This window comes from Puma concolor, chromosome C1 (genome assembly GCF_028749965.1).
Source record: "Puma concolor isolate L17-30 chromosome C1, mPumCon1.1.hap2, whole genome shotgun sequence".
Lineage (NCBI taxonomy): Eukaryota > Metazoa > Chordata > Mammalia > Carnivora > Felidae > Puma > Puma concolor.
This window is the reverse complement of record NC_141674.1, coordinates 172,996,874-173,068,962: the sequence shown is the minus strand read 5'-3', so window position 1 is coordinate 173,068,962 and position 72,089 is coordinate 172,996,874.

The window sequence follows — 72,089 nt, the reverse complement described above, 5'->3', positions numbered from 1 at the left end:
CTTGTGGTTTGTTTCCCTCTCTTCTTGAAAGAGTTAAGATTTAACTATGATTTTCTTAATATATCTATAACTGTATTTATATAAAATACATTATTTTTAGCCAGTAGAAAAAATGGTATGTTCTGGTGGTAAATATTTCAACCCAGTTTTTTAGTATTGCAATTTGCTGTTTGAATTCATGAATCTGGTAATTAATATTAACAGGATCAAGCAACATGGGGAGAAGATAGCCTAATATTCTGATGAAGCAAGCATACCCATAGATTATTGATGATACAGTGTGCGATTCCTTAACAGATAAGAACAGTGCTGGAATGACACAAATCCAAATGGAAAGACTGTCTGAAGTCATGGAGTTGGTGGAGTTCGATACAATCACACAAACAGATCCATTGCAAGTACTCAGATCAAGTAAGTAAGTATGTAGGGCAGCAGCATAAGCTTGAAAGATTAAACGGATAGTTGCTTTCCATATAAGCGTGTAAGGTGGAAGTGTAGATCAGGGGCAAGGAGATTATAGAAGGTATACTTCATGGCTTGTATCCATAACAGAGAGAAGCAAGTATCCAAGAAGAGAGATTTGATTACAAGATTTGGGAATGCAGTGTTCTTCCTTTTACTCCAGGATAACACAGAAATACAATAGGCATGCATTAAATATATCTCTATCTCTATCATCTATATCTATATTATATATAATTTGTACATATATTTATAAACATATATTATTAAATATATATTTTATATAACATGCTTATTGTATTTCTGAATTTTCTTTTTTTAAGTTTATTTATTTTGCGGTAGACAGAGAGAGTATGACCAGGAGAGGAGCAGAGAGAGAATCCCAAGTAGGTTCCATGCTGTCAGCACAGAACCCACATGGAGCTCAAACTCATGAACCATGAGATCATGATCTGAGCCAAAATCAGGAGTCAGACACTTAAGTGACTGAGCCACCTAGGCATCTGTATTTCTCTATTTCCTTTAAAGAAGATCTATAGGGAGAGAATGAGCAATGTGAATTAAGGAATCAAGAAAAGAAGTGGGGCTGGTCAGTGAGAAACTCATCTTACACATCCAGATATCAAGTACAGGAAACAGAAGCCAGCATGTTTTTTGTAACTAGGTCAGCATTTCCTGAAGTAAGAGATCATTATATAATCTCTTCAGGGATTCTAGAACCATACTTAGAGTATGGGTGGGAATAAAATTATGGGCAAATGGTAATGCCTCCAAGGTAGAGTTGGGCAGAGTGCAAGTTGAGTATCTGTTAGTATATTGGCTGTCATAGTAGTTTACTGATTTCTGCCTAGAAGTAAAACTAATTTTTAGTTTTTCAATGCCATTTTGATCAAATAAAAGTAACTGGAGTATATGTAAGGTCTGTTCATAATTCAAAGGGGAGCTCAGCAGGAGTATCTCCTATTATAGGGGAAAATGTAGTCTATCATCCCAAAGATGGGAAATTATCCTCAGGCTAGTTGAAGTCAGGGAAACTGGAAGAAAATTCTAAATTGTAGACCATGAGGAAAGTAGGTCATGTGTGGTGAAATGAACCTAAATGTCAGGACTGTGAGGATGGCAAAATTGACATTAAGAAAAAATGAAAGAGACGAAAGCTCAGAATATAGGGAACAATTAAGTATGAACAGTATAAAGAAGTTCAAGCAAGTGGTTTCATGAGTAAGCACAAGAAAAATGTTAGAGGTCCATTTTTAGATTTGCCAGCTACATGGAGTAGGAGTGTGCTGGAGAGATCAAAGGAATCATGCAGAACTGGTCAGAACGTATGGCAAAATGTCAAACTTTATTCACACAAAAGTATAATATGTTAGTGCCACGGTGTTCTACCTCATCTCTGGAGGCAGGTTACAAAATGTCTTAGATTTGACATTTCTAATAATGATAGTACTACAAAATTAAACTCCAGGTTTTGAATTCCAAAAATGTCATTATATATTATATATGAATATAATTGATGCATGCTTACTTTAAGAAATAATTGTATACAGAATACTATGTGCATTTTTCTTTTAACACAAACTTTCATGCAAATATCATTGTTACCCTAATTTTAGAGCTAAGGAAAATGTTCATTATAAGGATTTAAAATATCTTAGACAATGCCAAAGAGTTAATAGATGACATACACAGGATTTTATTCCAGAACTATCTGAGCTAACTTTCATATAGTGCCATGTTTTTACATTAAAATTCTATTGTACTTTTAATCTATAATTATTTGGGCTGAGGAAGATTAATCTAGGGAAATAACAATCATAGTAAGAAGTAATTTTTGAGTTCCAGTCAATGTGGAACTCATATGTGTTCTCATAAACAAAGTCAGAGTTGATGTTGCATCAAACTGACTTCTAAACTAGAAGTAACATGAAAGTATCATTTAAAGTAATGTCATATATTATCTTAATTTTTTTCTAAAAGACTGGCTGAGTCAAGTTTATGTTACTGCTATAAAAAGGAACTACGCCTTCTATTCAGTGAATATAAAACCATACCAAGAAAATCATAAGCATATATTTTTGGGTTCAGAGAAATACTCAAATTTACTAACTTAGCACCAAATATATTGCCTTTCTGAGCTTTCTAAACATAAACTCAAAATTAAATAAATTTTGAATAATTAAAATTATGGAATATACTTTTTATATTCAAAATGTTATTCTCTCTTAGGAAAGTATACAGAATTGAAAATGAAGAATTATACAAATAAATGAAACCTATATTAGCTTGTCTTAAGAATATGTACAAGATGGAACTTAGAATGTACTTATGTGTCTCAAAGGATTAGCAAAGAAGTTTATGCACAAGAAGGGATCAGAAGGAGTTAGTTTGTGTTAAGCATCACTTTCAATGCTATGGTGAATAAAATATTGAGGTAATTACAGTGTGAAGGACATGTAAATTAGATTCCCAACATATTTTTACAGTGCAATTATTCTGACACAAAAGTATACTCATATATACAATAAATATATTTCACTATGAATCTTGGGAGGTTTTAGAGGATTTTGTCCCCCAGTTTTGCCCGAGATCTCTAGGAGTTTAAACTACTTTGGTATTGCTTTAGCTGTTATTGTGGAAAATTTACTATGTGCTATGAACTTCAGATCCCATATATCATTTAATCCTAACCAAAAGCCTACAAGGTAATTATTATTTATTCCTATTAGGGAGATGAAGTTGATGAGCAGATAATTCATGTCACACAACTGTGAAGTATAAACCCAAAATTAAAAATAGGCCTGTTCAATCCCAGTTTAAGCTTTTCCAGTCAATGAATGAATGTCTTCACTCTGTCTGCTAAAAATGCATTGCACTGTTTCTTCTGCAATATATGTCTTCATAAGATAGTTTCCTCATTTTATCCCATAGGGATTCCTATCTATATAACTCTAAAATAACAAGTGTATTTATATCTACCACATATTTATTTTATTCTAAGATTCAAATAAGATGTAAGTGAACGTACTTTGTGAGCTGATACATAAAGTATAATTATTAAGTTGCATAATGAGTATTGGTTCCTTAATTGAAAACCTGTCATGTTTTCATTTCATTGAATCAGTTTCCATTCTGCTTGTCTTTAGATGGAAATAATTATCTAAACCTGAATTTGAAACCAGTTAAAGACAGATGCCAGATTGATAGAAATGAAACAGAACATTAGTACTGTCTGGGCTCAATGGTGAGCCACAATCAAGATTTCTAATATTTCTCTGGAGTCTAGGCATTGGAAGAGTCTGATTGTATAAAGGTGACACATTTATTCAGAACCAATACATGTTAAATCACACTACTGTGGTCAGAATCGAGTCCCTGATCTACCTCTGGAAGGCAGGGTGAACCCTGGATCACATGTGCTTACTTCAGGGAAGCATCATCAAAGTGTAATATGCCAAACCTTTGTTCAAGCCCATCTGAAAATGATGCTGAAAGCACATTGTGGGCTCTCTTATCATTCAGCTAAAGGGCTGAGTTATGCATGTCAATTGTGTATCAATACAAGTAAATTGATCAAAGCAGGCATTAGCTATATCTGAAATCATCCTGAATCTACCCAAAAGCCCTCCAACACCATGCCTTCATTCATTCATTCATTCATTCATTCATTCATTCATTCATTTCTCAAACAAGTAATTAATCACTCTTCTAATGTGTATGAGACGCTATTCCAGGTACTTGGATTTCATCCATGAAACAGAATGCATTGTAGTCATAAGGCAGGCATATACCTGCTCTCCTCTTCCACTATTTTCCAGTTTATTCTGCTTATCCTAAGCCCTAGAATATGATAATATCTTACTTTCCTACATATAAACATATTTTCTCTACTTGCATACATATGTGTTTCATAGATAAACAAATGTCTCAAATATGCCACAGAATCGATTGTCATTTTATATTAATCTTTTTTTAAGTTAATTTGTTACTTTTTCTGTTCTCTAAACTTAGTGTTTTTCCTAAATTTCATATTGATTAAACATATTCATATCTTCAAAGTGTTTAAGTAATGATAACCAGCTTATAAATTGTTTCCCTCATGAAAAAATAAGAACTGACTCCTAATATATGATTATTATTTTAATCATATATGCACAAGGTATATTTTTATCTAAATGGACTTTTGTGTGCTAAGTAAACCTAAATTACATACATCACGTTAAAGGACACATTTGCCAAACTTGTCCAGATATTTCTGAATTCAAATTAAGGCTAAAACTGTTACTTTTTTTACTGCATATTTAAAAACATATGATATTGGGGCGCCTGGGTGGCGCAGTCGGTTAAGCGTCCGACTTCAGCCAGGTCACGATCTCGCGGTCCGTGAGTTCGAGCCCCGCGTCAGGCTCTGGGCTGATGGCTCAGAGCCTGGAGCCTGTTTCCGATTCTGTGTCTCCCTCTCTCTCTGCCCCTCCCCCGTTCATGCTCTGTCTCTCTCTGTCCCAAAAATAAATAAACGTTGAAAAAAAAAAATTAAAAAAAAAAAAAAAACAAAAAAAAAAAAACAAAAAAAAAAAAACATATGATATTTTATAATATTCATTAAAGTAAATTGTTCTTGTGAAAATTGATACAAACTTGTATTAATTTGAAGGGAGCCATTAAAATTCTCAGTACTTAATTTCTTGTTTTATGTTATTTGTGAAGTATATTTTTTAAAAAATAAAAGAAGTATTCTGGTTAATATTCTGAACAGAAGTGGACAGAACTGAAACATAACCAATTAATACATTTCTTATTCTTCTTACTCTTATTTTAAAGATATTATGCCATTTTATTAAATAAATCTACTTAAAGATTTTAATTGAAATGAACATCATAGCTGATTCCTTATCTACTTATTCTATTTAGATATTTAGATATTATGAAAGAAAAAGGCAAACGGAAAATAAGACAAATAGAACCAGAAAGAAAGTTTAAGGCAGATAGAAGTTGTTTGATATTGAATTAGAGTTCCATATGAACCAATGAGTGTTTAAAGTCTCTACCATGCTGCAGATTAAAAAAAAATGTGTTGAGGTGCCTGGGTGGCTCAGTCGGTTAAGTGTCACTCTTGGGTTTGGCTTAGGTCATGATCGCACAGTTCTTGAACTCTAGCCCTGCATTCGTCTCTGTGCTGACAGAACAGAGACTGCTTGGGATTCTCTCTTTCTCTCTCTGCCCCTTTCCAACTCGCGTGCATGTGTGTGTGTGTGTGTGTGTGTGTGTGTGCACGCACACACGTTCTCTTTCTCTGTCTTTAAATAAATAAATACACTTTAAAAATGTGTAACTAGGAGTGTCTGGATGGCTCAGTCCCTGAAGCATCAGACTCTTAATCTCAGCTCAGGTCATTATCTCCCGGTTTGTGGGTTCAAATCCCCACACTGGACTCTGTACTGATGGCACAGAGCCTGCTTAGGATTCTCTCTCTCTCTCTCTCTCTCTCTCTCTCTCTGTAACTTCCCTACTCGTGCTTGCTCTCTCTCTCTCTCTTTCTCTGAAAGTAAGTAAACTTAAAAAAAACTGTGTAACTCATAAGCTATTCTTAAACCCAGATGGACATTTTTACAAAGAACAAAGAAGTCTTTATATTTCTATCAATGTTGTAATAAAATTGGCCGAAATCCTGCTTGCTAAGCCCTGTCAAATTTCTCTATTACACTGTACTTTAATATTGATGACTCATTGAAATCTAATCTTTTTTTTTTTTTTTTTTTTTTAAGAGGAAGAAAGTTTAGACCCAGAGAGATTGTGACTTGAGGGTCAGCTGCACAACGATTACCAGAAATTGAACTTCCTGAATTGTTCCTTTTTAAAATTTTAAAAATCTGTGTATTGTTGACCCACAATTTTCACTGCTTTCAGGTATACATCATAGTGATTCAACTTCTCTCTACATTATGCCATGCTTACTACAAATGTAGAGCTTCCTGAGTTCTAATACTCTTCTTTCTACTATGATAGGTTTATATTTGGGGGTTTACAAAACACAGTATGTTTACCAGAGGCAGCAAGAATACTGAATTCTAAAAATAATAACGATGATGATTATGATGATGATGATAATGATAAGCAAACTAGAATAAACATTAATGTAAAGAGCAGGGCAAATAGGGGTGCCTGGGTGGCTTAGTCGGTTAAGCGTCCGACTTGGGCTCAGGTCATGATCTCACAGCCTATGAGTTAGAGCCCCGTGTGGGGCTCTGTTCTGACAGCTCAGAGCCTGGAGACTGTTTCAGATTATGTGTCTCCCTCTCTCTCTCTGACCCTCCCCCATTCATGCTCTGTCTCTGTTTCAAAAATAAATAGACGTTAAAAAAAATAAAAAAAAAAAAAAGAGCAGGGCAAATAAATTGAGAAATAGACTAATAATGCATCTTGGTTTTGCTTTGGCATTTCATGTCTCATAGGATATATTCTAGGTCTGTTACAAACAGTTACAGTAAAATAAATTTCGATTAAATACAAAACATTAATAAGAAAATAGATAACAAGAATTATGTAAGGTGTTTATCCCTCATCTATGCTCTAACAGCACACCTCATATAACTATTAAAATGTTAGTCATTTTTATACAGAGTACAACATGGTGAATACAGTCAATGGTATTGTGATAGTGTTATATGATTATAGATAGTATCTATACTGTGGTGAGCATAGCATAACACATAGACTCATTGAATCACTGTGTTGTATACCTAAAACTAACATAATATTTTGTGTCAACTATACTAAAAAAGAAGTCATCATTTTTACTGCAATTATGCTTACAGTGTCCCTCTCTAGATAATGAGTCTCTAGAGGGCAAGTACTATATTTTATTCCCTTCTATGTCACAGCTTCTGGTACAGTAACAGTATATAATTAGGCACTAAATAAATGTTGTTGAATAAACGAAGGAGAACATTACTTTTGAAAAGATATGAATGTATAAACACATGTTTTTTCATGTTCAAGTAAGGCAAAATTAATTTAAAAAATAACTTTTCTAGCTGTGTATGCTGAATAAACTCTTCTGGAGGAGTTTCCATTTCACTGGAAGACACTCTTTCAAGGTCTCTTTTGCAACCTGGAAATAATAACTTATTGTATCCTTCTTGAGTTTAAACTTTTTTTTTTTTTTGAGAGAGAGAGAGAGAGAGAAAGAGAACACGTATGCACATGTGCAGAGGATTGGGGAGGTGCAGAGGGGCAGAGAGAGAGAGGTTATATTTGCATACAGCTGGTTTCCATAGCCATTCCTAGAGAACAAGTGTGAGCTGAGGGGATGTGAGGAGAGAGAGAAAGAGACAGACTCAAACAAGCTTCACGCCTAGCGCAGAGCCCCACATGGGGCTCAATCTGATGACCCTGAGATCATGACCTGAGCCTAAATCAAGAGTAGGATGCTTAACTGACTGAGCTACCCAGGCACCCCAAAAGTTGAATCTTTTAAAGTTAGTAGATGATAGCTGAAAACCCAAATATAATTTATATTTTTAAAATAGGTAAATTAATTCCTGGAGTTCCCACCAAGACCATGAAGAACTCTTGTTAAATGAATGGCAAATTTCCTTCACAGAAGAATGAGAGTACTACGGTCTTTCTTGTGAATACCAAATTACCAGGTTCAATAAATGAATGACCAGAGGTGATCGCACTGCTGTTGTTGTTATGGCTAACCCAACTACAATTGATACATAATCTGGAGTTTATTTATAGTAACTGATTGATTCGGTAAGTGTTTGCTACATGCTGTTTCCTGAGATAGAGCCCAGGAGATCAAATTTAATGACATTCAGTTCACTATGCACTATGAACTGAATGAGCTGTCAACCTTGGACCAAGAATGATATCAGTCATTATTTGCATCATTAAAATACATCATTGCAGTGTAGTAAGAGTGGCACTGGGTTTTCTTATTTTGAAATGGTCAACAAAAGTCAATAATTTGTTGTAGATATTTATTTCTTCTCCAATGGTAGCTACTTAGGGGATTACTTTTGATCATTAAGAAAAAAAAGTTTCTCATAATCGATTACACAAAGTGACACGCAGGAACAGTCATAGGTTTTTCTCTCTTCACGAAAATGAAATTTTAAATCCATCTGTAGCTTCTCAGTGGGGCCATATTATTTGTATGTACTTTCTGGCCTCTAAAAACTGAGCCTGAGGCAAGAGCTAGATGCAGCTATGCTATTTCAGCAAATGATTTTGAGGAACTGTAGTGGGTGACTGGGAAGGCCAAAAGGAGAAGAAAAAGACTACTCAAAGGAAAGTTTTCAAGTCGGGCAGCGCTGTAGAAAAATTGGGCTTGTTCCCATTGGGGAAGCTCTGAGAATCTTTACACAAATCATCTCAGAATTGTCTGCCTCAGGGACAACAATGTGAGAATCTTTCAGATGCCAACACCTATTAGCCAAGGGCTTTACCATGCAGTATTAACACTTAACACCAGTCTAGATTTGGATATATGTCAGAATTGCTTGCAGGTTCCTATGGGCATCCCATATGGCAGTGGACAATAATCTCAGAGCATAAAGGTAGAGATACAGGATTCAGCTAAGCAAGTTGCAATAGGTTATATTTCCATACAGCTGGTTTCCATAGCCATTCCTGGAGTATAAGGGTGAGCTGAGGGTATGTGAATTAGGACATAAGTGGTGTCTGATATGGTCACTGAAGTTCTTGCTTTATATTTGAGAATACTATCAAACCTAGGTGTCTCTGCTTGTTTATGTTGCTGCCTAAACAGATTAATGACTACTGGTGATGGAGAGATTCTTTTCCAGAAAACATAATTGGTTCTCTTTTTAGTGACAGTCATAAATAGTATATTGAAATATATTTGTATATTGAATGTAGTCACGTTTGCAGTTGTGTATTTGTATTTCTCATTTTAAACACTTTGAAAATGCAAAGACAGGAAAAATATGCATATATTGTTGTTATCCTATAGCTCTATTTATACATACTTAGGTGTCAGATGCATAACCCTAAAGACATGCAGGTAAGGAAAACCACGCAGTGCCATCTTGACCACTATTGTTCACCATGTCTGTAGTGTAGAGAGCTACTACTCACATAGCCTAACAATATTCAGCGGCTTCTAAGATGCCTGGAGTGTTAGAGAGGATAGCAATGATATTCCAGGATCATTTTGCTGGAAAGACCTCTTGTACAATTTTGCTTGAGTTGTTAGAATTTCAATTTTTGCCTCCATAAGGAGAAGCATTCTTTAGAATTCATTAAACACACACACACACACACACACACACACACACACACACACACACACACACACATGCACGCGCGCGCACCTCTATCTCCTGTCCATACATAATAAGATGTGGCAGAGAATTCCCTTCTCAAAATGTCTTTTAGTGGTGTCTGTAAAATGACATACTTATTGACAGGTACTTAGGAGGACTTGAGAATAACATCACAATTGGTCATAAATTCAAATGATGTTGTACAAACTATATCACTTTGGAAGGTCCCAATAGCCATGGAGAATTTTATTTGTATCCAGCTTTGTCCAATATGTCTATTAACCTGATAATATCCACTACAGTGACCCAAGCTTTGATTGTACCCATATACTGATTTATGGACATTATCTGAGGAAAGAATGAGATTGAGGCATATGATTATTTTTAAGTCCAAAATTATGTTTGTGCCTGGAAAGTGAAGGTAAAAATCTTCCTACCATTACCTGGTTGCATTCCCCTTTCTTTTTTTTTTTTTTTTTTTTTTAATTTTTTTTTTCAACGTTTATTTATTTATTTATTTTTGGGACAGAGAGAGACAGAGCATGAATGGGGGAGGGGCAGAGAGAGAGGGAGACACAGAATCAGAAACAGGCTCCAGGCTCTGAGCCATCAGCCCAGAGCCCGACGCGGGGCTCGAACTCACGGACCGCGAGGTCGTGACCTGGCTGAAGTCGGACGCTTAACCGACTGCGCCACCCAGGCGCCCCTCCCCTTTCAATAATGAGACTGAAGACTTGGGGAAAATATTTACATTATCACTTTTATAGCAATCATTTACTGTTATTCTTCATAATTTCTTTTAATTTTTAAATTTTGTCTTTTCATAATTTTTGAAAATTACTGATAAATGTGCTACCCTTGACCTTATGGAATTGTGGCCACCAGAGGGCAACAATTAGGAAGACTCAGTTGCTCATCGGAGATCCTTACATTAACAAAAATGTTACAATAATTTAAAGATGTATTACGTTGAAAGGAGGTGGAGAGAAATATGAACATTGACCTTCATTGTGATATCTAATTGTCACCATAATTTTTCCTCCTGTAAGGATATATTTCTTCTGGGAGTGTACAATATAAACAAGAATGTCACTTGCAATCTATGAAGGATATCTTTTTCCTTTGACATATCTGCTGACTCCCTTCTGTTCTGAAATTTCCAAGATGCTATTACAGGCTGTGGATTGCTGGTGTACGTAAGGGGACTCCATACCAATAATCAAAATATTAATCTGCTAAAAAGTATTTAAGAATCTCTGTATACGGCATATAATATATAACATAGGGGAAACAAAAGAATAAATTATGTGGTTTGTATTTTGATGAAGACATCAGTCTGATGAAATATTGTGAAATGGGGAACCAGAAAGTAATACAATCTGGCACTGATTATAACTGCAATAAAGTTTGCAAAAGGTAAAAGAACAGAGGGGCACCTGGGTGGCTCAGTCAGTTAAACATCTGACTTTGGCTCAGGTCATGATCTCACAGCCCGTGAGTTTGAGCCCCGTGTCGGGCTCTGTGCTGACAGCTCAGAGCCTGGAGTCTGCTTTGGATTCTGTGTCTCCCTCTCTCTGTACCCCTTCCCTGCTCATGCTCTGTCTCTCTCTGTCTCAAAAATAAATAAAAACATTAAAAGAATTTTTTTAAAAGAACAGAGAGTAAGATGTATTGCATAAAGAAGTTAAAGATTAAGCTGGGATTTAGAGAATGAATAGTTTCTACCAAAGCAAGAAAACATCTAAAACCTTTAAAATAATTGTTAAAAAAGATTAATAGACTATGAATGGGGAGAATGTACATATTGAGAAAAAGAGGTACGTTGTTCAGTTATCTCTCCAAATAAGGAAGTTCCAATACAGTATAGAACAAAAGTAAATAAATACCAAGAAATAAATTTATGGAGACTCTTAAGTGCCAGACAACAGGGTCATACATCTTCAGAAAGCAAGTGATAACATAATACTGTTAAGAAAAAAGTGGTCTTAGAGAAACTGGCCTAAAAATATTCTATCAAGGAGTTTGCAGAATAACAATAGTATGGAGTTATGAAAATGAGAAGAGGGGTTGGTGAAGAGAAAAGATGGACAGTAAGTAGCACCCAAAGAGAAGCTGAAAGTAGACCATTATTTCACTTTCCCTTAAAAGACTGTGCAAGAAGGATGAAAGGAAAGAAAGGAAGAAATAATGCCAAGATTTCTAGTTTTTAATAATGAAGAATAAAGAAGTGGGTACCAATGAATTTAGTGGGAGTAAGTGAAGAATAAAACCAAAATGAACAGGAAATGTTGATTTCATTTTGGAATATGATCATCTGGGGCTGAAAGCAAGACATGTAAGTAGAAATTTCCCCTAGACTGGTGGGGAAAAAAAGGAAAAAAAGTACCGAAGAAAAACAGCAGATGTAAGTTTGGGGTCTGTCAGCCCCACTAGAACAGTAATTGAATATTTCCTAGGATTTAGTATAAAGCAAAAATTTGGTAAGAATAAAATCTTAAGAAATAGTCACAGAGAAAGAGAAGAATGGTAAGAAACAGTATAGGAATAATAGAAGAACCTGTAAAAAAGATTTTAAAAAGTAAGAATTTTTAAAAGTAGGGCAACTGGCCTTAATATACTTCCTTTCATATCATTCTTGAAAGTAATTTTTAAAGTAACTGTCATTTGCCATGTGTCTTTTATTATAAGAGCCCTTGAAGAAAAGGAGAAAGTACACTGAGATTGTAAAAAATTGGCACACCCAAAAGCAGAAGTTCCAGTCAATTCTCCAGCATGCATACACTTAGAAACAAACAAACAAAAAATTCATAAATCAAGTTATGCCCGCTGGCACTCTAGTCCCCAGCGTATAGACCGCTTTACTATATCAGGTAGTGAATTAGGACTTGGTTCTTGTTCAGAACTGTTTTTTAAGGCATGTAGAATAATTTTGGAATTGAATTCTGAATTACTGTGTATAGTGTATATTTTAGAAACCCCACCCTCACCAATAATTCAGCACAGAATCAAAGAAAACACACAATGTGGAACTGCCATTAGTCAGAATATGTGGACTCTAAGCAACTGAATGGTCTTAAAGCCACAGCAAACAAGCAGACCGATTTTAAAGGCGAGCAAGGAAGGCAGGTTGTGCTCTTTACATCCACATTTACTGGATTTGGCTCACCAGAGTTTTAATCTCAGACAAACAGCTTGCTGCATCTTTGCTTAATACCTTCTGGGTAGAAACTAATTTTACTGTTGATTAAGTAGGAACATATTTTTTTTGTGCTTGTACCACTATTTAAAGGGATAGAGTCCAACACTGTACTAATTTTTTTTCACTGTACTAATCATTTAATATTCAGGTATATTATTTACATGTATATATGTGTGTGTATGTATGTGAATGTGTGTGTGTGATTAAATTATAGTCCTTTCAAATAAAATCCAGTTGTACTCATTTACTTCTGTGTGAAGAAAAAAACAAATCCCTGAAATTTTATTTTTGAAATGACACAGCATTTAATTTCAACCCTCCACACACATTTATTTTATGTCTGTAGACAGTCAAAGCACGAAACTCTTCTCAAGTAAACAGATTTGGTGCTTCTTTCTTTCCTATACTTCTCTTTGTATTTCTCCTTCTAACCCAAATTGTTCTGACAAGCACTTGTCCAGCATGTGCCAGTAAGTGCCAAATGTTCACTTCACAATGTGAGGTATCTGGATAATACACTTTCTGGATTATACAATGCGCTTTCTGGATGTAATGTTTTCACAGTTTTTTACAGAAAAGTCTGAATATTTATAAAAGAACCATTAAAGAGAATGTCACACTACATACTGTCCCCAGATGAAAATGAAGAGTGACACCACCCAATTCCCTTATATGTCATCACCTCTCTCCTCACCAAAAAGAAAGAAAAAAAAAGAAAAAAAATCTACAAACTGACAATTAAAAAGAAATTTATATTTGTCAAATTTTTCCATACACATCATCTAATTTTTTCACTAACCTATAGTCTTCTCAAAAATATGATAAATTCCTTCACTATAAAGACTGTCTTTCAACTTTTTATAATTCAGCACTCAAACCAAACTTCTGATTACATAGTATATCTTAAACATATATTTTCAGATTTAATTTTATTTAAATTAGAAAATGTAAAATGTTTAAAGAGACACCCCGTTTTTAGAGTAAAAGTTCAATAAATGTTAGCTGAAAAACTGACAGAATAAATAAGTGAGAAAGCTCCGGGAATTTTATTTTGATGTTTATTAGTTTATATTTATTCAGGTAAAGCTCTTCTATATATACTATTTTGTTAATATACAAACTGAAGTCATGGGAGCTGAAATAGAAAGCCGTACATCTCTAAGAGTAAATCATTAAATCACTCAATTATCTTGTCAGCTCATTAAATAAAACTCAGATATTCTTCTGTTCCATTTACTTTGGTGTAAATGTTTCAGAAGCAGGAACAAGTTAGTGTCTCTGTAATCTTAACCCTTTCCATACAAAAAAGGTTTGTTAGTGAAGATTATGATAATTTATATTTGTATAAGTTAATATTTTTTTATTCCTAGGTCCCTTTAAACTTGATAGGGATGTCACTAGCACCCCTGCCCTCATTCATCTTCAACTGCAGAAGGTTTAGTTAATCAGTCTTTCCATTCATGGCCCATTATTACCATCCACAAAAGGCAACTCTCTTGTTTGAATTACAGTTATTATATCTTTCTCCAATTTCTATGACTTGAATTTTTCTAAGACTTAACTATGTCTTTCAAGTAGCAGGTGTTCTTAATGTTAGTGTAGTTTGATATGTGAATTTGCTCCTTTATGGTTAGCAAATTTTCTGTCCTATTTAGGAAGATTTTTTTCTTACCGAAGTTCAGATGGTAGATGACTACCTTTCCTACCAGGATAAAAAAAAAAAAAAAAATGTGTGTGTACACCTGTTTGTATGTGTGCATGTGCAACCATATGTGCCTTTCACATTTAGGAATTATGATTTACATATAGAATGAGGTTATGAGGAAGAAGTTAAATTTATTAATATATTCTCTGAATATTCAAATCATCTAGCAAAGCGTATTGAAAAAATCTCTGCACAATACTGCAATGCCAAATTTGTCATACATGAAAATAACATATACATGGAAGTCCATTTTCAAATTATTTTATTGTCAATGTATGAATCTTTGCAATAATAACACAGTTTTAATTATTGTATCTTTGTATTAAATCTTTTATTATTATTATTATTATTATTATTATTATTTATTAGAGAGAAAGAGAGAGAGATGGAGTACCAGCAGGGGAGAGGGACAGAGGGAGAGAGAGAGACAATCTTAAGCAGGCTCCATGCTCAGTGCAGAGCCCAGTGTGGAAGTTTCATCCTATGACCCTGGGATCATAACCTGAGCTGAAATCAAAAGTTAGATTCTCAACTGACTGAGCCACCCCGGTGCCACTATTAAATCTTAACATCTAATAGAGTATGTCTTCAAAATTATGCTTATAATTACACATTATCTTATCTCTTGTTGGCCCTTTTTATTTCCATATAATTTTTGAATCAGTTTATAAATTTTCACAAAAAAGAACAATAAATTAAAACTTCTGGACTTTGAACGAGATTGCAATTAACATATAGGTCAATTAACATTTTATTATAGTTTCCAACTCATAAATATGGTATATACTTGAATTTATTCAATTGATACCAATATTTAACTCATCTCAATGATTTTTGTTCCCTATTCAGACCCCTAATACATATTTTACTAGATTCCTAGGTTTTTGTGAATTTTAATGTTATCATAAAACATGGTACTTAAATATCCACCTATATCAATCACTATGTGCATCTCCATTCCATTACTTCTAAGTACAGCAAAATACTTCATGTGTATATCCACTATTTTTTCCTATCTATGATCCCAGTTAGATAAGGTTGTCTTCAAAATTAAGCCACCTTTCATAGTACTCCCAGTCTTTTAGATATTACCTTTTCTCTACCAGGACTTCCACTTAGTCTATCTTATAATTTAATCAGTCAAGTGCATTGATGTTTTATCTAGTACTTTTGATACTAAGTATTAGTATGAGTACCTATTCATTTTCTTGTATTTAGTTCTCCTTCTTTTATAAACTATACACTTAGAACCTTTGCCTAATGTTTTAATTCTTCTCCTTTTGGTATTATTTATTAGAGTTTCTCATGTAGGCCACATATTACTCCTGTGTTAGTATTATCTTTTCAACATTGGAAATATTCTCAGTATATGTCACCTATGAAACTCATCAACAATATACATCAATAGGGGCGCCTGGGTGGCTCAGTCGGTTAAGCAGTCCACTTCGGCTCAGGTCATGATCTAGCGGTCCATGAGTTCGAGCCCCGCGTCGGGCTCTGTGCTGACAGCTCAGAGCCTGGAGCCTGTTTCAGATTCTGTGTCTCCCTCTCTCTGACGCTCCCCTGTTCATGCTCTGTCTCTCCCTGTCTCAAAAATAAATAAAACGTTAAAATATTAAAAAATATATACACATCAATAATTAATGTATGCCATTGTTAGCCACTGAACAATCTTAACTACTCATGGTTTATGATCACTTACTGGTTTTGACCTCATCCCAACTTTCCAAATATTTACATAGTTTTGGGCCCACAGTACCCACTATTTGCCAATATCCTATGATAGGCTCTTTAGTAACCTAAAATTCATGCATCATAAAATCTGGGTAAGGAAGGCTGATCATGTGAAGAGAAGTGGGTTTTGTGAACTGAGGTACATGTTGTGGACTGATTTTTGGACATAAGATAAATTGCAAAATGTAACTACTCTTAGGATGTTATGAAATGGTTCCAATGAAGAGATATATTTCTATGCAAAATGTAGATGAGAATAATACTTATACTCCATTATTAAATAGTCCACACTGGAAGGATATTGGAAATAAATGCTTACATGTAAAATGTAATAGAGTTTCAAATATAATCGATAATAGAAGGACATTGGAAATAAAATGCTTATGTGTGAAATATAGTAGAGTCTCTACTTTTTTCAATATTATTCCTATGGTATCAATTATGAAATATAATTTATGTAAAGTATCTTAGACAAGTATGTAAAATAGTTAAAAGTAACCTGCCTTTAAATACACTGGATAACGGTGCATATGCATTGAAAAACTTTAATAGTGTATTCTGTTATGTAAACCTAAAGCTCATATAATAGTCTTTTATTGTCCTTGACTTAAAAAAGATATAGGGCACCAGAGACAGTGGTTGATTTCATGTCTAGGTCAAAAACAAGTCACATATAATTGTAAGAAAATGAAGACTGCTGAAAAACTTTGAAGTTATTTTGAAAAAAACTAGTTTTGTCTTAAAAAAATAAAACTAAAATCTGTAATTCTTTTAAAATAATTTACAAATATCTAAAACTATTAGGTTAAATCTATCCAAATATATTATTCATACTATAATATTTAATTGTTCGATCAGGATGGTAAATGTCCATGCACAAAGGTTATAACAAAATTTTAAAATGAATGCTATCCTGCATTTTGAGACACTTGTCTACATCAAGAGTAAAAGACATGCTCATTTTGTGCCACAGGACTGTAAAGCATAACAGATTCAACATATTACCCACAACAGCAAGTAGAATAAATTATGAAAGTAGAATTAAAAATAAACTTAAAAAAAAAAACTTGCGTGGAATACAAACTCAAATAAGTATATGCCTTTCCCAAATCTCTTCTGAGGAAAAAAATCACAGTATACAGTTAATTTGGAGTCCCTCCTCAGATACATTACTGTGTAGGTCTCTCAGCCTCTATGAACAATCCAGAGGCCATATACTTTTGACCCATAAATGTGCTATACAATATTTTGCACATATAATAAATAATGACCTTTAATTAACAAGGAGTTCTATTCATACACGTCTAAGTACATACAAAATGATCTGAAAGAACTATTAAATAATGAATGGTAAGCTAGAGCTCTAATTCACTTTAGTGATGCGTAAGAAGAAAAATATAGTCCATGTAGATTTAGAGAAAGTAAAACTTATTTATAATTAGCATAACAAGGTATCACAAGTTCAGCAGTAATGACACAGAGGGAACATACATGCTAAAAATAGTCATTTCTATATTGGGACAGAGAGGAGGGTCAGAAGATAGGACCAATCAACTGCTTAACGCAGTGAGGAAACAGCCTCTAAAAATTAATAACATCGTAGAAAATACAAGAAAAAAATGGGAAATACAAAAAATAAGTAAAAATAAAATTATAACTAATAGAAGAAAATTAAAAGTAAGTGGTAGGAGGAAGTATTTAATAGAATAATGAATGACTTCAGATTAAAAGAATAATAGAATAACAAACTGAGTAGCAAAATAGATTTGTATGTCTATAGAATTTATAGTGCCTGTTTATATAGAAGATAAAAAAACAAGAAGAAAATTTAAAAAAATTTGTGAGAGAGACTGTGTGCTATCTATAAAAATATAAGAACCTGATCTTAAATCAGTGACACTGGAATAAAGGAAGAAAATAAATAATATGACAAACTTCATTTTTATATATATGTCTATTTATTTATTTTGGGAGACAGAGAGAGGGAAAGCAGGGGAGAGAAGAGAGAGGGAGAGAGAGAATCCTAAGCAGGCTCTACATTGTCAGCGCAGAGACCAATGTGAGGCTTGAACCCATGAACTGTGAGCCCATGACCTGAACCAAAATCAAGAGTTAGATGCTTAACTGACTAAGCCATCCAGGAACCCTAATGTGAGACAATTCATTTTTTTAAGTTTATTTTTGAGAAAGAGAGAGACAGAGCATGAGCAGGGGAGGAGCAGAGAAAGAAGGGGACACAGAATCTGAAACAGACTTCAGGCTCTGAGCTGTCAACACAGAGCCCGATGTGGGGCTCAAACTCACAAACTGTGAGATCATGACCTGAGCTGAAACCAGTCACCTAACTGACTGAGCCACCTAAGCACCCCATAATGTGGCAAAATTCTTAAGTAAAACAGCTTTAGATCTAGAATTTTATACCTAAATTATCATACAAGAGTTTATAATAAATGAATGCCAAGGCATACATGAACTCAAAATGTTTACCAAAGACATTTTCTGAATAATAGTCTAAACAAGCAAATACCCCTATTAAAAAAAAAAAAAAAAAAAAAAAAAAAAAAAAAAAACAGGAAAAAAAACACAGGATAATTGAATGACACATAAGAAATATATATAAATTAGCTCCTAAAAATTTATGGTAGTCTTAAAAAAGCAATATCCACACCGTTCCCATGGAAGGAAGGAAGGAAGGAAGGAAGGAAGGAAGGAAGGAAGGAAGGAAGGTAGGAAGGAAGGATGAAAGAAAGACACATTCTAAGCAAGCAAACAAACAAACAAAAACTCTACAGAAATACAAGGCTGAAGTATACCTGGTATGAGTTGGGATGGGGTGAGAGTTGGCATGGGGGAGGTGATAACTGGAGAGGCTGGGAAAAAGAGGCCAAAAGGGAGATGAGGGGATAAAATAACGATGAAATGTTGGCTTTGTTCTTGTCACATACTTGTTTTGTTCAATCAAATCATTTTTAAATGCTATTAAATAATGACAAAATAATTAGGAAAAATAAATTCATGCAAAATATATTTATAGAGAGAACCTAGGTGTTAGTTGTTAGTCCCAGATAATGGAAATTAGAATGTATAGCTTTCAAAAGGGAAGAAGAATATTCTATAAATTTACAATGAAAACAAGCCATAGTTATAACTAGTCCTAGAACAGCTAAAACTCTTATGTAAACTCCACCCTCTTTCTGGACAGAAAAACCAGAGCCCTGGGTATCAGCAGTCATTGATAAAAAGTGAGACAAACATCAAAAAGAAGAGAGCCAGAGAAGCGGTGCCTCAAATTCTGTGCATAAAGCCTTTTCAAGTCTCTGGCTGACTCCTCAACCATGCATGTGTGAGGCAGACTCAAAACAGCCTGAACTTTTGGTTCAAAGAACTTAAATGGGATTTACGCCATCACCTACCATAGACAAAATAGAATTTGAAATTTGAATCTAACAAGGTTAAATGCCCACCAAACACACATGAAAACTCTTCAAAACAATGTAACAAAATTTAGAGTTGCAATTCCAAAATATGATATTTACAATATTCAGGACACTTGAAATTCAAACAACTCAACATCCAACATCCAACTACCATAGTAGAACATGATAATCAATAGCAATCAACATACAGAGGATCTAAATGCTGGATTGTTAGGTGGGAATGTAAATTATTGTTATAATTATTCTCAATCAGATAAAGACATTCTTATAATAAATACATATCATTTGAGAAAGTTTAGCATAGTAAAAGAGAGTAAAAAATAGAATTTCTGAAATAAAACAATTATTCAATGGGTTTTATAGAATATAAACGACAGAGAAAAGAGTCAGTCAACTGGAAGGTGGATTTATACCATTCAATTTGAAGGTGAGAGAGAAGAGATTAAAAAAAAGTACAGGATTCAGTAACTAAAGGCCTGAGATATGATTAATTAAAATTCTAGAAGGAAAGAAGAGAATGGGGAGAAAAAAATAATTGAAAAGATAATGGCAGATAATTTCCCAAATAAAGTGAAATATACAAAATTAAAAATTCTATTGGTCATAGAGGCCCAAACAGGATAAATGTGAAGAAAACTGCAGTTCCATCCTAGTTTGGCTACAAACCAAAATAAAGGAAAACTCTTAAAAAATACCTGAGACAGGGGCGCCTGGGTGGCGCAGTCGGTTAAGCGTCTGACTTCAGCCAGGTCACGATCTCGCGGTCCGTGAGTTCGAGCCCCGCATCAGGCTCTGGGCTGATGGCTCAGAGCCTGGAGCCTGTTTCCGATTCTGTGTCTCCCTCTCTCTCTGCCCCTCCCCCGTTCATGCTCTGTCTCTCTCTGTCCCAAAAATAAGTAAATGTTGAAAAAAAATTAAAAAAAAAAAAAAATACCTGAGACAAATGTCATTTTCCCATCAGAAACTATAAAGGCTGGAAGACAGTAGAATAACATTTTCAAAATGATGAAAGAAAAAAAATGATAATAAAGAATCGCTGGGGCACCTGGGTGGCGCAGTAGGTTGAGTGTCCCGCTCTTGATTTTGGCTTAGGTCATGATCCCAGGGGTGTGGGATCAAGTCTCATATTGGCTCCATGCTGAGTGTAGAGTCTGCTTAAGATGCTTTCTCTCTTGGGACGCCTGGGTGGCTCAGTCATTTAAGTGTCCAACTTCGGCTCAGGTCATGATCTTGAGGTCTGTGAGTTCAAGCCCTGTGTCGGGCTCTGTGCTGACAGCTTGGAGACTGGAACCTGCTTCAGATTCTGTGTCACCCTGTCTTTCTGCCCCTCCCTTTCTCATGCACCACCTCTCTCTCAAAAATAAATAAACATTAAAAAAAATAAAAATAAATAAAAATACCCTCTCTCCCTTTGTCCCTCTCACCTACTCACACTGTCTCTTAAAAAAAAAAAGAATCCTTTATCCAATGAAAGTATCTTTCAAAAAAAAATTTAATAAATGATCTAAGATAATTTGTTGTCAGCAAACCTGTATTACAAGATATGTTAATGGAAGTCCTTCACACTAAAGTGAAATGGTAACAGATTCATCAAGCTCAGATGTTCAGAGGAATGACGAGCTTCAGAAACAGAAAATATCTAGGTAAGTTTTTATAAAATACTATTTTTTCTCTTAATTTCTTTAAAATTCCCTTAACCATTTAAAGCAAAAATGATGACATATGATATCCGTAGCATAAAGAATGGGAGCAGTAAATGCAAAGTTGCTATGTTTTAGATAAAATGGAACAGAGTAATTATAAAGATGTATATAGAAATTTTAAAGAATTCAAAAATACTGAAAAGAAGTGTATATATAAAAAGCAAACAGATGAATTACAACACTAAAAAATTTCTGACAATTGATATTTGTATTCTCTCACATCCTACCCATTCTAATACCCTTTCTTTCTTGTAGATCCATGCTTCTATCTGGGATTGTTTTCATTGAGTCTGAAAAAAATCCCATCTGGCATTTCTTATAGTGCCTGCTTATTGACAATTAATTCAGCTTCTGCTTTTTTGCTGTCTTCTTTATTCATCTTCATTGTTGATGCTGACTCCTACTGGGTTGGAATATTATGTAATGGGGTTTTAAAACTGATGTTTCATATTTTTAAAATACCATGGAACTCACTCCTGTCTTCCATTGAATCCATTGAAAATTCAGCCACCCATCCTACTTTCACCCTTTTGAAGCAGTTTTATGATTTTTTTTGTCTTTGGTTTTTCAATAGTGTCATTATCAGTGACTAGGTGTGGTTTTCTTGTTATCAATCCTGCTCAGACTTTGTTGAGCTTCTAGAATCTAGTAATAGTTAAGCACTTTTTCCTTTCTAGAATTTTTGCCCATTTTGTTATTTTTTGCTTCCAGAGCTTCTGATATCTTAATAGGTAATGTTGGCACCATATATATATATATATATATATATATATATATATATATATATAAAAAACTATATATATATTTACTATATACTATATACTATTAAACTATATACTATATATATTATATATATAAGAAACTATATAATATTATATAGCTTATTATATAGTTAAATATTATACATTTATTATATATATTATATATGTATTACATACATTATATATAATATATATGTATTACATATATATTATATGTATTACAACTTATGTGGAAACATAATCTTGAAAGACATTAGCAATGCTATTTTGACTTAATATTGGCTAATTATCTGAAACAAGTTAGAAGCACAGCTAAATCACTAAAGCTAATTATAGTAAAATTGGTGAATTTCATAGCTTTGATTTAACAAAAGCATTATAATCTTAGCTAGTAAAGAAGGTATCTATGGCCAATGTTAGAACAAGCTGGATGATTACAGGAAACACATTTGCTGGAACACTGGCCACTGGCCACTCATACTCACACCCAGCCTAGGTTCTGGGCTTACAAGACTTCAAAGGGGTTGAGTGTGCTTTACTACTTTTTTCTTACAGGTTTTCTCTTCATAGTCTGTCATTTATATTTCACAACATGGTGCTATTAACTTGTCCTAACCCATTACATGAAAATTAGTTTCAATAAAGCTAAAGATGCTATCTTGTTTTGTTTTGTTTTACTATAGTGATAACGTTTATCTAGTCTGCCATGGGAGTAAGAAACTACACTGTTAACGGTAGGAGCAGAGCATGAGTAAGACAGCAACCCAGTATTCACACACACACACACACACACATAAGCGGCAATATGGATATGGTGTCTACTAGCTCACAGTCCTGTAGGAATTCTTGAAGTGTCTTTCCCAAGTCCATGCATGTGAGGAGCAACTGTAAGACCAAAAGGGAAAATTTTAATAGATCCTCAAAAATTTCCCTTTCAGTAACCGATTATTAATCTATCAGCCATGAGAAACAAAAATAATTAAGTCATTGAAAAACAGGAAAGTTGCCAGCTTCCCACTCTCTAAAACAGACAATTAGAAGAGTAGATTAACTACAAATGTGAAAACCTGAAAAGGTGAGACCTGCTCATAGACAAAACAAAGGAGGTCATGTTCTTGGGAGCTCACAAAACAAAACAAAACAAAACAAAACAAAACAAAACAAAACACCAAAATTGGTGGACTGATAAAATGAAAGGGAGAAAATCAGTTGGTGAATCTGGGACCTGTAGGAGCTGCTCAAAATGGTAGCCACAATTATGAAAAAGCTGATGAAAAGACTCTGGCTGGACTTCAGAAAACCATGGAGATGGGTAAATGGGGAAAATCACTAAGTCTCAGTTATTTTCACTTTTTTTTAATGAATGCAATCACAGTGTCTACTGTCTGATTCAGAGCAGATCAACATAAAACATGATCAAGAAAGGTCTATATACAAACAAAACATCACAATTGTGTAAATAACATAATTTTTCCACTAGGAGAATAAAGTGTTGGGTTTTACCACACAGAATTAGAACAGCCTGTGTGCCCAGCAGAAGGCACTACTATTTAGAATCAAACAGTGGATAATAAAGGCTTAGATAAAAATGTAGTAACTGCCTTTTCCCTGAGTACATGATTTTGTAGTAATGACTAAATGTGCTGTCAATAGTTGCATTTGGATTATAGACTCAGACATTACTAATGTTTTAGATTTTACAATAATTCTGAGAAGAAACACAAAATTGATTTGCTTTCACCTGGCAAGTCATACTACCAACATATTATCAATTGTTTGGACCAATACTTATCTAGCATAGTGTGAAGGAGTGGTAGGTAGGCAGGCATTTTGTTACAAGAATAACTTTTTGACAATGGCTTTTGTTGACTGCATGCCACCACGCACACATAAGAATAGATGAACAGCATTGAATAAGAGAAAAAGACACGAAAACATATTCCCTGACATTCAAGTAATGATTTTATGACAAATTCAGCTATAAGCTAAAGAATTTCAGAAATAGATTGTTGGTCCTAGAGGTGCATGCACACAAACACACACGCGCGTGCGCACACACACACACACACACACACACACACACACACCCACCCTCACAGAAAGAGTCTCAACATCTTATTGGGCTTTTTTGGTTATTTTAAACAGAACAACTACTGAGAATTTTGCAATAGCTATTACAATCAATTGATATTAGAGATGGCCAAAGTTGACAGGAGAGCCCCTGTAGCAAAAAAGAGTTAAAAGTAGTCCAATGTAGTAAATCTTTACTTTTTCTCCTTCATGTCCCAAGATTGGTCTCCAGACTTTTGGACTTGAAACTTCTGATGGACATTGATGGTAAACTAAAAGTCATCTACAGGTTCAATGACATCTCTATCAAAATCCTAATGACTTTTTGAAGAAAAATAAAACCCCTTCATAAAATTCATATGGGATTTTAAGGGACCCCAAACAGACAAAACAATCTTGAAAAGAAGATCACAGCTGGAAGGCATACTGATTTTAAAACTTACTAAGCTGCAGTAATTAAAAACTGTTTTTTGGCATAATGGCATATAGATCAATGGAATACAATAAAATAAAGAGCTCAGAAATAAACCCTCAAATATATAGTCTTTTTTTATTTTGAGAGAGAGCGAGAGCGCGCGCGCGCACAAGAGTGGGGGAGGGGCAGAGAGCAAGGGAGAGAGAATCTCAAGCAGGCTCCATGACCAGAGAAGAGCCCCATGCAGGGCTCGATGTCACTATCATGAGATCGTGGCCTGAGCCAAAATCAAGAGCTGGACACTTAAGCAACTGAGCTACCCAGATGACCCATCATATGATTTTTGGTAAGGGTACCAAGATTATTCAATGGGGGAAGGGACAGCCTTTCAACAAATGGTGCTGGGAACAGTGTATATGCATACAAAAAATAATAAAATGGTATTGTTGGTTAACACCATATAAAAAATTAACCTGAAATGGATCCAACTTAAATATAAGACTTAAAGCTATACAATTCTTAAGAAAACATAAGGCAAAGGCTTCACAACTTTGGATGTGGGGATGATTTCTTGAATATGATGACAAAGGTATAGGCAACAACAACAAACAGTTGTCAAATTGACATAACAAAATTTTTTTTAAAATGTACATCAAAAGACACTATCAACAGAGTAAGAAGTAAACCCACAGAATGGAAGAAAATATTTGCAAGACATATATCTAACATGGGATTCATATCCAAAATATGTAGAGAACTCCTAAAATTCAACAGTAAAAACACAATTTGATTTTTTAAAGAAGGCAAAGAACTTGAATAGATATTTCTCCAAAGAAGATATATAAATGGCCAATAAGCACATGAAAAGATGTTCAATGTCACTAATCACTAAAAAAATACAAATCAAAAGTACAGTGAGATACTGTCTCACACCCATTAGGATGGCTACTACCAAAAAAGTGGAAAATGACTAGTGTTAGAGGGGACATGGAGAAACTGGAACACTTGTACACTGCTGTTTGTAATGTAAAATGGTACAGCAGCTGTAGAAAACAGTATGGTGGTTCCTCTAAACACTGAAAATAGAACTACCATATGATTCAGTAATTCTACTTCTGCTACATGCACAAAGGAAATGAAAGCAGATTCTCAAAGAGATACTTATACATCCATGTTCAGAGCTGTATTATTGGTAGCAGCCTAAAGGTTTAAGGGACTCAGGTGTTTATCAATGGATAAATGGACAAGTAAAATGTTGGATATACATACGGTGGAATAATATTCGTCCTTAAAAAGAGGGAAATTCTAATATATGCTACAACATAGATGAACCATGAGGAAATTATGCTGAGTGTTAAGCCAGTCACAAAAAGAAAAAAATACTGTATGATTCCAATTTTATAAGGTAAAGTAATGAAAATTGTAAAGACAAAAAGTAGAAGGGTGGGGGAAATGGAGAGTTATTAATGGATGTAGAGTTGCAATTTCAGAAAACAAAAAGTTCTGAAGAATGGTCTTGATGGTAGCACATTATGAATGCATTTAATACCACTGAACTGTACATTTATTTTTTAATGTTTATTTTTGAGAGAGAGAGACAAAGCGTGAGCAGGGGAGGGGAAGAGAGAGAGGGAGATACAGAATCCGAAACAGGCTCCAGGCTCTGAGCTGTCAGCACAGAGCCCATCACAGGCCTTGAACTCACAAACCCTAGGATCATGACCTAAGGCTAAAGTCAGATGCTCAGTCAGCAACTGAGACACACAGGCGCCCTCTGAACTGTATATTTAAAAATACATAAAATAGTAAATTTTATTTCTATGTATATTACCATTTTAAATATTAAAAAAAAAGTCTTTTGAGATGGGACAACCCAATAAACTCCCTGAAAAATGAAGATGGTACCTCCAATTAATATATCAACCCAGGTCCCTAATGGAATACTTTAGCCACTCTCAAGTGTTAACCTATTAGGCAAAGAGATAGTCTCATCAGCTTCTTTACCCAAACTAGTGTCCTGATGGGGATGTCACCCACAAAACTTGACATCTATACCTTACTGATAAATCAGTTTTCCTCCAAGATGGACAAATCTAGTGGGATTTTACATTCACTCATCATAATGGTAGTAAATTACTGATAAAACACAGCATTTGGATACTTGATGGGGGTGCTCCCTGAAGCATGGGAAAGATTTGAAATATACCTTTACACAGACTCATGAATCAGGACTATGTTCTAATAGTATGTATATCCTAGCTGTAGACCTTTGACCTACCCATGTATATATTATAAGTATACATCCATGTGGATCACCACCTTATGGAAAATATTACAAAATGGCTAACTTAATTGTTATATTGCTGACATACATGTTCATTTGAAGCAAACATGTCTAAAAGAAAACATCTTTTCCAATCAAGTCCATGCAGATATCATCTCTGTTATAGCCTACTATATCTATGTTCAATGCCTCAATAGTAATAAAATCACAATAAAAGATTTACCAATGGGAATTCTATTTTTATGTATATTGAAACCACTATTAACCTATTTTTTTTAATTCAAGAAGAAAAAAAAAAGGGTACCTGGCCATAACAGACCTCTGCCTTGGAGAACTTCTAGATGGAGTTGGAAATTTTTAAGAGAAACCTTTTTTCTCCTCCCTTTTCTCCAAAGAGTTTCAGTTTTCTTATCTATTTTTCGTGCTTGCTTTCATCTCATGAATGAGTAAATAGTTCATATAATGCCTACTCTGAGTGAAGTTTATTAATGGATGGTTCATATGACCTCAGCAGATGGATGAACATATTGTTCAGAAAGGGAACACATGGAGAAACATGAACTTAGACACTGACTATGTCAGATGGCACTAGATCTGCCCTTTTCTGCCATGGATATTGCTTATGATTATAAAATGGTGATCCTAGGGTTCTTGTGGAACTCATCATGCCAGACAAAGGACAGATACTCTGATTTATGTCCATTAAGCCAGTCATCTGTATCCTTGATCCAAATCAAGGATGTGGGTGAAGCCAAGGGTATCATATTATGGACAGATATCTTATAAGAAGACTTTTTCAACTATCCCAGAAAGGGGTTCATAACTCAAATTCCTCACAGTTTGACATTTGTCTATCTAAGTGACTCAGTTGAGTAGGAACTTATTGATACCCCATTTCCAGACTTGTAGTCAATCAGAGATAATGGAGGCACTTCTGTTTAACAAAAGAAAATTGTAGATGACTCCGGAAGTGCATTCACTACCATCACCATCCTTCTTTTCAGTAGCTAAATAAGAGCATAGCTCATAGGTCAGAGTTGCCTCATTAGAATAGGCTGATACTATCTACTGGACTCTGGAAACTACTACTTCATATCAGGGAACCTTTATAGTTGCATAGTCACAAAGATGTTTCTGGCTCACCTTTTTCCATTAAACCTATAAGTACATATAGAATATTATGGGTTAAGTCTCCTCTTTCCTGGAATATGGCCAAGTTGCTTGCATTTGTCCATTTGCAGCCTGCACAGAAAGATAATGAAGAGTCTAAAGTATTCTATTATATATCTCGAATAACATATATCATATTATCTTTGTTTATATTATATATCTATATGAATCTATTTAATTGTAAGGTTTTCCCCCAATAAGTCCTATTTTTTTTATCTGTCCCATATGGCTTTAGTGGTTTCTATCCATGACTTCTTTGCACAAAAGTGTCTTCACTGGTTAAAAAAAATACTGCACATATACTCACAGTGATTTAAAATGTGTTCATGACCTGACTAGTCATATTGGGAAAGAAAAAAAGATATTATATCAGATCAAAGATTGTAATTGGGTAGAATATCTTCCATTTGCTCCTTGAGATTTATGACCCATTCTTGCCACTTTACTTTCTGCCCCCAAGGCTGACCTGTATGGATTACATTAACAGGGCTCTTGTGTCCTCTGATTTCTAACCAGGCTCAGTTAAAAATGAGACTCACACAAAATGGAATGAAAAGGTGTCAATGATATTTTTCAACTCATTAATTAAAGTGAAAACCAATAAGAATGTCCTACAGGGTGACACAATATAGGTTATCTTTTCTACCAGACAGAAATAATTTGATCTCTACAGACAAAAATCTGCAATTTAACATGCAAGTTCATATAGTTTCAGCCTGTAATTAATAATAAATAGCAAGGTCAAACACTGCTCTGTGCTCTTAGAGAAATAAATAACTTTCAGACGGCTTCTTTAAATAATACCCCATTATGACATTGAAAGTACCCACAGTCTTCTCTTGCTTTATTTCCAAGTTTCAGATAATTTTTCTTAGGAAGTTAAGAGGAACTTCAGGAAGGAAATTGAAAAAAATTAAGAAATATTGAAGACAAACTGAAGAGAGAGTGGAGACAGACTGCAAGAGTGAAGTCAGGGTATTTATCTTGTTCCTTTTCTGTGGTGTCGCCATGGGCTGACTTGTCTTTAACAGAATGATCTGATTCACCTTCTGGACACAAATCTTTCTCTTTCCACTTTCTGACAACTCTGTCATACAAGGCATAGCGGGGAGGGACAGGTCAGAAGCTACTAGCTCGAGACTATCTTGCTCACCTTCAGGTCTCCTGAGGTTACAACTTTGTAAATGATCCTTGCTAACAAACTCTCATCTAATAATTCTATTTGGAGTGTGCTATTTTCTGTTGCGATTCAAAGTGACACGGGGGTCAATCTTCCCTTGTAGGACTAGGAAGAAAGATTGCATAATTATGTGGCCAAAATAATGTACTTCATAGTAGCAGAAATGTCGACAAAATGTTTGTACTATTAAGTGAATATAAGCTAGTCAAGTTAATTAAAAATATAATGGAAAATTAAGGTGAAACAAGAAAATATTTACATTTCAGATAAGATAGTGCTGACAAAGGAACTAAGAAGTAAATGGAAACAGAAACTGTTTAAGAAAGGATGAACAAAATCAGAAACAGGTTCACACTTTATGAAGGAAATCAGCTTTTCTCTTTGATAAATTGTCTTATTTGATTTATTAGGCAAAGATTAAGGTCCAATTTGCATTGCATATTTGCTATACACTGTTATTCCTTACCTACCCTACTCCTTTCTTCTACAAGTTTCTGACACCTAAAGATACCAGAACTTGAATGTGCTGCGTAGATTATTTTTTATCTATGCTTGAGTTAATTTTAAGGCTGGTAAAACATTATTTTAGATAATTACATAAAATCATAAAACAATGACTATAGGGAAAATTAATGAATAAGTGATGGTTCGAACACTATAATTTGTCAAGTGCTTAAAAATTATTTTACACTAAACACACTTAGCTGTTGTTTTATTTTATTCTCTGTCCCCATTGTGTGGCTTTGTTACCCAGAGCCATAAAATAAATCAGTGTAATTCCTAGTGTTTGAATTTCACGTATTCAAAATAAATTGTTCTCAAATTATCTTAACCTAAGTAAACCAAAGACTTGTTTTGTGGTTTATTTTATGTGTTTTTATGTAACTATTTTAGTGAAAACATATTTTTTTAATTATGTGGAAAAACACTCTGCTCCTTAATTATAACTACAGACCACAGTTGGAAAAACATTGATCTAGTAGACTTTTGGAAAATACTTTCTGTTCTCTCTTTGTGTACTCTGATAAGAATAGTTACATTGGTTTCTTTTTTATAACTTGGACAATCTCTGAAAAAAGTGTAAGGATTACCTTTCCAAGGAATACTTTATTCTATCAATGTTAAACCATTTAATCCAACATGCTGGAGATCTAATTCAAGAATCCTCTCAAAACTTAAATATTCATTTTGCTTTATCTTTCCCTCCAGCCAGGCCCCTTAGGATCAAGCCCCAGGGGACACATATAAGTCCATCAGATGGAACACCCCAGCTAACAGGGATGGGGAATTGATGGAAATGCACTTGTTCTCCAGGGACTGGCAGATGATCTCACACAGATGTGGTTTTGCTTGTTGGATTTTACCTCCATCAGTGGTCAGTCATGCAACCCAGTCTGTCAGCTGCAGAATCCTTTATGGGATATAAATTCCCCATTAAATAATTTTCTCTGTGGCTTAAGAGCATCTGCAAGACACAGATAATTCTAAAAATATTTTGCAAGTCTCTTGGTGAGTACAAAGCTCTCTGATAACCTTGCATCTAAGGATTATTGTAACTCTAACTAGTAAGCACTTTTGAGATAAACTGTGGTACATGCACACTCAAAATGCCCCACTCTGTTCGGAACTATAAAAAAAGACAAAATGAGCATATCCATAAAATATTATAAATGTTTCCATCGACCAAATAACAATACAGCTTGATGAATATGAAAGTTATTTTTTTCTCTTTTTTATGCACTGCGTGACATAGGTTATATAATCCAGTGTGAGAAATATCCTTGAATTATTTAACAAAAATTAGCAATATAGAAAAGTTCTGTGAAAAAATGGTAGTCATGACACTATTTAATCTTGTTTAAAATTTTGTAGCCCTACTTAAAGACAGCTAACTTTATTAATTTATTACCAATTAATATTTATTTATTGAAGCAATATTTTTAACAATTACCGTGGGTCAGGCTATAATCCAGAAAGAAGAAACATAGAAGTCTGTAAAAAAACAAACAAACCATGATTCTAGTCCTCAGAAGTTTAGACTCGGTCCTCAGAAGTTTATAATCTAAGATAAAAAGGGTTCTTCTGAATATGAGTAAAGTCAATTAATCATTAAATCTCAGTTTTAAACATTTTATTTTTTATTAAATTATAATTGACATGCAAGACTATATTTCTTTCAGGTGTACAGGAGAGTGATTCAGCATTTTTATACATTACAAAATGATCACAATGGTCTAATTAACATCTGTCACCATACAGAATTATTGCAGTATTATTGACTGTATTTCCCTATACTGTACATTACATCCCATGAGTTATTTATTTTATAATTGGAAGTTTTTACCGCTTAATTCCCTTTACATATTAAATGTTTTCTATGTGGGGGCACCTGGGTGGCTCAGTCGGTTAAGCGTCCGACTTTAGCTCCAGTCATGATCTCACTGTTTGTGGGTTCGAGCCCCATGACGGGCTCTGTGCTGACAGCTCAGAGCCTGGAGCCTGCTTCGGATTCTGTGTCTCCTTCTCTCTCTAACCCTCCCTCACTCGTGCTTTGTCTGTCTCTCAAAAATAAATACATGTAAAAACAACAACAAAAAAAATTAAATGTTTTCTATGTGACTCTTTCAGTACAAATGACCTTTAGTGTAAATTTCATTCCTTTGTTTTTCAAACTTAGTATCACATGCCTCATCTTGAGTTAGAAATGCAAGAATTATTTTTATTACTTTTCTCATCTAATTGCAACACTTTTTTCTCCACTCATACCCAACTTCTCACTCAGTCCTGAATCTCTAAGATGATAAAACCATAGTCATTGCCATTTCAATGCTGTATTCATATATTTTGTCATAAAAAAGAAAATATTGTAAAATTTACTAACTTCTGTAATCTGAAAATAATTTTACATAATAATTTTACCACTGCTTTTCTGTGGTAAGAAAAAAGTTGTATTTCATCTCTAAAATATTTAAAAGAACAGAGATGAATATTCCACAGTAACACTCTTCTGTCTTTTCTGATTCTTGCAGATTATAATAATGATACAATTTATATATGTTCTTTTGTTTAGTGGTCTGAGAAGACCAAAATATCATGTAACAGGTCTGTTCAACCTCTTTCACTACTTGAAAGGCCATAGGTTTTCTTTGAAAATATAAAGTCCCCACTCTCAGATATCATCCAGAGTTATTTAGCAGGAGGGTTATTTCACAGAAGCTTAAAAGACCAAACAAAACAAAACATTAAATGAATAGGAAAAACATGAGAGGAGATGAGTTCCAGTAAAATGCACAAATGGCCACATAGCCTCTGAGAGAAACAATATGAGTATTTGCTTACTTCCTATACTCTTCTCAGTTCCAGTTTTACCCCGGCTTCTCTCCATTTTCTATTCCATGTTAGCTATGACATATATGTTTTATTATTTTTTTTGGATGCTTCTGATACAATCTAACTTTACTTGCTAGCAAAAGTGGCTTTCCAAAGTCCTTTCTCTTGGGAAGTGAAGCTTTTTCTCAGTTGATCAGTTCTAATTCTTTTTTTTTTTTTTTTAATTTTTTTTTTCAACGTTTATTTATTTTTGGGACAGAGAGAGACAGAGCATGAACGGGGGAGGGGCAGAGAGAGAGGGAGACACAGAATCGGAAACAGGCTCCAGGCTCTGAGCCATCAGCCCAGAGCCCGACGCGGGGCTCGAACTCACGGACCGCGAGATCGTGACCTGGCTGAAGTCGGACGCTTAACCGACTGCGCCACCCAGGCGCCCCGATCAGTTCTAATTCTTAAAGAATAATGACCTTTTGTTTACCAGACCTTTTTTCTTTGTATAGATTGAGGATCAGAGAGCATAAGCTAGTTCTGTCAGTATATAGCCCAGTCCCCCATGTCTTCCCATGCATCAGACACTCCCTCTTATCTCATAGCTATGGCCATATGTGGGAAATCACATATGATCAGATGACAGAAGAAAACTCCACGCCTTATTCACAGAACGGTTGACACTATATGTGGGTACCTACAAAAATCAATGATAGCTGTCTTGCATCTTTACTGAGGAGTGGCCTTGAAAGAAGATAGTGAGGGAAAATTCTTCTCATGAATACAACTTATGGCATTTTACTAGGTGATCCTACTTGAGAATTTAGACTATATAGTTAGATTAAACAGATCACAGTAATGGACAAGGCAATTGGCTTGGTCAGAAATCTGGAAGGAAAAGGATTGCAAAATTTGAGGTAAGGAAATCTGAGGTAATTATATGTGGATAGACATAGGGGAATTAGTACTAAGCATGAAATCTCTGAATCACAAGTTAATGCCCACCAGACAGCATTGACTTCAGAGGGCTTATGGAATCTTTAACACAGGGATCTACAAAACAGTAAGACATAAAATCCACTTTTACACCACATATAGCACCACCCATAAATGCCTCATAAAATTATGCAACTGACTGTTGAAGGGAGTCAATCAGATGGGGCACCATTCTCTAGGACACAATACTACACACATTGAAGAATTTTATATAGTGTTGTATCCCCAGTAAATAGAAAATATAAAACAAACAATGGAAGCTAGAGCGGTTCTGCTTACCATCATAACCAGTGGCCGAGTAGGAGAATTTATATTTCTGTTCTTCCAACTCAGGCTCTGCAGATTAGATCCTGGCTCCTGTAGTGGAACACTTCCACTAGGAGCACTAGCAAGATCCTATTGAACCAGAAGCTACAATATCCAACTGAGTATTTTAGAATCCTCATTCCATGAGACCAGCAGGCAAGAAGAGAAAAAGCCATCTTGGCAGGAGTAGCTGTCTCTATCATTGGTAGGAGGTAAGACTATTATTACATATGTGATAGGGAGAAATATGTGTAACACCCAGTTGATCTACAGAAACACGTTGGTACTCCTTTTCCCATATGCTACTGTATATATACAGACAATGGCAGCAACCCAGACCTGATTAGGGTCTCAGGGAAGTGCCTTCAGTTAACACTGAGATGAACAGAGTACTAGTTGAGTGAGAAAAACCTAGAAAGGGTAGAAGGAGAGACAGAGTTTTATTTGCATCCCTGAGACCAGCTTTTTTGGTAGGAGTGTTGTTGGATCCATCCACTAACCTTCCTCTTCTAAATTTCTCCCTGGAAGTGACACTCACAGAAGCCTGAAGTTGCTGATTGTATAGTCTATGTGAAGAGAGGGATCTAAACCACACAAGGCATAAACTGTGTTGTTGTGTCACTCAGATCCCCTTCAAGAATAATGACATTGCCTGAGGTATTGGAAGCCCTTTCAGAACATTGCTATCAGCTGTCAGTCTTCTTCAGGAATTGCCTTGGCTAAAGATATCTGCCTTGCCTGATGTCAGGAGCAGTCCACATCGGATGAATAAGCAACAAATGGGTATGAAGTTCTGATTCTCGTATCCCAACTTAATACCAGGCTAAAGGGATACCCAAGTTTCAAAGCCCATTGTTAGGTGGGCGGGGCTTTCTTTAAGGTTACATTACACATCACATTCTCCCTCTGCCTGCTACCTTCCACACCCTATTTAATGCCCTGCATATGAATCACCAAATCAGAGTCTGACTTCCATGATACATGATACATTTTAAGGGGTTCAGGATCATGTTCACCTATGGTGATATCAGTTTTATACTTATATAAATGAATTTTCTAGTTGGAAATTAAATTTGATATAAGCACCTAATTATTACTACTGTGTACCACCACTACCACCTAAATGCCACAGATTTAAAATTCCACTATAGGGATTCATTTCTTTGCTGTAAAAATTATCATTAGTATTTATGAGACTCTTTTCATCATATTAACACATGAATATGTACAGAGGGGATCAAAGAGAAAAGCAACTGTTCCCAAATCCATACCTCTGTGCCACTGCACAGAGGCCACTGATTTGTAAAGATTTGCAATTTTAACTTTTTGATGGAAAACTTCTACTACTACATCAAAATCTTATCATTATATTTCTGTTTGAAATTTTTTTGATGTTCTTTTTAGAATTCTGGCTAAGAAAAATGAGCATACCACTTGCTCCTCTTAACTTTCAATTTTCAAAACAGTCCTGTTGTTAATTTCTCCATATACAGTCCTCAAAACTTGAATTACTGTACCTAAATATCTGTTTTGTATTCAAACTACTATTCCTGTGTCTTTAATTTCCCTGATTTGTACCATTAAAAAATAACATGCCTGAATTTCCTCTCCTTCTATAATTCCCCTCCATGTCACATTATAAAAGAAAGTTAGAAACTTCCAGTTATAAAATAAATAAATCACAGAAAAATATAGCATAGGGATTATAGTCAATACTATTGCATTATTGTTGTATGGTGACAAATGGTAACTACACTAATCTGGTCAACCTAGCACAATGTATTGAGTTGTCGAATCACTATGCTGTACATCTGAAGCTGAGATAACATTGCATGTCAACTATACTTCAATCAAAAGAAAAAAAGGAAAGCTTCATCCTTCCTTTTATACTGTTTAGGGAGGCAGCTTCGTAGTCAATAGTCATTCTTTAGTACCGTGCCCACACATTGGGACCTAAATGTTGGAAATAAGATATCAGAATTCATGTCATATGACCAAAGTATATATATTTTTATTTCTCAAGACAACAGCCAGGAAAAGCAAAAGTTCTAGCCAAGCTCAGCTCTGATGAAAAGATGCCTCAGGAGAAAACCAGCCATAATCACGAGGAGGCACACAGGAAGAGCACGCAGTGGCTGAACCATTCTGCTAGGTTCCCAGGACAAGATGTTGGCAAGCACGTATCCTGACAAAAGTAGGGACAGACCTCATGGATTCCTTGTGTAAAAATGAGAGTTCCCTGCTTCTCAGGGAACACTCGGTTTCTGGTGTTCACTGTTCTGCCACATCCCCATGTATGTGATCCTAGAAGTCACAGTGGGTAACTGGGTGTTACAAGATGTTTCAGGAAGATGTACAGATGTCCTAAGTTCATCCCTATACCCAAGGCTACAAGTGAAAAGTCCTGGAACAGTGAGGCTTCTTTTTGAAAGTTACTTTTTGAACATCATTTGACTTTAGGAGAATGGACTTCTTTGTTTTCTACCACTCTGGTGTTGTTTTTCTACCACGCAGACTACCAGAGTGACAAAAACAGGAGTACTAAATAAATAAATAAATAAATAAATAAATAAATAAATAAATAAAATTTACCTAAGGAAATCCAGTAAAACAGTCAGATCTAAGTGAAGTAAAATTTTTAGAGTAGACAGAAGACAATAAAGTTTTTAAAATAATGACAACGTAGAGGAGAGATTCCAGTGAAGATAAATATTCCAGAAAACATACAGATTTCTAATTAAAGATTTAATATATGAACCAAAAAAGAGAATTATAACCTGGAAACGAAGTAGAAGAAAATATCAAAACACAATTATGGATTAGAAATATTCTATGCATCAGTGGTACCTTTGGCTCAGGTCATGATCTCACATTTTGTGGGATGGAGCCCTGAGTCGGGCTCTGTGCTGACAGCTCAGAGCCTGAAGCCTGCTTCAGATTCTGTGTCTCACTCTCTCTCTGCCCCTCCCCTGCTTGTGCTCATTCTCTCTCTCTCTCTCTCTCTCTCTCTGTCTCTCTCAAAAATAAATAAGCATTAAAAGTTTTAAATAAAAAAAAAATACAATATGTAGCAGAGAGAGATTTCTTCAGTCAGAACAAAAGAAAGATTTAAGATACTGAAAGATAGGGAGAATCTATCATGAACACAATGCCATTTGAGTAAAATGATGTATCCCAGGATGGGATCCCTGAAAAGCAGGTTTTAAGATGGAGCTTTACCTGCAGAATTACATTGGTGAATATTTTCAGAACCAACAACCACAGGGAGTGAATGAAGCAGGATTGGGCAAGAGAGGAAGTTGAACTTAACGTTTCAGCTAATTCTACAGGGCGCCGTGGAGCTGAAACAACCCTTAATATTTGCTTTGAATTAGTCAAGGAAACCCAAATTTTAGATTCCCTCACCAAAGAGCCATTGGAAAGAGACTGGATCTTGGATGAGGCATGGCCTTGGGTTAGGAAAACTTTTCAACTCAGGGCAAGCCCCACAGGGACTTAGCTGAGACACACTGATGCCAACATGCCCAGCAGGTGAGGAAAAGGGTGGTTCTGCCCTAGCAGGAACACCTGTATGAAACAGCACAGCATACACTACACCACCCTGACAGAAAAAGGGAAAAAGAAGAGAAATCTATGAGGTAGGCAAAGGTAAAAAGTGAGAGTTGAAAAAGTACTGATGAACAAAAATGCTGGCAATGTATAAAATGTATAACGTGTATACAGTTTTTAATGAATAAAGTATATAAATTAGCTCATGTGATTCCCATACAGGCCTATGTACTGTTACATTATCATAATCAAATGTAGTTTAATTCTATAAATTAATATATGCTGGTATTACACTTCATAAAGAATTTGAAGCACAGATTGTTTACATGATTTATCAAATTTCACACATGTAGTAAGTTACGCAGCCAGGATTCCAACCTTGTGCCAAACTCCTTAATCATATGCTGTACCAGGAAGGAATGTATGTGCGCATGTGCATACATACATGTAGATGATATTGGTTCAGGAACAGGCAAGTAGGAACATACATTAAAATAGAATTAAGCAATATATCTTAATATTTATAAAAAGTTAATCTCTGTTAATGACAATCGTATTTTGTTAAATATTTTAAAGTTGAAACCTAACTTATAGGTATATATAAATAAACAAATAATACGATGATATATTTATGCATTACACATTTTACAAAAATATATAATACAATGTATATACATGTATGCAACATATACACATGTACATAATAAAATGTATAAAACAATATATTTTAGAAGAAGAATAAAAGAGTATATCTTAGCTATTGAAAGAGTTTTAAAGCAAGTCAGGAATCCCAAAACTATAGAGGGCAAAGATAAACATTAAAAATAAATAAGTAAAAGCACTGGAAAAAAACACCAAAATGACAAGAAAAATATTTTAGGCACAAACAGATCAAAATGATATTTATAATATTAAAAAATGTCCCTCAAAGATTAAAAGATAAAGACTTTATATGAAAAAAAATGAAAAAGCCTATTAGGCAATTTAAAGAAATGAAATCCAACAGCCCAAAGCATAAGAAAAGATGCTTAATTTCACATTAGTTAATTTAAAGTAAAAATGAGGTATCGTTTTTCTACCAAAAAAAAAATAAGCTACTGCTGGGTGATATTCAAGGAAAAGGGACATTCTCATTATATTACTGATAAAAATGTGTTTTTAAGAAAAAAATTTTGAATGTCAAACTAGCAAGAGCTATTGAAATTGAAATTAAATGGCGCAATTGTCCTATTAGGTAAATATTTTATAGAAACATTCACATGTGAAGAAAGCAGAGGGAAAAATCAGAATGTTCTTCTATAGGGATAACTTGAATAAATAATAATAAATTTGTATGATAGAATTTAAAAAAATGCATGCCAGTTGCAAGGGAGTGATATCTACAATTCATTTTCAAGCCTTCTCCCAACCAAAAATGCATGATAAAGCAGGAAAACAATGAAGAATATACATTATACAGATCCTATATTTATAAGAAAAATTAAAACCTATATATGTAAAATTTACGTGCAATCATATCATCACTGAAAACAAGGTAAAGTGATCCACAACAAATTCACAACAGAGATTATTTATTGCAAGGAAGGGTGATAGTGGAAGGGAGTAGGGAATAGGAAAAAATTGATAAAAGATGCCCGCAGTAAGAAACAATATGTACTACTGTTTCCATTTGTGGGTATGTGGTGTGTGTGTATGAGAGCCAAAGAGAGTATATGTATATACGTTTGCATGTATATAAACATATTTGGATGTATGAAATGATGAAATATTGCTGAACATCAAGATGTGGAAGTTCTAGTAAAATAAAATTTGTCTTTTTTAACACTATACTGTGAGAATATTTAGACATGCATTTATTTGGAAGGAAACAGAATGCATGCATGATGCTATTTTCTTAAAACAAGACTTCTAAGAGATATCACTACTGAGTACTTCATTTCTTTCTTTGTGGTTCTAATATCCTAATTCTCATGCTATTTTCCTTTTTAATATTCTACCAGTTGCTGACAATCATGCTAAATTACAGTTTGCTGTTTTTGAGGTATATAACTTTCTTGTATATATTGTTTGTTTTTTTGTTTTTGTTTTTGTTTTGTTTTTTTGAAAGAGAAAGTGTGCAAGTGAGGGGCTGAGACTGAGAGAGAGAGTACCACAGGAGAGGCAGAGAGAGAGGGAGAGGGGGAGAGAGAGAGAAAGAAGTGGGGGTACCCAAAGTAGGACTCATGTTCACCCGAAAGCAGTGCTCAAGCTCACCAAGATCACCGGATGCAGGGCTAATGCTCACCCAATGGGGGACTCAAACCCACAAACCAAACCATGAGATCATGACCCAATCCGAAGTCAGATGCTTAACAACTGAGCCACCCAGGTGCCCTCTTTTATATATGTTATACTTGTTTGTTCCCTGGCTTCTTCTACATTTTCTACTCTAGATTTTTATCATCTTTTTTTTTTTTTTTTAATGTTTTATTTTATTTTTGGGACAGAGAGAGACAGAGCATGAACGGGGGAGGGGCAGAGAGAGAGGGAGACACAGAATCGGAAACAGGCTCCAGGCTCTGAGCCATCAGCCCAGAGCCCGACGCGGGGCTCGAACTCACGGAGCGCGAGATCGTGACCTGGCTGAAGTCGGACGCTCAACCGACTGCGCCACCCAGGCGCCCCTATCATCTTTTTTTTTAATGTTGATTTACTTTTGAGAGAGAGAGACTAAGTGGGGGACAGGCAGATAGAGAGGGAGACACAGAATCTGAAGCAGGCTCCAGGCTCTGTGCTGACAGCTCAGAGCCTGATATAGAGCTCAGACTCAGGAACCGTGAGATCGTGACCTGAGCCAAAGTCACAGGCTTAACCGACTGAGCCACCCAGGTGCCCCAGATTTTTATAATCTTAATAGATAAACTATTAAATTTCCAATATCATAGTATAAAACTCCAGTATTAAGAAATAAAATATTTTATTTAAATTACTTTTTTCTAGAAAAATACTGACTAGAAAGGGAATCTCATCTTGGGTAGGGTTATACTGCAGCTTAAAACATAAATACTTGGCAAATCGAAAACAAGTTTTAGACTATCTGGCATTAAGCTAGCACTGCTTGTAGAAATGACTACAAGGGTAGGCTCATGGGGGAATAAATAAAACAAGAGAAAAAACTCAGAAAAAATTAGGTTCTCTTGTCTGAAAATATATTAAAAGGCAGGATTCAGTGGATTCTGAAATGCATTCCTATCTCATCAGACTAAATACTGTTCTTAGACCATATGAGAGTTGGAATTAAAGAATCATCTTTTTCTAGTCTAGACTTGCTTCTTGAGTAGATACTTTATAGTCACCATTATTTTTCCAAGGTTTAATACATTGGCTGTTTAAACCATGTTATATTTCAACAAATATTCCAATCCATTGCTTGTGTCAAAGCACTGATTTGAATTTAGCTTCTATTCCTTTTTTTGTTAACATTAATTATTCTTAATGCTTTGTATCTCTGGCAAATTTTTAAATATTTTTGAAAGACTTTTGTTTTTCTGGGTCCCAGTATAGAGACAAATTTTCTGATAGTCTCCAAGTGGTCCTTGGACCCAGAATAACCCCAAATTGGAAAATAACACTTATACTGTTATGCTAAATTTATGGTAATTTGGGAATGACCATGACCATAGATTGAATTTAGTAAACCAAACTTGTCAGATTAGTTGGAATCTCAAAACGTCATATCGCTTCTCATGCAACATTAATATGAATACTATTTCATTAAACTGAATTAAACTGGAAATAGTGCCCTTACTTGTAAACAGACATGATAATCTATCAGCAGAAATTAAAAGTTCAGTGACTTGGCCATTATTTTGTATGATGAATAGCTGAAGCCATGGAAATTATCTATGGAGTATGAATGTGTGTGTGTGTGTGTGTGTGTGTGTGTGTACATGCATATTTGGGTGGCTCAGGTGTTCATTTTGGAGTTGAAAGATTATGGCAACCGATATTGCCACAGGAAACTCACAATACTAAGCCATATGACCCAAGTTGTGTTGCTACATAGACCATGCAGAATCAGTACAAGTACATACTGCACAGTATGGTTTTCATGATAGTTCTGTTCATGTAATGAATGATCTTGTACTTGATTGTTCTAAACTCCTACCAGTTTCACTAGGGCAAAATTTTATTTGTGCTTTCTTGTCTGATTTTTTCCAACTCCTTAAAAAGAAAACAAAATAATAACTAAGATAAATTTGACAACACGAAGCATTGCCATTGATGGCTTCCAAGATGAGTGTGCGCTATTTTGTGATAGATATAAATGATGATAATGTGTTATCAACATATCTCATTTTCTACATGATAGAGTTTAAAAATTGTAAATAGTTACACTACTGGTTCCTTGCGAACTGGTAGTGGATGAGTATTTTAAAGCAAGATTGAAATAGAGCACATCAGTTGATCTGGAGACTGAATCTGAAATATTCTGCACTGAATCACAGACATAATCACTAATGTTGCCTGGGTCAACAGTTGTTCAGAAATCCAGACAAATCATTCAATTTTCTATTAATGTCATAGAACTTCTTAATTAAAGCCATAACAAAAGTTATCTATAAGAAACAAAACTGGAATTTTAGTCATACATAATCAGTGGATAAAAAGGAGCTCTGGGAAATTCTTACAGTAAAGTCAAATACTCAGAAATAGGAGTATCTTTTCCCAAACTGCACCTGTTTTGAATATTTTTGATTGGCTTTTGATTCAAAATGGGGGGAAGGTGTGAATAATGCCATAATCAGTAAAACAGAAAACTTTTATTTGAGCATTCTGTTGAAAACAAGTAATTCTTCATTGACTGAATTAATAATAGCTAACACTGAGGGCTTTCTTTTTGCCAGATACTTCTCTACGTTCTTCCTAAAATAGTATGGCAAAAGTAAAGCACAGCAAATTTCAATCACTGACTAAAGTCATGTAATGTGTAAGAAACAAAGTTGATATTTGGGCAGGAAATCTGATGCTAGCAACTCAGGTACTAAATCGCGCAAATCTTCCTTGAGCCAAAACAAAGTTATTATTCAACTGTTGAATTCTTATTCTGAGTTGGATACTGTTATTAATCTATTAAAATAAAAACACAGACTTTACCACCAAGAAAATTATGGTATATTTTTAAAAGCTGATATTTTTTAGGCTAAGCAAAGGTAATAGTAATATATTTAAGATAGTTATCTTACAATTATATGTTTTCCTTTAAAGATAATCTTATGTTAATTGTATACATTTGAGAAAGATCAGATAACATATGGGCAGAAGAGGTCATTCTCAAAATGTTAAATTTGGTACTGTGTTCCAAAGTCTCTCTCATATGGCCACTGATTAGCATGTATCAACATTTATTAATATCTGCTATTCCAGGTACAATTATGGGAAGTAAATATGTAAAAATAATAACTAAGTAGTAATAAGGTATATAGGTTTTACAAAACAGTATTGTAACATAATGGAAGAAGGGATAGCATGAGGCAAAAAACAAATGTTTACAGAAGTCACAAAATTTACTCTGGATCATGAAGAAAGGATAGGAATTGCTAGATGGAAAAGCAGATTTTCAGATTCCACCAATGAGTGAAATTATAGTCTCAGTCAGACTTATTTCATTGGGCATACTATGTGCTAGGTCCACCTATGTTGTCTCAAATGACATGATCTCATCCTTTTTATGGCTGCATAATATTCCATCACACACACACACACACACACACACACACACACACACACCCTCTTCTTTATTTATCTGTATATTGATGGACACTTAGTTTGCTTCTGTATCCTGGCTATACTGTAAATATTGTTACAATAAAAATAGAGGTACATATCTTTTCAAATTAGTTTTGTTGTTGTTGTTGAGGATATATTTCCCATAAAACAAATGTCAAATGTCTAAATTACACATGGCCTCTTCATTAAATGGCCTTTTGAAACTATGTAGTCACTTTTTCATTACTCATATTTTTGGATAAAGTTTAAGAGAGCCTAATATATGCAAAAGGATATGTTCTATTTATTGTTTAAAAATGTTTGCAAACAGGTTTTTTTTTCAAGTGTCTTACTCATGTCACATCTTTAATTCTCTCCACCTACAAGCTTTAGGCCCGCTATGCTTATAGATTGACTCCTGATCCACAGGAAACAAATGCAAGTTCTGGGTTAAAGCAGGCCTTTGCCTCACCTATCAAGGTCTCTCACTGTTAATAAGTTCTTGTTTTCTCCTGCTGCTTTGTCTTACTTGCAGGATTTTCAAACATATGGTTCCTATGCACTTGTATGATTTGTGACCTCCTGCCTAACCTGAGCTTTACTCTGTGTAGTTTGTTACCAGCTTGTCCATCTAAGACTGATCTGTTTCCTTCCCTGACTGCTATACTTCACCCATTTAAAATAATTTTTTTCTGGGGCGCCTGGGTGGTTCAGTCGGTCAAGCATACGACTTCAGCTCAGGTCAAGATCTCGCAGTTGACGAGTTTGAGCCCCCTGTCGGGATCTGTGCTGACAGCTCAGAGTCTGGAGCCTACTTCGGATTCTGTGTCTCCCTCTCTCTCTCTGCCCCTCCCCTGCTCATGCTCTGTCTCTGTCTCAAAAATAAACATTAAAAAACGTTTTTAATAATTTTTTTCTGTCAGCTGTTTTTGACCTCTTCCCAGCAATGTTTGTGAATCCTACAAAGCCACGTTCTCATGCGAGTTCTCTGACCCGAGTAAATGAAAACTAGAACACTGCCACCACCACCACACAGGCATTAACACAAATGCTCACTGTTTAAGAGAAGGAGAAAGGAATGAAGCACTTGGAACAAAAAAAATAATTATCTTTGCCCTATGCATTTACTTACATTACTTTTCTACTACCGGTGCTATTTTAGTTCTTCATGGTTCATACTAGGCCCGCCACCTGAAGCTGTATGCTCTTCCTTCTTTGCTGTCCTGGATTCCCAGAGGGCTCCAGTGTCACATTCGCCACCTCTCCAGAAAGGCACTAATTAGGCAATAACCAACTCCCTTTCATTAGAAACTCATCTGTTATTCTGTCTTGAGCTTTGCTGCCTCTGAAGAAATGTCTGCAAATCACTCTTTACCATGTGCACAGTGGCCCCTGTAACTGATCTCTACATGACTGATTCCAACTGAAGTATAGAGAGTAGAGAAGAAAATAATGTCAGTGCAGCAAGGAAAATAATTCTCACAACCAGCAAAGATCCTGATGGGAGTTCTGTTTTTGCCTGGAGTCCACTGCCCTCACTACAAAGGTCAGTGGCTTAAATTCCTCTTTAACTAATTTCACAATTACCTGTATTCTCGAAAGGGACTAAATATCTTTATTCTTTTCCTTCTCAACTTCAATGCCTTTTTTCATTTAAAACAAGAACCCCTTTTAAGCACTTTTTTTTTTAATTTTTTTTTCAACGTTTATTTATTTTTGGGACAGAGAGAGACAGAGCATGAACGGGGGAGGGGCAGAGAGAGAGGGAGACACAGAATCGGAAACAGGCTCCAGGCTCTGAGCCATCAGCCCAGAGCCTGACGTGGGGCTCGAACTCACGGACCGCGAGATAGTGACCTGGCTGAAGTTGGACGCTTAACCGACTGCGCCACCCAGGCGCCCCTTAAGCACTTTTTTAAAAACAAGTTAATGGTTTCTGTAGAATTCTTGAGGTTACTCAACATTTTACTTTCACTTTAGTAATTGATGTAATTAAGGGTCCTAAATAAATCAGACAAAATCTACACCATATACATCAAACTAAAAAGATTTCATTAGTGTTCAATATTTAGCCCCTGTTGCACAGTAGAAAATTCTTCTTTTAAACATAACAAAAGTAACGGACCATGATCTCTAGCAGAAACCTTTGAAATCACTAAACGCTCAATCAACGCGAAGTCTGTTCCCTGTGGAGGCAGATCAGTTCACTGCAGTCTCCCACTGTGGCTTAGAATCTGAGCCTCTAAGATTAGATTTTTCTGGATTTGAACTCTGATTTTGCTTCTTCCTCTGTGACACTGGGCAAATTACTTAACTTCTCTGTGTCTGAGTTTCCTCCTCTTTACCATGACCTCCCAGTGTGGCTATGTGGAATAGAACACGTAGAGAACATAGAAGAATGCCTACCATACAGTAATGTTTGATGAATTTAGTTAATAGCCAATATTTCTGACCAAGGTGTTGGTGGAAGTCAGGTATCCACAGTTCACCTAATAAAATGAGTGATTCTCAGTCCCACTTTTGCTGTCATAACTGAATTTCCACATATCTGTTTCAAAGCAATAGATGGCCTCAGATAGTTTAGTTTGTGTTGTAGGTTGAAATGTGTCACTCTAAAATTCCTATCTTTTTTCATGTTTATTTATTTATTTTGAGAGAGAGACAGAGAGAGAATCCTAAGCAGGCTCTGCATTGTCTGCATGGAGTCAGCATGGAACCTCACAGGGGCTCAATCTCACAAATCGTGAGATGATAACCTGAGCCCAAATCAAGAGTCAGATGCTTAACTGACGGAGCCACCTAGGTGCCCTATAAATTGCTATCTCGAAGTCCAACTCCCCAGTACCTCAGGATGTGGCCTTATTTGAAATCAGGGTTTTTATAGAGGTAATCAAGTTGGAATGAGGTCATTAGAATGGGCCCTGATCCAGAATGACTGGTGTTCTTAGAAAAGAAGTTTAAAGACAAATACACAGAGGGAGAACTCCATGTGAACATCACAGAGATTTGGGTGATGCACGTTCAAGCCAAGGAACAGCAATGACTGCTGGCAAAGCACAAGAAACTAGAAAAGAGGCAAGGAATAGATACTTTCTCACAACTCTCAGAAGGAACCATCCCAGCGAACACCACGATGTCAGACTTGTAGCTTCCAGAACCATGAGACAATACATTTCTATTGTTTAAGCCATCTATTCCATGGGGCTTTGTTATGGCAACCAGAGCAAACCAAGACCCCTTGTTTCCCCATTTCCCTTGGGGCTCCTTTTCTAGACTCTGCTCAAGCTATTCTGAACCAGAGTTTTTATGTTGGGAGAAGGGGAAACACTTGGGACTGAAATGTGGAGAGTTTTGCCATAATGGTAGTATTCAAGTTTCCCCCCAAATAACATGTGTTATTATGAACCACAGCAGGATCCAGCTAAGTATGTGGATGAATATGAGATTTTATGTTAATGTTAAAAGTTCACTCTATGCTAGATGATTTCCATAGTCTTGCATGATGCCTCATTATATACTCATTGAAATTAATTTGTTTGGCTTAATTTCAAAAGGTATTAGATTCTAATAATACAAGAAGGTATAACTATGTACAGATGCATACTTTACATGAGGAAATTTTATAATTAACCTGAAAAGAGGGCTTAGAGAGCGTAAAAAGGATGATAAAGTTCCAGTTGTCTGGAGGGAAGAAACACAGGATCAACACGTAGCTAAGAGAAAGGAAAGGGAAAGGAAGTTGTACTAAGGATAGACTCAAAGATCTCACTGTCAACTGACACCATCAAGTATAGACGTTTCAAACACAGATGAAGTTGCTATATAAAAACAAACAAAAACTTACAATAATTTAACCAAAAATGTTTGTGGTAGGTTTTTTGAGGTAGCTAATGATAAATTGGTTTGGTTTTCATTTTGTTTTTATTTCTCTTTGTGTTTTTGTATTTAATGACTTTGATTCCCTACCACCAACACACATCTTCCCCCTTTGGGCTCTGAAAACCATAATTGCTAATTGAGTACATAGGGAAAGAATCAATTTAAACTAACCGGGTCATAAACCACATACAGGTTTCTAAACCAAGAGAGTAACAGTTTAAAATTGCACTCCAAGGAGATGACTAAATCACAGGTACATTAAAGTTGTGCAAATGGTTTCAAGAAATATTCAGATTTAGTACAGTTATTACCACACAAAGTGTTCATTTGCTACTCTTATACTAATCCACCCACTGATGTCTACTAATGACAGAGAAGGGACAATGAGCATTAATAACTTGATCTTAAAGGTCAATCTGTCTCAATTAAAAGTATTATTTTCCCAAAGTGTGTTTATTTCAAGACTGTAGTTGGGCTTTAGAGGTATTCCTGTTTGCATGGCAACCATTAAAAGTATAAAAGTTACAGACCTCAAGAGCCCTGAAGTAGATGAACTTCTACAATTTCAGTCATCAGAACTTCTCAGAAGTTTGGTAACATATTCTAAATCATTGTTTTGCTCTTGAGCAGTGTTCCTCAACACTTGGTTGCACATGAGATCACCTAAATTAGTAAGAAAAAATCTCAATACCTGGGGCTTGGCACAGACCAATTATACAAGAATTTTTAGAGATATAACATCAGGATCCGTAGGTTAACTCATCAGAACTGAGGAACAGTGCTGTAGAAACTTGGAACCCAAGAGTGGCCCACAGGCCATCAGCACAGGGATCACCTGAGAACGTGTTAGAAATACAGACTCTTGGGTTCCATTCCAGGCTTACTAAATTAGAATCAGCTCCCTAACAAGGTCCATGGGATATTAACATGCATTTGAAAAGTGGAAAGCACCAATCTAGATTAGAGAGCCCTGTACCAACCTCAACCAAAACTTCACTGGAGTCATTAGAATACGCTGGAATAGCAGTCGATCTAGGGCTTATTTTTTCAAGTTTATATCACTCAGTGCTTTAGTCAACTTGCTAGGAATACAGGTATTTAAGGGATATTTTCAGATCATAAAAGGTCAAATACTCTCTAGTATAAAAATACATAGATTATCAGGGATTTCATCTAAACCTGAAGAAGATTTGACATTGACTAATATGCAGGGACACTTGCCAGAAAATTGAGCCTATTTGTACCCCATTAGCTATTCCCAAAACATTAAAAGTCTGTATTTTAAACATGAATTTTCTTCTCATATCCCAAGTCTAATATGTTCCTTATATTTTACTTACCTAACTGGGACATGTTCTCATCAATAAATATGAAAACATATGAGTGATAAAGCCATTTAACCGCAAGATGAAACCAAGGTGACTGACTTATTGATCAGAAACAGTTGGCAATGTGAGCAATTGATTAAATAAAAATGTGTTTTTATGGTAGTCTCATTTAAAGTAAGAATTAAAATAAAAAAATCACTGAAGGACTAAAAATGCATTAGGATTTGAATTATATTACCAGAAAAAATAATCATATGAGCCCCTGTAAATATGTGTTAATTCAAAAAGCAATAGTAGAATGGACAAAGCAATTTATTTTTGATAAAGAACATCAAAAGTTGTAAGTAATTGTCACATGTTTCTGGTGCAGCTGGGTGGCTCGCTCCCTTAAGCCTCTGACTCTTGATTTCTGCTCAGGTCATGATCTTACAGTTCGTGAGTTCGAGCCCTGCATAGGGCTCTGTGCTGACAGTATGGAGCCTTCTTAGAATTATCTGTCTTTCAGAATTTTCTCTGACTCCATCTCTCTCTCCCTCCATGCTTACATGCGCTCATGCTCTCTCTCTCTCAAAAATAAACATTAAAAAGATGTTTCATGACAACTATAAATGATTCTTCCTGTAATAAAATTAGCCTATATTCAGCCAACAGAATGTGTTCAAAATGTCCTGTTCATGTAATTAATTTCTAAGAAAATACAATCTTTCTGATAGGCAAATAAAATTATAATTTACTGATTATTTCTTCAAAACAATTTTTCTATGATTAAGTGGTCAAAGAAAATTTAAAGAATTAAAAGTTCTTTTGAGACTCTTTTACAAAAATACATTAAATTCTAATAAAGCAAAATGTTAAAATAGAACACTAAGATCTGTTATTATAAAATTAAAAAAAAAAAAAACTACATTGACCAGAGTTCCTTTTCTCAATAAGACTTTAAGTGTGCTCTTTTCCACTTTATAAGCTCACTTTTCCCTAATTTTTAGTCACTTTGGTATATTAGATATCAGGGATCATCACAGTTACATTTTTATCATTTTTAAATTTCCCTTTAATAATTGAGTTGGTTCTAATATTAAAATATTCATTTTTTCTCTCTGTGTTTATATCCATAACCATCTTCATTTTGTAGTGCTCCTTTCTTGCTTCAAATTTTCTAATGTGAATATTTTAGCAAGTTCTCTTACCCTGTTTGTCTTTATCTACTTGTTCCAAATTGTCTTTTACCAATTTATTAATAAACCCATAACACTTTGTGTATGTTCATCCATCTCACTGTTTTTTTTAATATTTCCCCCTAAATTTAGGAGTCTTTGGCCCTCAATTTACCATTTTATTGAATTATATGGGTCATATTTTTAATGTTGTGACTCAACAGGAATTGTTATAAAACTATTTTTTCATGGGGTGCCTGGGTGGCTCAGTCAGTTAAGTGTCATACTTCACCTTAGGTCATGATCCCAAGGTCAGTGAGTTTGAGCCCTGCCTAGGGTTCTGTGCTGACAGCTTAGAGCCTGGAGCCTGCTTCAGATTCTATGTTTCCCTCTCTCTCTGCCCCTCCCCAACTCACGCTCTGTCTCTATCTCCCAAAAATGAATAACTGTTAAAAAAATTTTTTTTTACTAATTTTTTAAGAGTTTTATTTATTCTCTACATCCAATTTGGGGCTCAAATTCACAACCCGGAGATCAACAGTCACATGCTCTTCTGACTGCAGCAGCCCGGCACCCCACTATTTTATTTTATTTTATTTTATTTTATTTTATTTTATTTTATTTTATTTTTTTTATTTTAATGTTTATCTTTATTTTTGATACATAGAGAGACAGAGCATGAGTGGAGGAGAGGCAGAAAGAGAGGGAGACACAGAATCAGAAGCAGGCTCCAGGCTCTGTGCTTACAGCTCAGCACAGAGCCTGACATGGAGCTTGAACTTGTCAACTGTGACATCATGACTGGAGCTGAAGTCAGAACTCAACCGACTGAGCCACCCAGGCGCCCCGGCGCCACTGTTTTAAATGGAATTTTAGGGGCGCCTGCGTGGCTCAGTCAGTTAAGCGTCCGACTCTGGCTCAGGTCATGACACTGACAGCTCAGAGCCTGGAGCCTGTTTCAGATTGTGTCTCCCTCTCTCTGCCCCTCCCCTGCTCGCCTCTGTCGCTCTCTGTCTCAAAAATAAACATCAAAAATGTTTTTTGTTTTTTTTGTTTTTTTAATTTTTTTTTTTTTTTCAACGTTTATTTTTGGGACAGAGAGAGACACAGCATGAACGGGGGAGGGGCAGAGAGAGAGGGAGACACAGAATATGAAACAGGCTCCAGGCTCTGAGCCATCAGCCCAGAGCCTGATGCGGGGCTCGAACTCACGGACCGCGAGATCGTGACCTGGCTGAAGTCGGACGCTTAACCGACTGCGCCACCCAGGCGCCCCCAAAAATGTTTTTTAATTGTGGTAAATTACAAAATTGATTGAGTTGTGGTTAAGTTTTACACACTGTTTCTTTTTCTTAATTCTTTCATAATTCAGAACTGCTGAGATTCTTTTAAACATAAAAACGCTAAACAAGTAGCATTCTGTAATTAACACACTGATATTTCTATAGCAAAACATGTGAACAGCTACTCCAAATGGTATCAATATGGATTGTAAATATTTCACATCTGTGTAGTAAGACCTAGTGCCAAGAGAGTTTGTTTCGTATTTACAAAAAGCTTTTCATTTTCAGAGATTTGGGATTTTAGAATTGCAGATTGGTATGTGATTTTACAGTTTCATGAGGGAAAGTTAGACCTTATAGTTTCAAGCTTCCCATTTATAAGCATGTGAGCACTAGGGTATTGATTTTTTTTCTTCTGGTGTTTTCAATGAATAATTAATTCATAAATGTGTACTAATAATCAGAATTTTACCTCAAAATATTAATTAAACATATTTTGTAACACCAACTTTGGCATTTTATGTTTTATATAGGTCTTTGATATTAAATTGGGCATAAAATCTCTTAAAGTGTAGAGCTGAAACATGTCATCAATATATAATTATTTTAATGTCAGCTTTTTAAAAACAAGAGGCCATAAAATGTTTTTGAATTTAGGTAAACATATAAATTTTAATATAACTTAATTTTAATATAAAATTGAGCCTACTCTTTGAAACTTTGGAATTTTCCAAATATTGATTGAACACATTTCCAGACCTCAAAATTAATGTCAACTATTTTCCACTTCTCTGAGACAATAATACCTTAGATGAAACTGAGCTACATGACCAAAAAAAAAAAAAATTAACAGCAGATTCATCGCTATTGAAGGGAATAATTTTAATTTTTGAATACAACAAATTCGAATCCATTCAACAAATATGAATATGTATATATATATATATGTACGTATATATATATACGTATATATATATACGTATATATATATATATTCATTATTTTGGCATTCTTAACTTCTTTTCTACTTCATTCATAAACAAAAACTTGAGGGGCACCTGGGTGCCTCAGTCGGTTAAGTGTCTGACTTCGGCTCAGGTCATGATCTCATGGTTCATGGGTTCGAGCCCCACATTGGGCTTTGTGCTGACAGCTCAGAGCCTGGAGCCTGCTTTGGATTCTATGTCTTCATCTCTCTCTCTGCCCCTCCTCTGCTTGTGCTCTGTCTCTCTCTGTCTCTCAAAAATAAATAAATGTAAAAAAAAAATTTTTTTTAACTTGAGGTAATGAGTAGTAAAAATAAAAAAAAAATAATATTGTTTCTCACATGTGCCTAAAATACTAGGCATGCAGAAAAATCAGTTTTGGATTTACTAGAGAGTGAAAGAGAGAGGAGATATATAGAGAGAGAAATGAGGAGGGTTGTCTGAACCACTGAAATTTGTGTTAATAGCGATGGTTTGCTCAGATGGCAATTAATGATCATACATCACAATAGGCTGTGATTCTATGCACAAATATTCTCAAATTCCATGTACAAAACTAAGTATAAAATTTAAATCAGCAATTTTTTCCAAACTTCAAGAAGAAATAAATAATTTTAGGTTAAATTAATTTATTCTGCAACCAGTGGACAATGGAGATAGATAGACAGACAGATAGATAGATAGATAGATAGATAGATAGATAGATAGATAGATAGATAAGGCATAGGAAATAACAATATGCAAAACAGGCCAGATTCCTTCCACCATAAGATTCAAAATATTTAAAGAATATTTAAACAATTGATTACAAAAACTGTGATGAATGTTATTATGGAGAAATACAGAGTATTATAAAGCTGAATAGTGGGGCACACATGCCCAGTGTCTCTCTTCCAGTACGGTCAAGAAATACCCAACATGCTTATGTATGTTCAAAATATGAACTAATTTCCCCTACTCCTGACTAATAAAGTCCAAACTCTAATGTGAGCAGTGACAGGCTCCATAATCTGTATTGGAGGCTGTGAGCTTAGAATATGTTAACAGCCACAACCTAGTGTCACTGCTGAAAACCATCCATCCTTAAGTTCGTCTCTGTAATTCTCTTACTGGTGTTGGGGCACACCGTTATGTCTGACATCTCTGATGCTACACAGCCAAGAGTGGGACTCCTGCTCCAAGCACTGTCACTGCTGCTTAGCTGAGGTGAATGTCCTCTCCCTTAACACAATATGAATGTTCCATGACAAAAATGGCCATGTTTCCCAATATCAGTTCTCTGTATTTAATCATACAGTAATGTCCTGATATGCTTGAGTTGGACAGGATCCGGAAAACATTACATGTAACTCTAAGTGCTACTTTTCATTAATCTTCCTCCTCAGTTAAAAGGCCATCCAATTAATATAGTATCTTTCTACTGCCATCGTCAATTTTGCTAAAAAATAACATAGCTCATACCTGCAGCTGGACCTTGCTTAGGGTCTCCAAATTTTGGGTTGTTCCCTGATGTTCTCAAACACTGAGAACTGATCCTGACACATAGCTATATAGGGATATATATGTAGCTAGCTAGAGAGCTAGTAGACAGATATTGATATAGAACAAATGACTAAAGTTTTGAATAAATTTGCTTCTAAAAAGTATTCTAGAATCTTTATGCATATTGATCCAGTTTCTCGCTGATTTAAGGACAGTAAGTATAGGAACTAGGCAGACACTTACTTTTTGTCTAGTTATTCAAAAACCAATTCTGCTAAGACAAGGCTAATTGGGATAGCAGCATGAATCACATTCTCTCTTCAAGCATAAGTTCTCTCATTTTTTTTTGATGGATATAAGAATTAGTTGAGAGCTTGTTAAAAATTTGGATCCTATCCCTGACCCTTGATCTCTGATTCAGGTGGATAGATGCAGGAATCTGTATCTTTATTGGTCATCCTTAGAAATTCTAGCACAGAGTTTTCATGAATCACACTCTGGAAAACAATGCTCCAAAGAAACCTATAGCAAATTGGGTAGCCTGTAACTTGAGTGAAAGGGTCAATAGTAAGTGAGAGTCACTGGGCAGAAGTCATTATTGGCACATTAGATAAAATAGTAAGTACCATAAAGTTTTAGAGAAGCAGAAACCATGAGATGGATAAAAGAACAGTAAAGAAGAAGTTGGTAGGCAAAAAGTAAGAATATACACAAGAACAGAAGCAATATGGACAGCATCATTCATGAATAGTCTAAAGTGAAGATCCACAAACTTCAAATACTGAAGTCCTCAGAGTTGCTCTGAATTCCAAAAGAATGTCCATTCCCAGTACGTTGAAACAAAACTATACTATGATTTCTTCTTTTTTCAATAGTCTAGTTCTGCATTCCTCAATTCCTATGTTACTGAGAGCCCTGCTTTTCTTCTTTCTATCTTAATCAACAGACACCTAACTTTAAAGTCTTCCCTATTTAGGGGAATAATCTCAGTAAGTCTCTGTTACCACAAAGAAGACTTTGGGTGGGCTACACAGTGCACCCCTCAAAGATGCCCACATCATAATCCTGTGAATGTTATTTTATATGGCGAAGAGATTGTGTGGATATTATTAAGTCAAAGATTTTGAGATGGAGAGACTATTCTGAATTATCCAGGTGGACTCAATGAAATCATAAGGGTTCTTATGATTCAGTGAAATCATAAGATCAGGAGATCAAAGCCAAGGGATGTGACTACAGAAGCAAGAGATTAAAGTAATAGGAGCCATCAGCTAAGGAATGCAGGTGGTCTTTAAAAGTTGAAAAAATATGTAAATGTATTCTCCCCTAGAACATCTAGAAGAAGCCAGCCCTGCTCATACACTGACTTAAGCCCAATAAGACTCATTCTAAGCTTGTAACCTCCAGAAATGTAAGATAATAAATTTGTTTTACACCACCAAATTGGTGGTAATTTGTTATAGCAGCAATAGGAAGCTAACATAAACACCCAATAAGTAGAACTTCCATAGACGTTTCAAAGTGATAAAAAGCTGTAGGCAATATTGCCCTTTCAGAGTTATCTGCTGGCTTGTTTCTTCCAAACATTTGGTGCAGGCAAAAACTAAATTAATTCTATAGTTACTCATAAAGAATTTATGGGAGAAAATATTTGCAAAGACATATCTTACAGGAGACTGTTTTTCAAAATATACAAGGTATACCTAAAACTCAACAATAAGGAAATTAAAAAAACTGGAATAAAAACAAACAAACAAACAACAAAACAGGCCAAAGACCATGACAGACAACTTGCCAAAGGAGATATACAGATAGAAAATGAGCATATGAAAAGATGCTCCACATCATATGTCATCAGGAAAATGCAATTAAAGCAACAATAAAATGCTGCTACATACCTGTTAGAATGGCCAAAATCCAGAACACTGACTATACCAAATATTAAAAGACGAGGATGTGGAGCAACAAGAACTCGCATTCATTCTAGTGGAAATGAAACATGGTACAACTGCTTTGGAAGACAGTTTGGCAGTTTCTTACACAATTAAACATACTCTTCCCATACCACCTAGCAATTAGGCTCCTTGGTAGTTACCGAAAGAAGGTAAAAACGTACGTCCATGCAAAAACTTGCACACAGATGTTTATAGTAGTTTTACTAATTGCCATGCTGGGGAGCCTGGGTGGCTCAGTCGGTTAAGCATCTGACTTTGGCTCAGGTCATGATATCACAGTTCATGAGTTCGAGCCCTGAGTTGGGCTCTGTGCTGACAGCTCAGGGACTGGAGCCTGCTCCAGATTCTGTGTCTCCCTCTCTCTGTCACGCCCTTGCTTGTGCTTGCTGTCTCTCTCTTTCTCTCTCAAAAATATATAAACATTAAAAAATAATAATTGCCATATTGCAGAAGCAACCAAGATGTCCTTTACTAGGTGAATAAACTGTGCTATATCCAGACAATGTAATTTTATTCAACTCTAAGAACAAATGAGCTATCAAGCCATCCAAAGACATGGGGAAAGCTTTAATGCATATTACTAAGTGAAAAAGTCCATTTAAAAAGGCTATATGCTGTATAATTCCATCTATATGACCTTCTGGAAAAAGAAAAACTGGAGACAGTAAAAAGATCAGTGGTTGCCACAAGTTAGAGGGTAGAAAGGGATGAATAGGTAGAGTACAGAGGATTTTTAGGGCAGTGAAAATGCTCTGTAGGATACTATCATGGTGCATACATGCCATTATACCTTTGTCCAAACCCACAGAATGAGACTCAAGAATGAACCCTAATGTAAACTACCGACTTTGGGTGATAATGATGTATTAAGGTAGGTTTATCAATTGTAACAAATGTACCACTCCAGTAGGGGATATTATTAGGGAATCTATGCATGTGGAGGGGTGGGTAGAGGGCAATATGGGAACTATCTGTTCTTTCCACTCCATTTTGCTGTGAACTTAAAACTGTTCTAAAATATAAAGTCTACTAAAAATAAATACCTCTAAGAAAAAGTCAGACTTGAATTCATCAGCTTCACTTCTTATTAGTTATGTAAATTTGGGCAGACCATTTAACCTATTCTTATAATTAAAATGAGACTAATAAAAGTCATATGATAGAATTCTGTAGGTGACATTTTTGAAAGCCCTGTGTCCTAATAGGTGAATAATAAATATATTTTCTTATGCATAAATATATCTAGTTTGACCAATATACCTAGTTATATAGCATTCATCCACGTGTCGTTGTCACTTTTACTAAAGCAATTTTTAAAATGTTTATTCTTTCTTTCAAATTTTTTTAATGTTTATTCATTTTTGAGAGATGGAGAGAGACACAGTGTGAGAGGGGGAGGGTCAGAGAGAGAGAGAGGGAGACACAGAATCCAAAGCAGACTCCAGGCTATCAACACAGAGCCTGATGTGGGGCTCGAACCCACAGACCATGAGATCATGGCCTGAGCTGAAGTCAGACACTTAACCCACTGAGCCACCCAGGCACCCCTTAAATGTGTATTCTTTAAAAAACACACTTGATACTTGTGGAAGTCAATGATCTTAAATACTTGCCTTATTTGTCTTTTGCATTCTACATAGGATTCAATGACAGGCAGTAAGCTTAGAAATACTGAGTTCTCTTAAGATTCAAATTTGCTAAAGGACTTCCTTTCTTCTTATATTACTAGCTATCGATCAAAAATAATGTTAAGGAATAAATATTTTAAAAATTAATTAGATGCTTCAAAGTTCTTTAACTCATTCAAAAGGCACAATATAAATGTGAGAAGCCATCTTCTAAAATCTTAGTTTAAATTTGGAATCTTTTGACACCATTTATTTCATTTACTCAAATAATAATTTTGTTTCTTTTACAGGATTTATAACACGAGAAACTGAGCAACAAATAACATGATTTATACTAAAGCTTTTCATAGTTCTAACAGTTTAGGGAAAATGGCCTTTTTTATTATATTGTACAGCTGCTTTTCTTTTCAATATTCTATTAATTAAAATAGAGTCACTTGTGTAAACATAATTAAAATACCTTTAAGAGTGAAAAGGGGTACCTAATATAATAAACAGACCCAAAGTTTAGTTATTTCTGTTTATTTAGTATGAACCTGTTTTTAACATCCTGAAGAGGGGTTAGTTTTTTATATTTTATTACATTTTCTTTTTAATGACTAGTTGGTTTTAAGGAACCTGAAAGATTATCTTGTCAGATATGCTATGCCCTCTATATACACTGGTTGATAATAATTTTAAAGTTCTCTAATATATTGTACATTGTTTCTGTATCACAGTTAACTGAACTCTTCCTTGTAGCCCAAGTCCATAATTCTTATTCTTGTAATCAGAAGAAAAAAAAAAAAAAACTTCATATATACAAAGGCATTATTAATCATTTATCAAAAGAAAATAGAAATAAAATGAGAAGGATTTTCTAAGATCTTTAACTAGGAGTAGTTAGTACTCCCTGTTGGACAGAATAGACTTTTTCCTGCCAGTTAAGGCAAGGTAATATCAGCCTTTCTGTTTTTGCCTCAGACAAAATCATCAATAATCTTTAGACATGTATTTTCTCGCATAAATTCAGTAACTTTGGATCTATGATTTCCCATATCCATCAGTTATATTTTTTCAAAAAAAATTTAATGTTTATTGGTTTTTTTGAGAGAAAGAGTGAGACAGAGTGTGAGTAGGGGAGGGTCAGAGAGAAGGAGACACAGAATCCGAAGTAGGCTCCAGGCTCTGAGCTGTCAGCACAGAGCCCAATGCAGGGCTTGAACTCATGGACCACAAGATCATGACCTGAGCTGAAGTTGGACTCCCAACCAACTGAACCACCCAGGCACCCCTATCAGTTATATTTTTTAAAAGGCGGGGGAGGGGGGGGAGGGAGGACAGAGAGTAAATAATCTAATTTTTAAAATGAGTGCTGCCCTTGCTATCTCCTGAACTTTCTTACCTGCATGGCTGTATGTCTGTTTTGTTCCTATTTATTCTAATTGAGCACAATGCAATTGACACCTATGTTTAATCAAAACCAACCTATTTAAATGTATACATCATTCTGGAGCCTCTTATTTACATCTCTTTCATTGTTACTTATGTCCCAACTTCATCTGCCTGAAATCTGGTTTAATTTAGATTTTACAATTAAACATTTAGTGTGTACCATATGCCGTGCCTTGTACTGGGTGTGGGAAGGCATTATTAATGCCTAAACAACACTATGACTTTGAAAGCAAGTTACTTTGATCGCAGATTTTTTAACACTAGATTTTATTTATTTCAATTATTCTTTATGTTTCATACTTGACTAAAAGCTCCAGAACACATAGGCTTGATAACAAAAAAAAAGCTGAGTTTATTTTAAACTCGCAAAGTTTTATTACCACCTTGTCACTGCCTTTAGTGACATCTGACAAGATAATTATCGTCAATGCATCAGCTAAGAGAAAACAGTTTTAATAGACTGCATCCTTAATCAAAATCAAATGTTACTTCTATTGACTTGATTTTCAAAAAAAGAAAAAAGATTAAAGGAATATGTAAATTAAATCTAACACAACACTCTTAATTGGGTGATAGGATGTAAAAAACACGAGTTTGGAGAAATATCTTTAATTTCTTAAGAATGGGAATTTATACTATGCCATTCATATACCTTGCAATAACTAATATTGGACATTGAGTAGATAATGAAAATGGTATCAAATATTCATTAAGAGTTTATATGTGCCAGGTATTTTGTTCAGGACTTCACTTATTTAAATAATATAAAACCTTGTGTATGGATGATATTTCGTGCCTACTTTATAGAGAAGTGTATTAAAATTTAGAAGGAAAGGTTGGATAGATTGACTAAAGTTAGCGGGTTACAAGTTGAGGATTTTAACTTAAGCAATATGATTCTAAAGCCAGATATTAATGTTATCAGCACTTCCTCTAACATTCTAAACTAATATGTATTTATTTTGACTCTTATTTCCTTACTGAGTCAAGAAATATTGTTTATCTGAAAATCTACTCCATTATTTTAGGGAGAAAATGAAATCAGAAGGTGAGAAAAACGTATTATGTGGAAAGCTCACTCCAATAACTTTCTCCTTTATCAGGTATCAAGTTAATCCTGACATGGTGTCTGACTTTCTAGGGAGTCTGCAAAGAGGATTTTCCTTTCATATCTAATGCCATTGACCTGCTTTGTTGCTTTGCTTTTTTCCTCCCTAGAAGCTTGGTAGTCATGTGGAGAGAAAGTCATACTAAAGATTAGTATTACATTCCCAAACTTGACCTTAGTTCCAAAGTAAGAGATGGCCTTCAGTTAGGAAAAAAAATAGAGTGTTAGTGACTCTATAAGTTTGGAAGCTCCTTCACTAAATTCACTAAAGCTCCTTCACTAAATTCAATGAAGAAATTGTATCAAGGAAAAGAAGATATTTTAAAATATAGATTATAAATATGGTTAAATAGTATGTAGCAGGGTGTTTCAGGTAAGAGCAGGCCCTCAGAGTTATTAGGCCTTGAAAAGTACTTGATAACTTACTAATTTAAAATTGTATGTAGTATTATTTTCCTATAAAATTCATCTACTTTATATATCTGATAAAATATATTAGGTTATTTAACAACACAAATATATAAAAGTATCAACATGCATTCTTAGCGGAAAAATACAAGTTAAAATTTAAAAGAATGAGAATATTTAGACTAAATGTCCAACAGCTCTATCACACCACAACTAGTCATTTCTCTAGAAATATGTGGACTGGAGACTTGATGACCTATATAAAATGCTATTTAAAGCCAAATTGTCTCTGGCAATAAAAGACTAGCTTGTATCAGACTATCCCTCCTGGCGAGAACAACAATAAAGTCTCAATAAAATATAAAACCAACCAACCAAAGAAAAAAATGCTGTTTGAAAGGGTCAGGGTAAAACAATACAGCCAGAAATGGACAGGCTAAAATCCTAGAGGGAAGGGCAGCACATTAAGGTGAACATTTACCTCTGATATATCCCCTCAGGATATATTCCAATACACTGTGCTAAGGATAGGGGCCCATCAAAAAGAGTGGCTAAGGGTTTGGCAGACTAGAGAGACAGAGTTTAGAGTTCTGTGTGCAAAAGCACACAGGCAGATGTATCGTAAGTAGCTTCTATAGGAAGCAATCACAGGAGTTCAACCTAAGTATTCTGCCTGCAACTATTTGTCAAGATGACTGCCAACTCTTAACTCTTCTGTGACCTGAGACAAAAATAAGAAAGGAGCTAGCAAGGTGCTAAGGGTGAGCAGGAATCCCTGCATTCTACAGATGCTGAAGAGCCAAAGATTGCAATTCAGAGTCTGAAAATAGTAGAGTCCTAGGAAGCAGCCCAGTCTTCAGGTGAGACTCCTTCAGGACTATGCCTTCGTTAGGAGTAAGCATAACCCAGTCTGGAACCCAGCTTTCATTGGATTAAGATAACCTGCCAGTATGCTAGCTTCATGAGAAAATGAAATTATTTCTGGAGGAGTATGTCATCATTTAAAGTCTTAACAGTGTCACATGCAGAATCTTTGAAATCCAAAAAATTTATCACCACATGGAAAACTAGATTAAATGGCCAAAATCTAAGGGATAAGTTGAAAAAAAGAAATAAAATCATATGAGATCCAGATATGAAAGTTACCAAATTCCAGTGGTTTAAATGATCATGAATGATATGTTCCAAAAAGCAGAAAAGATGGAAAATTTAACCAGATAACTGCAATCTATAAAAATGAATCAGGGGTGCTTGAGTGGCTCAGTCAGTTAAGTGTCCAACTTTGGCTCAGGTCATATCTCTCGGTTTGTGAGTTCGAGCCCCACATCGGGCCCTTTGCTGATGGCTCAGAGCCTGAAGCCTGCTTCAGATTCTGTGTCTCCCTCCCTGTCTCTCTCTCTCTCTCTCTCTCAAAAATAAGCATTAAAAAAATTAAGTAAATTAGATGGATAGTTTTAAACTGAAAAGTATGATGCAAAGAACAATAAAATATAATTAACAAGCTGTATATGTGTATGTGTGTGTATGTATATATATATATAGGCAGATTAACCATATGGAAAGTGAAAATTACAAACCTGGAAAAGGTCGGAAAAAATAACTGGGCTGAAATAAAGAAACCATAAAAAGATGGAAAATATAGGGCCCAAGTGACATATGAAATACGATGAAATGCCCTAAGTACATGTAAATTGCAGAGCCAAATGAAAGGAAGATGCTGCCATTTTGTGGAACTATAAGCTTAGATTTTCAAAGTCGACTTCAAGCCAAATAGATAAGAAAAGTAAATTTCAAGCAATGTAGATTAATAGAAATAAGCATTTATAAAGCATCACATAGTAAAACTGTTAAAAATTAAAGACAAAAAAACAAATATTACAAAAAGCCAGGCAAACCTGGAAGCTGACCCTCAACTACAATGAACAAACTGATGGTTACCAGAGGGGAGGAGAGGGTGGTGATGGGGATGATGGGTGGGTAAATAGGTGGTGGGGATTAAGGAATGCACTTGTGATCAGCAGACGGTGTTGCATTGAGGTGCTGAATCACCGTATTGTGCACCTGAAACCAATATTACACCGTATGTTAACTGACTAGCATTTAAATAAAAATGCACACAAAAAAAGGAAAAACATAGCCAGATTAAGAGACAAATATTTTCCAAAGAGGAAAAATGAGAATAAAATCTGACTTTTTAATAAAAAAAAAATATATGGAAGTCTCAAGACAACCTTGAAGTGTTAAAAACAAAATTAACAACCCACCCATAAGCTTAGCACCAAGGACAATACTCTATACCAAAAAGAAGCAAAATAGATACCTTTTGAAAGAGAGGGAGAGAAAATATATTGCTAGTAAACCAGTAATCAAAATAACATTAAACAAATTTATCAGAGTAAAATTTATCAGTTGCATGAAAGAAGATAATAACTGAAAGGCTAGTATGTTTACTTAAAGCACTAATAATAACTTCTTGTGGGCTATTGAAAATGTGTAGAATTAACTTACCTGGCAACACACACACACACACACACACACACAAGCCAATAAGGTAGTAAATGGATCTAAGCTACAGTAAGATCCTAGCATTGATCAGGAAGTGGTAAAAGTATTTATTTTTTATTTTATAGACTCTAAAAAATAAATCTTATAAGTAACTCCAGCAATACTTTTTTTATTTTTTTTTATTTTAAAATTCCTTTTAATCTTTTATTTATTTTTGAGAGAGGAAGAGACAGACTATGAGTGGGGGAGGAACAGAGAAACAGACAATCGGAAGCAGGCTCCAGGCTCTGAGCTATCAGCACAGAGCCCCAGGCAGGGCTTGAACCCAAGAACCATGAGATCATGACCTGAGCCAAAGTCGGATGCTTAACCAACTGAGCCACCCAGGTGCCCAAGCGATACTATTTTTTAAAACGTATAAGTAGTGGGGGTCTTGGGTGGCTCAGTCGGTTAAGCATCTGACTCTTGATCTCGGCTCAGGTCATGATCTCACAGTTCATGAGTTCAAGCACTGCCTCTGGCTCTGTGCTGTGGTGTGTAATCAGCTTGGGATTTGTCTTTCCTTCTCTCCGCACCTCACCTGCTTGTGCTTGCTCGTGCTCTTTCTCTCTCTCAAATAAATAAACTTGAAAAAAAGGTATAAGCAATGAAAACAATATTTGATTATCTTTCACTCTGAATATAGTCTAATTTCATAGTGCCCTGTGCTCTGTATCAGATGTCTTGTTGATTATCATTCAACCTTCAGTAAACTAATGTTAAATGTCATAGTTCTGGTGTCAGGCTTACGAGAAGACATTAGAGTGACTGAAGTAACAATGGGGCATCCCCTCTCTGACATTAGTGTGGCAGTAGCAGCCAAATGTAGGCAGAATAAGTTCTGTGCAAGAATAGCAATCTAATGTTGAGAAGGGGTAGTTAGTCATACAGAATAAGTAGAATTTTCTACTGAGACAACCAGATAATTTTCATAAACATTAGGGGGTCTCTTTGAGAAGATTTTCTGATAATTCATTCAGTCATTTATTTCTTTCATTAACAAATATTTATTTGAATACTTATTATGTAATGGCTGGTTTCTATGATCTATACATTTTTCAATGAATAAAGTCTCAGGCAGGAATAGAGATCAAAAATGTAAAAAAAAAGATAATCAAATGAATATTTAAACTTCTGTTGGCTATAACTGTCAAGGACAATAAAACAAGGTGAGGAAACAGCAGAATAAGCTGGAGAAAGAGCTGTTCTTTTAGGTGGAGCAGTTGGGGACCCTCTTTGATAGGGCATGTGTGGGAAGGCCTGAGTCAAGTGAGAGTTCTAGTTGTGAGGAAGTCTGGGGTCTGAGCATCCCAGGAAGAATGGAAGCATTAAGGACTTGAGAAATTTAAGTCTGGTTTATTTGTGGAAATAGCACGTAGCTGGTATAGCTGGGACCCATGTGCTTGTGGAGAGTGGGAAAGGTTAAGACAAGACAGGACTAGGGGCCAGAATAGGTAAGGCCATGGAGGTGATGCTAAGGGCTGAGATTTATAACCTGAATAAGACGGTCAGCCATTGGAGGGTTTGTAGACATTTATACAGCTGTTGTCTGGATGACAGACTGTGGAAATAGTAACAGTAAGAGGGTGGAAGCCATTTCAGAAATCGCTACAGCCCAGGCAAGAGACAGAGTGGTAGCAATACAGGCAGTGAGAAGTGGTTAGACTCTGGATACAGTTTGAAGCTACAATTTACAAGATCTGCAGAAAGATTAGATGTGAGTGTGAAAGAAATATCTAAAGGTGGCACAAAGCCTTTTGTCTTCAGGAATAGAGACGATGATCTGAGTAGACGGAGGGAGCAATTATAAATTCTTTTTTAGATACATTAAGCTGGACACAAGTATTAGACATTAAACATTTATCAAGTAAGTATTGGGTGTCTTCTCTACGAATAATACTTTTTTGGGTTTTGGGAGTAGAACAAGTTGGATACATAAGGTTTCTGCCTTTATTGAGCTTTCTAGGTGGAAAGACCTAGACCTATATTTATATATAAGTATATAAGCAAATAAAATATGAGTGTATGGAATGAAGTCAGAGTTGCAGTTGACATGAAGGACATTTGCAAGGTGATTAACTCTGCTTAGGGAGAATTAGTTACCATTACTTATTTACTATTTTTTTAACATTTTCTCATATTTTGACAATTTCTGGCACAATTTGAAAAATGAATTCTATAAATTGATTTCAATAATTTCATTTTATTCTTTTTTTAATGTTTATTTATTTATTTTGGGGGAGAGAGAGAGAGAGAGAGAGAGAGAGAGAAAGCAAGTGAGGGAGGGAAAGAGAAAGCTCGATCCTGCAACCATGAGACTCTGAGTATATGACCCAAGCCAAAATCAAGAGTCAGACACTCAACCGACTGAGCCACCCAAGTGTCCCCATTTTATTCTTTTACCTCTTTCCTGTCATTGATTTAATTATCATCTTTAATGTTATTTGATTTTTATTTAGAATTTTAATTTTTTTAGTTTTTTGGTCCAAAATATAGAAGACAGTTTATATACATAAGCAAAATCTAAAGTTCCATCACATTCCTAGAAATTTCTGATCTTGACTAGATAAAGACATATAGATGTGTTAAAAATGAAATTTACTTAGTAAAGCTAAAGCCAACCAAACCAAAAATTATATATCTTCTGTGCAAAATTCTCTATTCTCATAAAATACAAATGCAATTTACTTCTGTTTATAAACATAGAAATTTTATTTTCTTGGGGAAAAGAAAATAAATTTTCTGGCACAGTATTTTTTCTCTTAAATGGTAAATACTGTCTTTCAGCTTTCTTCTTTTGAAAATTTTGTGATAAGTCATGAACACATACACTTGTGTCTGTTTATACTTTTAACTATGCCTTTTTTAACCTCTAAACAATATGTAACTCAGACATACTATGGGCTTAAACTGATGAAAGCATATGGTCTGATTATTGCTCTCTGCCTGGGGAAATAGAAAGGCAACAGCAAATGTCAGGATCATTTATTAGTGGATTACTACCTTTTTTTTTTCCTTTTGAGAGAGAGAGAGTGTGTAAGCAATGTGGGGGGGGGAGGGGAGGGAATGAATCCCAAGTAGGCTCTATGTCCAGTGCAGAGCCCAGACGTAGGGTTCTATCTCACAGTTGTAAGATCATGACATGAGCCCAAAGCAAGCCACCCATGTGCCCCAGGGGTTACTATCTTAATTTAAGGTTATAAATTGGAAAGTAGGTTTTCAACTAGCATTATTTTAACTTCTCTCGTTCAACATCTTACTACTCAAAAGAATTAATGTTTTCTAGAAAACATAATGCCTCTTATCTCCCACCTATCTAGACTTATTTTCACCAAGGTAAATTGGTGTCCTCAGGCATGCCAGAATTTAAGATTAAATTTGAATTTAAAATGAACACTTCCTTTCTCCTGCATAAATGAGGATGGAGCAAATAAGGGTGGGAGAAGTTAAAAGGAGATTAAGAGGTTGTCATAAAGCTGATCTTTCTTTTCCTCTCTCCATTGCTATCCAAACCTGCCTCTAGACCCTCAAAGAGAATAATTTTAAAAACAAAATTAAACACATGTGCAGTGATCATGCAGAAGAAGTCATATAAACTGAATGCTTGCATTAAAAGGGAGAGAGAGAGATAATAAAACAATTTTGAGAGTTAGAAACCAAAGGAACTTTGTATTTACTAAGAAGGTCTGGAAAGCTAGAAAGTGACAACTCAACTTGCAAGAAAGTATTGCCTTACTCACTGAAAATAATCCAGCATCACCAAAGATATCCAGATCCTGTGGTAAAAGAATATCTCACCATTCCTTAATGTGGAAGAAACAAGATTGCCATGGTAATTCATGAATTCACCTGAAAGGTCATTGCATCTAAATCTATAATGTTATATATGTATACATGTATAAACTATGGATACATTGTATACAACTTTGATCTATAATGTATCTATTATTCTTATTTTCAATATGTAGTTTTAACATTCCTCAACTTTTACTTTTTCCTGTCTATAAAGCATCAAGAATCCCTTCAGAAATTATTATAAATACATAAAATTGATAAAAAACTACAAGACTATTACTATAAATATTGTGGAATATGTTGGAAAGCAGATTATTATGGAGTTCATGACCAAACTCCATTCTTGACAAACACTGAATTAATTAATTGGTTCTTTTCATAAGGCATTGAGCTAATGACTCCTAAATTCAAAAGAAACATCAGTCAGATATTTTCTACTTAAAATATTGTTAACATTTATTTATGCATTGAGTTTTAGTCCTTTTTCAATAAATTTCATTATTAATTCTGTGGCCACCTCTGTAAATTTTCTTTAAGGGGTTGTTGCTCTAGTAACAATAGTGATGCTTCAGCATCCAGCACAGGGACAGGCAGGCAGTATTTTGCAAAGGTATGTTGGTATACCAGGTAAATAGCATTCATTACAGCACACTGTCTTTATGAAGCTTATTCCTTCTGTATTTCTACTTTAGACAGACTCTTGTTGACTCCATAATTAGGCTACTCTTTATAATCATTTTAATTATAAATGTTCCATGTGCCATTATGATTACACAGTCATGTCTCATTCTTTTTTATAAATTATTTTTTTCATGCACCCATTTAGCATTAGCAAATCATTACAAACTAACCAATTAGACTGCTTTTCCATAAGTTTTCTCAGAAAACACAAGCTCTCTTAGTCCCTAAATACAGTATCTTTATGGATTCAGCAATTATTGTAAAACACCACGAGAGGTACCTCAGTACTCATGCTCAGTAGAGCCATTATTTGTAGTTTCTTTCTTAGAAGAGGTCCTTCCAGATAATGAAGTGATAAATTTGATACTGTAGAACAAATGATGCCAGGTAATTCTTAGTGATTTCCACAGAACAAATTGTTTCACATTTTGGTTGTTTGGATACACACACACACACAGACACACGATATTTTCATTATAATTATAATTATAATTTAATATACGATTATATAATATACAATATTTATATATAAATGTATATTTATATATTTATATAATATTTATATAAATATATAATTATATAATATATAACATTTATTTATATTTATATTTATATATTTATATAATATTTATATTTATTATATAATTATAATTATAATTTTCCCCATCAAATTATATATTCCATTAAGATTATCAAAGTTAAAATTTAATATAGTCAGAAGGTCCTTCTCCACCTGCATGTCTTGTCTATAGGAAAACATTGAAGAATATTAAAACTTTTTCTTTTTTTTTCCCATCAACAGTAACCTGATTCTACCATTACATGTTTTTGTCCGCAGTAAAATAAGTTTCTTTCTTTCTGGAAGACCCTGACCTAATCACTCAAGATTGGATTTTGTGGAGGAGTTAGTTCTCCTCTAGGGCAAACAATCACTAAATGGAGTTTTTTAAAGCTAATATCATGTCTTACAGATTTCTTATGTTTGGTCGTCTTTCTTATAATTATGCAGAAAAAGTAAAATGTATGTATGTGAACATCACTACTGACAATGAAATACTTTCTACATTTAAATTGAAATGTAATAGTATAGCCTTAGTATGAAAGTAAAATTTCAAGTTGAATATAATCTTAGTGATATAAATTTATCTTAAATGTACTTCAGAATTTCTACTACATTTTTATTTACCAATAAGATTGGTCCAATTTTTCAATATATTTACTAATTTTCACCCTCATGCCCTTTCCCTGCATTTTGAATAATTTCTGCAAGTTCCAAAAGCCAATTTTTCCCCTTCCCTGAACAATCTCTGTATTTTTACTTCACTCTTCTTATTAGTTTTGTCTCTATTTTCTCAATGGTGAGGATCAGATTCCTCTTCTACCCTCCTTCTCCCAACTATATTTTCTTTAATAGTTATGCTTTTCAATTTTATTACCCGAGTTGGATCTTAATTCTTTGACCTCACTTGTCTTTTTGAATTTCAATGAAAGTAGATAGATCATAAATACCTATCAGGCATTTTCTCCATGATCAGTCATTTTCAATCACACTTCTCATTTTATGATGTTTACCTTCAATCTTCTCCCTTTCTAGTCATGTTGTAAGCAATTATATTCTCTTTTTATTCACTGAATTTCACATTTCTGGATAAGGTGACCATATAATTTATCTCTCAAGTTGGGACACGTTTGTGAGTGAAGAAAGGCACTATTTTTTTTTTTTAATTTTTTTTTCAACGTTTTTTTATTTATTTTTGGGACAGAGACAGAGCATGAATGGGCGAGAGAGAGAGAGGGAGACACAGAATCGGAAACAGGCTCCAGGCTCTGAGCCATCAGCCCAGAGCCCGACGCGGGGCTCGAACTCACGGACTGCAAGATCGTGACCTGGCTGAAGTCGGACGCTTAACCGACTGCGCCACCCAGGCGCCCCAAGAAAGGCACTATTAACAAATACATAAGGGTAGCTGCATTTATCCACATCTGTCTTAGTCAAATGAGAATATATGGTCACATTATATCTGGAAGACTATAGATTGAAGAGTCAGAGTTAAGTCTTGCTTTATCTGTTTTGTGTTCACTCATCAATAGCTGCAGAAATTGATGCTTCTGATTTAGGTGTGTGTGGGGGGGAACCCTATTCTTTTCATGGAAAAAGTGGATATTCCTCCTTTCCTTTTTCCACCATAACAAGTATAAAACCAGGAATTTCCTGGACACAGAATTAAAAAAATAAGAGCTGGAGATGAAAAGATTATGATATCATAGAAAGCTGGTAGAAAAGCTTTCCTTATAAGACAAAAGTAGGGAATCACAGCAAATAAATGAAGGGTTTCTTGAGCCAAGCTTAATTCTAAATCTAGAACAGCAAATTCTTCTTTTCTTTATTTTTTTAATGTTTGCTCATTTTGAGAGAGAGAAAGAGAGAGAGAGAGAGAGAGACAGAGAGAGAGAAGGACGGAAAGAGGGAGACACAGAATCCGAAGCAAGCTCCAGGCTCTGAGATGTTAGCACAGAACCCAATGCGGGGCTTGAACTCAAGAACCATGAGATCATCACCTGAGCTGAAGTTAGACACTTAACCAACTGAGCCACCCAGGAACCCCCAGAACAGCAAATTCTAAGCATGAGATAACTATAATGATACACGTCTTGTTTGAGGTATGAAACTTGGTTGAATTTCAGGTGATGTCTAATATAAAAATTAAAAGGTAGGTTTGCACAAAGAGAGCAACAGTGCTTCAATTAGGACACAATACTAGGAAATAAAGTGGTTTAATTGATAAAACTGAAGCAAAAAGTACCAATGTGGCCCCAGTATCACATACATGATCATTAAGTGATGAAAAACATCCATTAGTACTTTGGACTTAACAGCAAGCTACAAAAGTATTTACCTGAAATCAAACTAACTCAGAACAAAAGTTGTGTATAGGCTAGAAGGGATTTGAGTATACAAATGGTGAGTTAATCATGGAAAATACTTGCAAGGACCTAGAAACATGCATAGCATTAAATGAAGCTTAGTGACCTGAGGGTGTTAACTCGTATCATAACTGGAGTTTATGGGAGTTTAGAAGACTATTCAAAAACATTTTTTTCAGAGAAGTTCTAGATTGAAAACAAAATTGAGAGGAAGGTACGGAGATTTTCCATATACCGCCTGCTCCCAAACTTGCATAGCTGACCCCATTATTGACATCACTCATAAGAATGGTACTTTTTTTTAACCAAGGATGAACCTATACTGACATATCATAATCACCCAAACTTCATAGTCTGCTTAATGTTTCATTCTTAGTGTTGTATATTCTGGGGGTTTGGATAAAAGCATGTATATCAATATAATATAATACAAAGTATTTTCACTGTCCTAAAAATCCTCTATGTTCTTCTTATCTCTTTCCCTATAAACCACAGATCTTTTTATTGTCTACATAGTTTTGCCTTCTCCAGAATGTCATGTACTTGGAGTCATACAGTATGACTCCAGACTGGCTTTTTCAGCTTGTAACACTGCATTTAAGCTTCCTCCACATCTTTTCATGACTTGACAGCTCATTTCTTTCTAGCACTTAATAATATCAATTGTCTGGGTGTACCACAGTTGATGTATCAGTTCACTTACTGAAGGACATCTTGGTTACTTACAACATTGGCAATTATGAATAAAGCTGCTATAAACATCTGTGTGCAGGTTTCTGTATGTACATAAGTTTTCAATTCTTTTGAGTAAATACCAATAAGCATTGTTGCTGGATGGTAAGAGTAAATTTAGTTTTGTAAGAAACTGACAAATGTTATTCCAAAGCAGCGGTTTCATTTTGCATTTCCACCAGCAATGAGTCAGAATTCCTGTTGCCCCACATTTTCACCAGCATTTGATATGGACCGTGTTCTGTATTTTGGCCATTCTAATAGGCATATAGTGTATATTATCATTTTAATTTTCACTGATGATACAGGGTGTGGAACATCTTTTCAAATGCTTATTTTCCATCTGTATCTTCTTTGGTGAGGGGTCTTTTTAGGTCTTTGGCCCATTTTTAAATCAGGTTTCTGTTTTTTAAACGATCTGTTTAAAGAGTTCTTTTTATATGTTGGATAAAAGTCCTTTATCAGATGTGTCTTTCACAAATATTTTCTCCCAGTCTGTGACTCATCTTTTAATTCTCTTGCTATTGTCTTCCAGAAAGCAGAAATTCTTAATTTTAATGAAGTCCATATTACCAAGTTATTTCTTTCATGAACTGTGGCTTTGGTATTATATCTAAAAAGGTATCACCACATTGAAGGTCATCTAGATTTTCCCCAATGATATCTCCTAGCAGTTTTAAAGTGATATGTTTTATATTTAGGTCTATGATCAATGTGAGTTAATGAAAAGTGTATGGTCTGTGCTTAGATTTTTTTTTTTTTTTTTTTTTTTTGGTATGTGGATTTCCAGTTGTCCCAGCACCATTTGTTGAAGAGACTGTCATTGGCCCATGGCCAAAGATTTGTTAACTATATTTCTGAATATATTTTTCCTTTGATCTGTCTATTACTTCAGCAACACATCACTGTCTTGATTACTGTAGCTTTACAGTAAATCTTGAAGTTGGGTAGCATCTGTTCTCCAACTTTGTTTTTCTCCTTCAATATCATGTTGGCTGTTCTGGTCTTTTGCCTCTCCATATAAACTTTAAAATCAGTGTATCTAATCTATATCCATAAAAACCATGCTGGGATATTTTTTAAAGTTTATTTATTTTGAGAGAGCGCATGCACGAGAGAATTAGAATGAGAATGAATCCCAAGCAGGATACATGCTCAGTGCCAAACCTAGCATAGGGTTCCATCTCGTGATTGCAAGATCATGACCAGAGCCAGTATTAAGAGTTGGATGTTTAACCAACTGAGCCACCCAAGTACCCAGTGCTGGGATTTTGATTGGGATTGCACTGAATCAATAGATGAAGGTGGGAAGAACTGACATCTTGACAATATTGAGTCTTACTACATATATACATCAAATACATCTCTATTTATTTAGTTCTTTGATCTCACTCATCAGACTTTTATATTTTTCATGTAAATCTGATACATATTTTG